Source organism: Rattus rattus, chromosome X, assembly GCF_011064425.1.
Source record: "Rattus rattus isolate New Zealand chromosome X, Rrattus_CSIRO_v1, whole genome shotgun sequence".
In the NCBI taxonomy this organism is placed as follows: Eukaryota; Metazoa; Chordata; class Mammalia; order Rodentia; family Muridae; genus Rattus; species Rattus rattus.
In genome coordinates this window covers 101,672,261-101,744,349 of record NC_046172.1, presented here as the reverse complement: position 1 = coordinate 101,744,349, position 72,089 = coordinate 101,672,261, and positions in this window count along the sequence as shown.

Sequence of the window (72,089 nt, the reverse complement as noted above, 5' to 3'; positions counted from 1 at the left end):
ACCCTGTCTTGAAAACCAAACCAGACCAAACCAAACCAAACCAAATTATATCCAAAAACAAAAACTCCCAAGAAAGAAAGAAAGAAAGAAAGAAAGAAAGAAAGAAAGAAAGAAAGAAAGAAAGAACTTCAGATCAGACTTGAGGACTTCAATTAGAGTTCGAGGACTGACTCCTAAAAGATGCCCTTTGACCCATGTATGCACATACGGTCCTTTATTAAAATATGAAAAAAAAGTAATAGGAAACAGAGAGTCAGAAGCTACTTTGCTAAGAGGTTTTCTTTCTGCTTGAGTTTGAAGGAAGGAAAATGGGAATATCAAGTGCTCATAGTGATTCAACCTGAATGGGTAAACTAAATATCGACGGCACAAGCACGGAACTTTTGAGACTCAGCACCAAATGAAAAATGAGAATGTAGAGCCCAGAGTAATTCCGGGTATTGGTTTGCCACCCCACCCCATCTTACTGTATGTCCTCGAGCCCTGTTACATTCTTTTCCATTGCAATAAAATCATCTGGTCTGCAGGAGCCCCATAAAAGATGAGATAAGACCTCTCTCTACCTTAGAATAGCCTTGAGCCTGTATCAGCATCCTGCTCTCCACCACACCCTCCAGTTAAGAATTCCTTCTTTATTATCCCTTGAACACTTGCTCCTGGGTTTGTGCTTCAAAAGGAGACTATTCTTGCCCTTTCAAGGTTGTTGCTGTCAGCTCCCAGCCTGACTGTGCCCCTAACCAGTTAGAAGCATTTTACAGTGGTGAATAAAGTTGATTTTGGTTTATTTCCCGTTTCAGTGGTCCTTTCTTTCTGTTTTATCTGCTGAATGCATCAAGTGTCTTCAAATGTGGAGTCCTGGCCACACAGTGATCTTTTTCAGGTTGATTCTACATTTTATGCTGGGATTTTACATGTCCAACACATTTCCATGAGCTTTGGCAGTGCCGACACCTGTCTAGGGACAGCTTTATGCTGCTTTTTCAAGTGAACCAGCATACAATATAAGGGGTTACTGTTGCTTACTTTCAAACCTCTGCCAAGTGTGATCTTGCCATTTGTTAGATGTCTGGGGCTCTGTAGAGACACTGAAGGCGTCTCAGAACAAGAGATTATTTGTTTCAAATGGCAATGGGTAGCCATTCTCCTGTAGGACCGGGACAGCCTGAGAAGAGATAAGGTGGTATTGGAGTGTATACAGAGGGTTTGGAGAATGGAAATTAAATGCAGCTGCAGGAGTCTGTAGTTTCTATTTTCTGGAGTTGTTTGTCCAGACAAGGTTGTCAGGATGCAGGTGAAAGTGGTTGTCTGAGTTAGCAAGCGGGAAGATGAGGAGGGGCTGCAGGTTCAACACAGGGGTAGGGGATTTCAGTAAGTCTTGGGAGAATGGAAAGTTCCTTAGTCAGGTTCTGACCTGATTTGTAAAGGGTTACCATGGCACTATTAAAACAGACAGGTGGGGTTGGGGATTTAGCTCAGTGGTAGAGTGCTTGCCTAGCAAGCGCAAGGCCCTGGGTTCGGTCCTCAGCTCTGCAAGAAAAAAAAAAAAAGCGTCAAATAAAACAGACAAGTGCTGGCAGGTAATCCTTTAATTCTTATCACCAAATGCTTTTTACTTCCTATGGTGGAGTCCCAGACCATTCCATCCACACTGGGCAAGTCTTCTACCAGTGAGTCGACTAGGCAAGTCTATGAACCTACTATGGCCTTCTTCATCAAATTCTTGAAGGTGTCCAAGGGGCAAACAATGTAGGAGGCAGTGAGGTAAAGTCTCACACTGAAATCACTCTTCTTTGCCCCAGTTGCCTATTTTGGATGTGTGATATACTTACATGTGTGAGCATGTGTGCCCACGTGTTATGTGTGTGGGTACAGCATTCATGCACATGCATGTGGAGGCCAGAGGTTGTCCTTAGATTTTATTTCTTAGGAACTGTCTATCTTGGTTCTTTAAGAATCCTTCACTGGCTTGGGCCTTGCCCAGATCAGTGAGCTCCAGGCATCTGCTTGTCTCTCCTGCTTCTTCTACTCTCCTGGCTGAGATTACAATTGCACACCACCATTTTGGACTTTTGAAAAATGTAGGCTCTGGGGAGCAAGCCCAGGTTGTGGGACTGGAGCTACGGCTTGGTGGTTAAGAGCACTTGCTGCTCTTGCAGAGGATTTTTGTTCGTTTCCCAGAACCAAGGTCACAACCATCTGTCACTCTAGTTACAGGGAATCTGATGACCTCTTTAGGACTCCTTGGGGACCAGGTATGGAAGTAGTACATACACATACATGCAGGAAAAACACTCATACATGAAAAATGGTTTAAAAAGAGACTCCTGCTTTCAAAACGAATACACAAACAGAGGTCATTGTGCTTGAACGGCAAGTACTTTACTGACTAAGCCTCCTTCCCAGCCTATAGAGGTTTAATAATAGCTCAGAGAGAGCTGAAGGCACTACTGTTTCTCTACCAAGCAGTCAAGGTTATCATGAAGATTAACCTCTCTTTCTCTTTCTGTCTCTCTTCTCCTCCCTCTCCTTTTCTCTCTCCTCTCTTTTCCTTCCTTCCTTTCCTCCCTTGCCCTCCCTCACTCTTTCATTTCTCCCTTTTTTCATCTTGGAAATCTCTTTACGTGAAGAAAAATAGTAATACTTCTCTCGCCCTGAGTCTACCCTCTTCTGCCATGAGCTCTCCCCCAAATTCAGCCAAATACTAGTTTTTAAGTCCAACCATCCATGTAATCTATGGACCTTATTTTGAAACATCTATCTCCGAGCCCCGCCTACCAAGACATCCCAAACAGTTTCTACTCTATCACAGCTGTCTCCGTGCTCTGTTGCTGTGAAGAGACTTGGCCACAGCAACTCTTATACAGGACAACATTTAGTTGGGGCTGGCTTAGAGGTTCAGAGCTTCAGTTCCTAGTCATCACGGTGGGAAGCTTGGGGTGTACAGGCAGACAGGCTGTTGGAGAAGGAGCTTCATGTTCCACATCTTGATCCCAGGGCAACAGGAAGAGTGAGTCACTGGGCCTGGCTTCGTCTTATGAAAACCCAAAGCCTACCCCAACTAATAATTCCTCCGACAAGGCCACTCTTCCTAGTCCCTCTTAAGTAGGGCTGCTCCCTAATGGCCAAGCATTCAAATATATGAGCCTATGGGGGCCACTTCTATTTAAGTCACCACAACAGCCAAAGGGCAAAGACAGATTAAAAAAAACTAATTCAACAAGAAAATATGGGAATTTTTGTGTTATGTGATGTGGTGGTGGTGGTGGTGGTGGTGGTGGTGGGGTGTGTGTGTGTGTGTGTGTTGCAAATACTTGGGTTTGCGTTGTGTGTGGTGGTGTTTGTTGTGTGTGCAACTGGGTGTAGAAGCCAGAAATCAATGTTAGGTGTATTAAAAAAGTAGGGCTGGAGAGATGGCTCAGCTGTTAAGAGCACTGACTGCTCTTCCAAAGGTCCTGAGTTCAATTCCCAGCAACCACATGGTGGCTCACAACCATCTGTAATGGGATCAGGCATGCATGCAAGCAGAACTCTGTATATATATAATAAATAAATCTAAAAAATAAAAAGTGTTTTTGTGTATGTGTGGCTGAGTGATCATCTGAACACCATGTATGTGCAGTGACAGTGGAGGTCAGGAGAGGTCATAGAATCCCTTAGAACAGGAGTCACACCATGTGGATGCTAGGAACTGAACCCAGGTCCTCTGCTGGTAAGTTTTTTTTTTCTTCTTTTTTTCGGAGCTGGGGACCGAACCCAGGGCCTTGCACTTGCTAGGCAAGCGCTCTACCACTGAGCTAAATCTCCAACCCCTGCTGGTAAGTTTTTGTAACTACTGAGCTATTTCTTTAGCCCCAGTCATGAGTGTCTTTCCTTGATTGTTCTCCACCATTATTTTTTTGAGACTAGGCTGGCCAATGAGCTTCAGGAATTTTGTGTTTCTGTTTTACCTCAAAAGTGCTGGGTTTAAAGGCACTGTAAACACACATTCCCTTTCAGGAAACATTTGACCTTAAAAATCAATAAACTTGGCTGGGAGTATAGCTTAATGTTAGAGTACTCGTCCAACTGGAGTGAGACCCCAGGTTCTTTGCCTAGCACTTCAGGGAAAAGATTAAAGACAAAATTAAACCTCTATCAGCTTTAAATAATGCAGCCTCAAAAGTATCAACAATTCCATCATTTTCAGTCTGTTTTTCTGTTTCCTGTGGTGTGTTAGATCAAACCCAGGGTCTTGTACATGGTAAGGAAGTGCCCTACCACTAGGCTGCACCCTGAGTTGTTTTTTTTTTATTCCTTTGAGACAATGCCTCACTAAGTGACTCAGGCTAGAATAGAACAGAGAGAACTTGAAAAATCATGGTGTTAAGTACAAAGTTTGATAAACAAGTCCCAGATTACACAATGCCTGTGGCATTATTTTAATGGAATATAACATCTAGCTACAGTGGTCTTCCAGTTCCCTGACAGGCCTGGCTCCTTCTGATCTTGGAGTCACTTTTCCTTCAGTTCCCTTTACCTGAACAACTTCCTTGTTCTTTGTCTAACTTACCCTTTCTTGGGGATGGGGAGAAACCTCTGATCTACAAGACTGAGACAGTCCATCACTTTGTCTCTTTGACTTTTGAATGAATTGCCATTGTGTCTAGTTATCTGCTTTCGGCTTCTTCCTCCATTCTGGTCCTTGGGATGGATCTCAGAGCCAAAGTTTTGTTTTTTCCCCCAGACAAGACAGGGTTTCTATGTAACAGCCCTGGTTGTCTTGACTAGCTCTGTAGACTGCCAGGCTGGTCTCAAATGAACAGAAATCCATCTTCCTGGGCCTCCTGAGTCATGGGATTAATGGTGTGTGCTAAGCAAAGCATCTTCTTTATTATTTATTTATTAATCAATTAACGTTACATCCCAACGACAGTTTGCCCTCCCTCCTCTCTTCCTAATTCTTTGTCCCCTACCTCCCCTCCCTGATTCACTCTTTCCTTTCTCTTTAGAAAAGTGGAGGCCTCCCATAGATAGCAAACAGCCCTGGAATATCAAGTTGCAGTTAGACTAGGCTCATCCTCTCCTCATCCTCTCACGACTACTGAGACTAGATGAGAATACCTAAAGGCAGGCAAAAGGGTCAGAGACTTATGTCCCCTCCCACCGTGGGAATCCCATGCAATATAACTGTAAACATATATGCAGAGAGCTGACCGATGTCAGACCCACACAGGCTCCCTGATTATCACTTTAGTCTCCATTAGTTCCTGTGAGCCCAGCTTAGTTGATTCTGTGGGCAGTGTTCTTGTGATGTCCTTGACCTCTCTGGCTCCTATAATTCTTCCTCCCACCCTCCAGCTCCCACTCCTTTCCTCAGGAATCCCTGACCTCTTTCTAAAGTTTGGCGCAGGTCTCTTAAGCGAAGCTTTTATTTATTTATTTATTTATTTATTTATTTATTTATTTATTTATTTAATGTAAGTACACTGTAGCTGTCCTCAGACACACCAGAAGAGGGCATCAGATCCCATTACAGATGGTTGTGAGCCACCATGTGGTTGCTGGGATTTGAATTGAGGACCTCTGGAAGAGCAGTCAGTGCTCCCAACCGCCGAGTCATCCCCCTAGCCCAAAGCTTCTATTTTTATTGGTTATTTTATTTACATTTCAAATGTTAGCCCCTTTCCCAGCTTCCTCTACAGAATCCTCCCATCTGATCCCCCTCACCCTGCCTCCATGAGAGTGTTCACCTACCCACCCAATCCCTTCCACCTTCCCACCCTGGCATTCCCTTACACTGGGGCATCTAGCCTCCACAGTACCAAGGGTTTCTCCTTCCATTGATGCCAGTTGTGGTAAAGCAAGGAGGCAGAGGCAGAGGCAGAGGCAGGAGGATCACGAGTTTGAGGCCAGCCTCAGCAAGGCTTCTTGTTTGTTTGTTTTTAAGATTTACTATGTATATATTATTCTACCTGTATATACTCCTGCAGGCCAGAGAGGGCACCAGATCCCATTACAGATGGTTGTGAGCCACCATATGGTTGCTGGGAATTGAACTCAGGACCTCTGGAAGAGCAGTCAGTGCTTTTAACCTCTGAGCTACCTCTCCAGCCCCTCAGCAAAGCTTCTTAAACAGGGCGGAAGCTCTACAACCGAGCCACACTGCTATCTAGTCCCTTTTGCTTTCTCTTTTTCTCTCCATCTCCCGTTCTCTCTCACGTATTCTTCCTCTTCTCCCTTAATTTTTCCCCTTTGAGCCAAGGTCTCCTGTCTCTTAGGCTAGTCTATTTAAACTAGGCTGGCCTTGAGCTTGTAACCCTTCTGACTTGGCCTCTAAGGACATTACCTCAGCAACTGCATTCTAGTTTGTCGTTTAAGTCCTTTTAGACTGTCTTCTTTACAAAACTGTGAGCCCTCTTTATCTTGTTTGCATTATTCCTCTATTCCCAGTGAGTAGCTCAGGGTAAATACTAATATGATATCGATAACAACTACTACTACCACTGCTTATTACTTGAGATTGGGTCTCAATATTTAACCGAAGGTAGCCTAGGTGACCTCCAACTCATGTTCCTCCTACCTTGGCTTCCTGAGTGCTGGGGTAATAGGCACGTTTTGGTTTCAGTGTAGGATTTAGCATATAGGAAGCATGATGGCTTCCGCTCTACCACCTAAGGGCCTCAGCACATTATCTACACATTATCTACTTTTTAGTTTCACAACAATCCTCAGAGGGAGGGAGGCAGCTGTATTGCCCTCAATTTCTAGTTGAAGCCCAGAGGTTCACACTCAAAGTCAACACACACATGTTAAGGATCTGCTTCATGTCAGGCATAGTAATAGCTGATTTCACATGCTAGAAAAGTTCATTGTCCAAGATCACATGGTTGATCAATGGTAGTCTGTGCTACTACCCAGGTCATCTAAGGGGCCCAGTGATCAAACATTTAAGTCTTTAGACCCTTGAACTCCCCTCCTAGGGATATTTGCATTTTTATGGTTCTCTTTCTTCTGTGGGAGGAAACATTTTGGTTCCCTAAGGAAGATGTTTAAGGTCTTAGAAGTGGGTACATCAAAATGCCCTTGGTGCGGGCTGCAAGGCTGGACTTGAAGCTGTACCTTAATATCACTTGGGAATTTAGGAAAACATTACCTACATTCTGGTCCCACAACAAAGTAACATTAGAGATTCTGGGAATGTTGTCTAGGAAAAGATATTTCTTAAGCCAATTTTACTGTGCAATCAGGGCTGAGAACCATATCGTAGCTCTAGCAGAAAGGTCACTGACCCAACAATGTAATAGCCAATTGAGCTTTTCTCAGAGACTGATGCTGGCAAATATCAAGAGCGTTCATCCAGGAAGAGGGAAGAACTGCAGAGAAATACCTCGCATCCGTCTTTAGTACTGCAACTAGGACGAACGGTGGCAGCTCTGGGTGAAGCCCCTAAGCTAAAGAAGGATCACAGAGCACACAGCTTTCACTCTGAGTTAGGAATGGCAGACAGACAGTTCTTGCTTCACAGGCATATTACATTCCCCTATTCATTCATTTCTTCATTCATTCACTTATTAATGAATAAAGGATTTACTGAGCAACTACTATGTTGCAAACACTTTTTAGGGTACTAGGGCTGTACACTCGTGGATCATACATTTAAGCAGTGAGAATAGGGGGAATGGCTCTTTCCACAGTGCTCCAGTGACCTTGAACAGCTCCTCTTCCATCCTTAATATCCTAGGCCACACAGTCAAGGTTCAATCACAGCCTACTCATGTCTTGGAGGAATACCTTGCGATTCTTTCTGAAACATAACAAAATAATTGATATCATGAAAAGCTATTACAAAGTCATTTCTCATCCATATTTCCATCTTATGAGAAGCGCCCAAAGGCAGTGTTTCATCTGCCTCCTGGTTGTACTGAGGTATAGAGCCTTGCAGATACAGCCCTTTCTGTATAGCTGGCGTATAAATGGGTTGGCTGGGGCTTAGAATTGGCCACTCCCCAGAAAAGGAATCCACTGCTCATGTCATTTGTTATTGGGCCTCTCTAATTCAGTGTCATCCTATGTGACCAAGGATAGCATGCTTGTACAATGAACTGAATCGGATTGGGCTAATTGTCTTCTTACTGGCTAAGTTAATGGAAATGCGGTATGGTAACCAAATGGCTGCCTGCTTGACCAGTTGATAATGAACACACACAACCAAACAGGAAAATCAAATTCATTGCAAGTTTCAGTAAATGCATGAATCTTAAAGTGTCACCTCCCTGTGAGCCTGGAAATCACATAGGCATTCAAGGAGAATTGGTCGGTATAGAGAAGAAATACATTTAGTGTAGGAGAAGTGAAAAAGACATCAAGCCACTATTAGGCAATGCACAAATTGGCATAGAAAAGTTGATAAAAATTAGTGTAGGTGTCACAGGCCTGTAATTCTATCCAGACCAATCAGCAAATGTACAGAATGACCCTGTGAAAATAGTGTAAATCTGTTAAAATGCAGAAACAGAGCTGGAGAAATGTCTCAGTGCTTAAGAGTACGTGTTGCTTTTCTAGAAGAGCTGTGTTCAAATTCCAGCACTCATGTAAGGCCTGTAACTCCAGTTCTGTGGGATCTAATGCCCTCTTCTGGACTCTGTGGGTACTGCACATACATGCAGCACAGACTCAGGAGGAAGACATGCATACAGATGAATCAATATTTTTAAAAAAAGGTTTCTTTCCTTACACCCCTGACTAGTTTCCTCCTCCCAGTCCCTTCCCCTGCTCCCCTCTTGCCCCCATCCACTCCTCTTTTGTTTCTCTTCAGACATCAGCCAGCCATGGCATATCAAGTTGCAGTAAGGCTGGGTGCATCTTCTTCTACTGAGGCAGCCCAGTTAGGGGGAAGTATCCCAAAGGCAGGCAACAGAGTCAGAGGAAGCCCCATTTCCACTGTTAGGAGTCCACTTGAAGATCCAGCTACACAACTGTTACACATGTGCAGAGGACCTAGGTCTGTCCCATGCAGGCTCCATGGTTGATGGTTCAGTCTCTGTGGGCCACTATGAGCCCAGGTTAGTTGATTTTCTGGGTTTAGAAGACCCACAAAATAAATTAGTATTTAAAAACGCAAAGAATAACAGACCAACCTCCAAATGGTGGACCTATAACATAACTTCTACACCTTTTTTTTTTCTAGACAGGGTTTCTCTGTGAAGCGTTCGCTGTCCTGGACTTGCCTTGTAGACCAGGCTGGCCTCAAACTCATAGAGATCTGCCTGCCTCTGCCTCCTAAGCGCTAGGACTAAAAGGTCTGAGCCACCAGCTCTTGCCTATAAGTCCTACACTTAAGGCCCAGGGAACAAAAAAATAAGGGTCAGGGACCATCACCAGAGAAAGGGCAGAAAGACTGTACAAATCAGAGGGCCAGGCAGTTTGCCACGAGATAATGTGTTCTATATATGACAAGGAAATGCCCCTATGGGATCTCGATATGTTGTCTTAAAAATGACCTGCATAATGAGAAAACTAGTTGACATGCCAGTGTGGATGGGGGAAATCTTTTTTTGAAGTTTTTCTAATTGTTTATTGATATATATATATATATATATCAATCATATCTTAAATATAAACACTTGAATGAAAGGGTAATATTTTTTCTCTAGAGTTGTGCTTGTCATAAAACCAAAATAAACAATGCAGCTCTTTGCTGTAGAATAAAACTGTTAAATGAAGACTGAATTAGTTTAAAAACTAATGTACAAAATATATGTATACAAGTACAGAACATACACACACATATGTTTCTAATACATAAATAAAACATACACAATTGATATAATGTTGCTTTCATTTGTATAGATTTAAACCACTTTTTTTTTTTTTTTTTTTTTAGCTGGGGACCAACCCAGGGCCTTGCGCTTCCTAGGCAAGCGCCTACCACTGAGCTAAATCCCCAGCCCTAAACCACAAGTTTTAAAAAGTATTGTCATCTTGTATCAAAGATCATGCATATTGATAATATTGACCCAAAATTGTTTCTGTCTGAAAGAACGCAGGGACAAAAATGGAGAAGAGCCTGAGGAAAAGGAGCTCCAGTGACAGGCCCAAAGTGGGATTGAGTTCAAGGGGAGGCCCCAAGGCCTAGCACTGTTACTGATGCTATGGTGTGCTCACAAAAAGGGGCCTAGCATGATTGCCCTCTGAGAGACCCACCAAGCAGCTGAAAGAGTCAGGTGCAGATACTTACACCCAGCCAAAGGACAGAAGCTGCTGATGCTTGTGGTTGGATTAGGGAAAAGCTAGAAGCTGAGGAGGAGGGTAACCCTAAAAGGAGAACAGCAGTCTCAACTAACCTGGAACCCTGAGATCTCTCAGACGCTGAGCTACCAGCCAGGCTGCATACACAGCTGATATGAGACCCCAAACACATGTACAGCAGAGGACTGCCTGGTCTGAACTAGACAGAGAAGCATCTAACCCTTAAGAGACTGACGACTCAGGGTTGGGGATTTAGCTCAGTGGAAGAGCGCTTGCCCAAGAAGCGCAAGGCCCTGGGTTCGGTCCCCAGCTCTGAAAAAAAAAACCAAAAAAAAAAAAAAAAAAAAGAGACTGACTCCTCCAGGGAGTGTGGAGGTCTGGTATGTTGGGGAAGGGTGGGTGAGAACATCCTTGTGGAGACAGGGGTCAGGGGGTAGGTATGGGATAGTCAGAGTACATCTCAGGAGGAGGATAAAGTCTGGACTGTAAGAAAAAAAGATTAAATAAGGAAGAAAGAAAGGAAAAAAGAAAGAAAGAAGCCAAAATGATTAGATAATTTCTAAGCAAATAACTAGTACATTATTAATTTCATCGGTACTTAAGAGTGTGGCTGTTTTCCACGTAGATTAAAGGTACAATATGGACCCCTAAACAATGATCTCTTAAATAAGTAGGACTTGTCACATGTGTCAGAAGATCTCAAGTCTAGATGGGGTGGGCATTTGTTAAGAAAGAAGTAGATTTGGAAATTAAATCAGTCAAGTCATTATAGATATTAAATGTTTACATTGTACAGCAATTCATTATTGAAAAAATGCTACATGCACTACATATGAGCTTTTAAAATGATAATTATTGATACTAAGTTAATTCCTACTTATAGTTAAAAAGTAGTAGGCCCGCATAGACAGGCAACATTCTCACATTCTCAAGTACAATCACAAAACCAGAATTAAAACTTAACATCTGTCTGATTTGATAAATCCGTGCTTCTACAATTAGTGTGTGTATCCATATACATATTATGGCTAAGTGTGCCATTCTTTTCCTGTGTGACATTTTATTATCATAATATACATTAAAATAATAGGGATGGCTAGTAATCTGGTTTCAGCATTACAGATAAAGATTTTTCTAAGATTTCCATAATGTATGATCTGGAGCAATGTCAAAAACTAGTTGCACAGGAACACATATTGTGCCTTAGAACCAGAAAACAATTAAACTTTTAGAAGTTTACTTTTTTATTGGGTATGTATGTGGGGTGCTCAGTATGCTCATGTCATGATGTAAGTAGAGAGGCCAGGAGATATGTACGAGTGGAGCCATCCTTCTACCATGTATGTTTCCGAGATGGTGCTCAGTTAGGCAGGCTGGGACATTAACAGTTTTACTCGGATGGGGGAAATCTTAAAAGGCTCTCCTCTATATGGGGAACTATAAGTAACTAATGGACGTTAAGAGAGGGAGAATCGGGGCTGGGGATTTAGTTCAGTGGTAGAGCGCTTTACCTAGGAAGCGCCAAGGCCCTGTTGGTCCCCAGTTCAAAAAAGAACAACAAAAAAAAAAAAAAAAAAAAAAAAAAAGAGGGAGAATCAGTCTTTAGGGACACGCACTCAGATAGATTGTCCAATCACAAGTGGTCACTGGCGGAATTGGGGGAAATTCGAGGAGTTGGACATTGAAGAGAAGGGGTGGAAATGATGTAAAATATATTACTCAGCTATGAAATTCTAAAAAAAGCTGGAGAAAGTTTAAGAGAAAATAGAATATTTCTGTACTCTAAAACTTATTCCTAATATAATTATTAAATAAAAATTAATTAATTAGTTAATTAATTAATTAAGGGAGCTGGAGAGATGGTTCAGCTCCTAAGAGCACTTATTGCTGCTGTTCCAAAGGATCGATCCGAGCTTAGTTTTCAGCTCACAACTGTCATTGTCAGTGATTCAGACGCCCTCTTCTGGCCACGACCAGAACTGCATACATATGATGCACAGACCTGTAGGAAAATCACTACATTCCTTTTTTTTTTTTTTCTTCTTTTTTTTCGGAGCTGGGGACCGAACCCAGGACCTTGCGCTCGCTAGGCAAGCGCTCTACCGCTGAGCTAAATCCCCAACCCCACTACATTCCTATATGTAGAAAAAAACACTCATACACATAAAAAAATAATTTTTTTCTTTTTTCTTTTTTTTCTGAGCTGGGGACTGAACCCAGGGCCTTGTGCTTGCTAGGCAAGGGCTCTACCACTGAGCTAAATCCCCAACCACTGATTAATTTTTAAAAAAGGCAAATTAGTAATTTTCAGCAAAAGAAACCCAGCCTTTTTTTTAAACTTAAGTGGCAACGCACGGATTGGCCCAAAGAACAGGCCTTTTCCTGAAGGCCACTTTCCTGGTTCTAAAATATACAACTAGGTGTGGAATCCTGAGAAGTTGGCAGAAGTCTTATACCGGTATACTTTCCAGTAAAGCAGAGCTATTTGTAGTAGAAAAAGCCAAGTAGATGCCTCAAACATTCCTCTATCCACCAAGATAGCAGTAAGAAAATAAATGTAACTTATAGACAGTTTATCTCAGGGAACTGATCTTTGCCTCCTCACAAATGTGCACAATAGAGTCCCTGTTGGATACCTATTTAATCCAGGAACGTAGTCCCCCAAATATACAGGTGAATTGCAGCTGATGAAAAAAAAATACCATTTTAATGAAATGGTTTTACTGGTTGTGACTTCTGTGTCCAATGTATCTGTAGTAACACAGCCATGTTTGTAGTTATTGTTTGAAGCGACTGTATAATTTTGTATACCTATTAGGAGAAAGAAAAAAATCCCCCCCCCGTTTATGGTAGCAGGTCTAGAAGATGGCCTTTGGTATCAGCCACCTCTTAAATAAAAAAAAATGTGTATGAGTATTTTGCCTGCATCTATGCACAATGTGTGTGCTTGTTTTCAGTCAGAAGAGGTCATTGGATCCACTGGGACTGAAGTTACAGGTGGTTGTGAGCTGTCATGTGGGTGCTGGGAATTGAACTCAGGACCTCTGGAAGAGCAGTCAGTGCTCTTAATCACTGAGCCATCTCTCCAGCCCCAGTATTAACCATCTTTGCTAAACAAAACTACCTCACTTAATACCCCGGGGTCATCCAATCAGTGAGTAATCAATGTAGGGCCATAAAAGCCCAGCCCACTTAATACAAGATAGTCATTTAGAGTCTCCCACTGGGGTTAGCTGAAGCTATTGTTGTGATTGCCTTATAGCTTAGCTTCTTCCCTGTTTCATCTTCTTTCCTTCACTGCCTTCCCACAAGTATCCATTCCAAGTGTAGGCTGTAATAAACAGTCTGGAGCCCAGACTCTGCAGGAGTGGTTTGAGGAAGCAGGCACAGCGATGGGAATTTGGACCTAGATTGTTCACTGCTTGCCCTACATTTAGGATCTCATTACTGGTGGTCGACGGTGCATGAATATTCTCTGACACAGTGCAGACTCAGACTTTCAGTGGTAGAAAGGAATATTAATCTGCTATTGGGATATTTAGTCATTGGAGGAATATGGAAGGAGGGACAGTGATCCTTTCTTCTCCCTTTGTTCCTTTTTTCTCTCTGTTGTTTCCTCCCCATTTCTAAATTATCTTTTCTTTCTCTCATCCCCATTTCTTGCCATTCTCTCTCTCCCTTTCCATTCCTTACTTTTCTTAAAAAAAAAAAAACCCTCACTATATTATCCTGAACTTCTAGACTTAAGTAATTTCTCTGCCTCAGACTTGGGAGTCACTGACACTATCGGTGTGTGTCACAGAAACTGGCATTCGAATGGTAGTTAAAGAATAGTATTTTGGATGACTTTAACAGAAATGCAACAACATGTTTAGTGATCAAATTTGTCTTAGCTAATATGGAAACTAGCACACATAGGAAGCCAGAGACAGGGTCCATGATGTCAGAACTGGGTCAGGGATGATGAAAGAGGAGATAACAAATGGCATACAGAAACCACAGAGGGGCAAAAGCCAGACAACAGGAGCTGTAGTTTGGGAGAGGAAGAGGGCAGACTTAACCATGAGAGTAAGGCGGGCCTGCTTTCTGACTCAGGGATCTTGTTGAAACAGAACAGTGTCATGAGCCAAAAGGGTATGAACTTCAGGGCCTGAAAATCCCAAGCTCTTACATTTTTTTTTTGAACCACATGAGCTTGTGGAGGTGATCCTGTCCCTCCATGTAAAGAACTAGCAAATCTTGTTCTCTTAAAAAACATGTAAAAAAGGACAGCCTTTTACAAAGACACCCTATTGTTCTGAAAGAAGTCAATAACAGGATCAAATCACAATTTAATGCAGCCAGGAGCATGCTATGTTCACAAAACCAGAAAGAGAACAGAACTCTGGTAAAACTACAACTCCTTGTCAACAAGTATCATGATGATCTGGAAACTAGACATGGACAAGCAATTTGATACTGCTGACCCAAAGGGGGATAGAATTAAAACTTGAAAATAAAAGATAATTTATGAATAGTATAATATGAGCACATATGATGTATAAAATATGAATATTATCCTGAATTGTAGAGCCTAACACTGTATTAAGGACCTGAGATGTGTATGCACACTGCTAAGATGGATTCCAGGAGCTGGGAAAATATGTTTGCCTGAACTACTATGGCTGACAGTGAACTAGGAAGACAGAGAGACAGACATGTTTCAGTAGACATACAATGTCAGATACTGCTGGGAAAAATTATGGGGACATTCTGTTCATCACACCACAAGGAGTGTACTAGGGGTTACGTCATTTAGAAGTTCAGTGTGGTGGTTGTCTTCAGGCCAATATGGATGGTAAAAGGAACAAACATAGAGGTGAGCTCAAAGCTGGTCTATTAGAGTTCTCAAAAGGAACAGAAGCAATAGAATGGATATATGTTAAAGGGAGGATTTATTAGTCTAGTTAACACAATACGTCGGGTAGTCAAAAGAGTGGCCATCTGAATGGTGGTGAGGGAGCACCAAACAGCAGCATGCTTAGTCCATGATGCTGATAGTGAGTCTAAAGGAGTCACAGGTTTTCAGTCCACATCAGAAAGTCGAAGAATCTGGGTCCTGATGGCCTCAAAGGGTGACAGGAGCAACTGTACGATGGACAAGTTTACCATTGAGGGGTAAAAGGTTGGCAGATATGCAGCACTGTTTTCCCCAGGGACCTCTTTATATCCAGGCCACTCTAGGTAGGCGCTGCCCACTCGGAGAGAGGATTTTCTCCTTACAGTTAATCCTTCCTGGAACTGTCCCCATAGACAAGAAAGAGCTCTTTCCCACGTACATTTGCAATTAAGCTGACAATCAGGATTACCTGTCACAACTAGGAAAACCAAAGCAGCAGAGCAGACTGCTCAGTAGGCATTCTAGGTGGGAATAGAAACTGTGGTAAGAAGATGACAGAGAGCAGCAGGCAAGGAGCCTCACTGAGAGGGAGGTAGAGGTGGTTAAGAGATGTGGCAGTGGGCTACAGACAGTTCAGCAGTTAGCACTTCCTGCTCTTGCAGAGGACCAGGATTTGATCCCAGTACCCACATGGTGGTTTACAACCATCCGTAATTCCAGTTCTTAGGAATCAAATGCCTCTTTCTACCTCCACAGGCCCCTGTATATATGTGGTGCTCATGCATACACATGCATTCATCCGCCACAAAAGTAAGTAGATAAATATTAAACAAAACAAAGAGAATGGACATTGTAGTGCCCACCTTAAATCTCCACATTTGGGAGGCAGAGACATGCTAATCTCTGAGTTTGAAGCCAGTCTGGTCAGAGTGAGTTTCAGAACAGTCAGAACTATGTTAGAGATCCCCGTCTCAAAACACACACACACACACACGCATTTCACGCGCTTTGCGCTGCGCCTTTGCGCTGCACACGCACACGCACACGCACACGCACACGCACACGCACACGCACACGCACACGCACACGCACGCACGCACGCACGCAGGCACGCACGCAGGCACGCACGCACGCACGCACGCAGGCACGCCGCACGCACGCAGGCACGCACGCAGGCACGCAGGCACGCACGCACGCCAGCACGCACGCAGGGCACACACGCAGGCACGCACGCAGGCACGCAGGCACGCCAGACGCGCACGCAGGCACGCAGGCACGCACGCAGGCACGACGACGCCAGACGCACGACGACGCACGCAGGCACGCAGGCACGCAGGCACGCAGGCACGCAGGGCACGCAGGCACGCAGGCATGCGTACGCACGCGACGCACGCAGGCACGCACGCAGGCATGCACGCAGGCACACACGCCGCACGCACGCACGCACGCACGCACGCACGCAGCACGGCACGCAGCCACGCAGCCACGCAGTCACGCAGCCACGCACGCAGGCACTCACGCAGGCACGCAGGCACGTAGGCATGTAGGCAGGCACATAGGAAGGCACGCACGCGGGCACGCACGGATGTAGGCACACACGCATGCAGACATGCACACACGCAGGCACGCGTGCACACATGTACACATGCACACATGTGCACATGCGTACACACACAGAGGCATGCACGCACGCAGGCATGCACACACACATGCGCACGCACACACACACACACACACACACACACACACACACACACACACACACAAACAAAACAAAACAAAACACCAAACCACCAAACCATGGCATCCATAGAAGAATACAGTGGGCAGATTTTTTTCCCTTAGTTTCAATATGAATCAGTTTCAAACCTGAAACTCATGGACTTAATGGCAATGAGGTGGGGTGTTCTATGTCCCCCAGGAGAATGGACTGTAAAGTAGTATCAAAAAGATAATAAGCAATGAGTCATTCTGTTGTTTTCCAAGGGACTCAGGACCACTTTGTTTTAGGCACCTATATGCTAGAGGAAGTGAAGTAGCCAACTTTAGAGAACCGTTGGACTGACTGGTATATAGGTATGCACGCCTTTTCCAGAAGTCTCTAGACACGACTATATGGAAAATGACTATATTCCAGGAAACTAATTGCCTAGAATAAATCATGAAAGAGTTCATGAATTATGGAACTATGCAGAGACAGTACCAGAAGAGTTACAGCTGAGGGAAATGGAAGGATGAAGAAAGAGTGAGTGCAGAAATGACTTATTGCGGATAAGATAAGCTTGCGGGCAGTGGTGAGAGTTAAAAAGCACTGAGGAGTGCTTTTGCCAGAGGAGGGCAGAATATTGAGTTTTATAGAACTAAGTAGCAAAACCAGGTTGCAGTGTTTTGCTAAATTAGGGGACTTGAACATATCACACCAGGATCCCTCTCCCTTCCTCCCTCCCTCCCCTCCCTCCTCCTTCCTCCCTCTTCTTTCTTTTTTGCTTTTTTTTATTTTTAATTTTGAGACAGATTCTTTGTATATCTCTGGCTGTTCTGGAACTCACTCTGTAGACCAGCCTGACCTTGAACTCATGGAGATCCATCTGCCTCTGTCTCCACCTCCCAAGTGCTGGAATTAAAGGTGTGCTTCACTATGTCTGGCTTAGGCCACGTTCTTTTTTCTGCTTTTTTAAAACTTTTGAATCATACTTTTCTTGTTTTCTTTGGAAGGAAGAATGCCCCTACATATTGTGTACTAATGTCTACACTTCACTGTCCACATTTTTTTTCAACTTGACACATGCAAGGGTTTTTAAAGCACAATATTGGAAATTATAATAAAAATGTCTGCAATCAACAGGTAGTCCCAGGAGTAAACTGTTACCAAATTCAAAGGCCTAAGAATAAATTTTGTAGACTTCATTTCCTGCTCCTTCCTAAGCTTGTTGTACTTTGGACATTGTTTCTTTGGATTTTATTGCTGGGATCAAGGAGGCTAAACACAGAGGAGGTCATGTTCTATGGCTGGATAAACTGTGTGATTTACAACTTTCAAACAAAGGTTGGGGACTTGAGAAATGTGCCTTGGTTATAGTATCACTTGCCCTATTTATTTTTAAAAAGTGTATCCATAGATATAATATGAGTTTCACAATTCTTTCCATTTCTCCGTGATATGCATTATTATTATTATCATCATTATTATTATTTAATATTTATTTATTTATTTATTTTTGCTAGGTCTATATGACTCGCTAAGTCTAGCCTTGAGCATAGTCTCCTGCTTCAGTTTAAGTACTGGAATGGCCATCATGCCCATCCTAGTTTTTTTTCTTTGCTATTGTTGTTCAAAACTATTTATTCACTTTTCTTTTTTCTTTTTTTTCTTTTTTTCTTTTTCTTTTTCCAGGGCTGGGGATCGAAGCCAGGACCTTGCGCTTCCTAGGCATGCGCTCTACCACTGAGCCAAATCCCCAACCCCCACTTTTATTTTATATGTGTGGATATTTTGTCTCCATGTTAGCCTGTGTATTGAGTACAAATAGAGGCCATAAGAAGGTGTTGGATCTTTTGGAACTGCAGTTATAGATGGTTGTGAGCTGCCTTGTAGGTTCTTGGAATTGAACCTAGGTCCTTTGGAAGAACAGCCAGTGCTTTTAACTGCTGCATTATCTGTCCAGTCTATTCCCATCCTCAGACCTCTGGTTTTGTTTTTTGTTTTATTTTTGAGTTAGGCTATTACTATTTAGCTTGACTGGCTTTGAATTTGCTATGTAGCCCAGGCTCATCCTGCCTTAACCCAATATTACTAGGGTTCTAGGTATATGCCACCATGCCTGGACGGTATGCTACTTTTACCCCCAGTATAGTTCTGAATCAATCTATTATAGTTAGGATGCAGCAAAATAGTGACATGGGGCATCTCTACATAATTCATTGGCTAACCAGATGCACATCAAAAAGTAGCCAGCAAGCTTTCAAAAACAGGGAAGTTTGTACAACAAATTGCTGACTTCTCCTGAAAACAAGGAGCCTGATACACAGAGTGGCAATTTCCTTGTGGCCAGGACAGGACTAGCTGAAACTGCTCTGTGAATGCCAGGATTATCACATTGGATTTGGAAGTCACTATTTTTCGTGGACCTGGCTGGCATTTCTGTTCTTCAGGAAAAAGTGAATTATTTTTCTATGAAATGGGAAGACCAAGAGTGTAGGTCTCAGTATACAGTGTTTAGAATGCTCAAAGGCCCTGTGTTACATCGACATGAAAACAACCAAGCCAACAGTTAGCAGCATCAAAGAAATCAAATGGGAAAATTGCTGAAACAGTAGAGGGGGAGGTTGGCAAGATGACGTAAGGTTAGGCATGGGATCTTGGCCACATTGGTCGAGAAGGCAAAGTGAGAAACTGCTGACGGAGTTAGCTACCAAACTCAAGTTAATAACTTGACAATAGGAAAGGCCATTTATGCAGGATGTGATGGTGCTCATCATTAATGCCAGCACTCGGGAGGCAGAGGCAGGCGGAGCTCTGTGAGTTCAAGGACAGCCTGGTCCACAGAGTGTGTTTCCGGGTAGCCAGAGCTACACAGAGAAACCCTGTCTCAAAAGAAAACAATTATTTGAGGGAAAGTTGTTATATGATGAAGAAAAACATTTAGTTGGAAAACTAGCAAAACATGGAAGCTATTACCAACAAAGAATAACGTGCCTAGGGGTTGCAGAGCAAGAATGAGTAGTGATTTTTTTTAGGGGGGATGTCAGTGGTAGGGTATTTACAAATTATGGTACTGTTATCTGTATATCACCAGATGCCCTGGGTTCTGGAAACCTAAAAAGAAGCCACTGATTAGAAGTCTCATGACTCATGTCTTTTAAACTCATTTTCCTAGGAGTAGCTTACTCTACAGTTAATCATTAAGATACAACAAACAGAGAACAGGGAAGATAGCAGAGAGGCAACAGAGAGGAAGGAGATAGTGAATTGCAACTGTGGAAGAACAATTTTAACCCCTTAGAAGACCTAGGAGGCTTCAGTCTCAAGTGTGTTTGCAACAAGGCCATAGGGGAACAAATAACATACTGCTCAGTTGCATGGAGTCAAATATCAGTGACATTTTAATATTTGGGAAATACTTCATTAGTATTTGTAATCATATTTATAGTATATAATATAATATATTATTCTGTGATGAGGAGTCTTTGAGGAGTCTTGTGTAGTTTAGACTGTCCTCAAATTCACTGTGAGACACTCTTTCTCTCCTCTCTGTCTCTCTCCTCTTTGTTTTTTGTTTTTTTGTTTTTTGTTTTTTGTTTTTTGTTTGTTTTTTAATTTTTTGGAGACAGTGTCTCACTATGTAGCTTTTACTGTCCTGGAACTCACTATGTAGGTCTTGAACTCACAGAGATCTGTCTGCCTCTGCCTCCTAAGTGCTGGGATTAAAGGTGTGCACCACCACAACCAGACAACTTTAAGCTTTTAGTCCCACTGCGGATACTCGGGGATGGGCATGTACTACCAAGTCTATCACAATCTTAAATATTTCATGCAGTGCATTACATATGTATGAGTATAAAAATGAAAAACCAGTGACTTGCAAAAAACAAGCAAACGTATAGTGCTTGTTTAGTTTCTGGTGGTTGCAGTACTAGGCATTTCAAGGAGGGTGGTGCATTCCTAGGGCACACTTGTATTACTTCTTTGCATACCTGTTGGGATATGGTAGCTAGAAGATCAGGAGTTCAAGGAGAGTGTCAGCCTGGGGTACAGGAGACCCTGTCTCCCTTCTGCCTTCTCCACCCCCAAAATAAAACTGTTATGTGGGAAAAGTAGGCTATAGAAAACAAGGAAATAACACTTAAATTGGGCCCTTAAAGAGTAAGCAAAAGTTATTCAAACAAAGGAGTGGGGAGAGAGCTTAGTAGTAAAAAGAATAGCTTATGCAAAGGCAGTCTCTTATATCTAGGGATTCAATCAACCACACATCAAAGTTATTAGGAAAAATTGCGTCTGTGCCGAACAAGTACAGATTTTTTTCTTGTACTCCTTTCCTAAATAGTACATTACAAGCGTGATTGGTGTAGTCTTCACACTGTCATGGGTATTATAAATAATCTGGAGATGATTTAAAGTATCCAGGAGGATGTACATAGGTGGTGTGAAAATACCACACTGCTTCATATGAAGTATTTGAAGGAGTCCTGGATCCAAAGCCCAGCTGGAAAGCATCACCCTCATCTTTCTCCTGCTGTCAGGCGTGCCTAGCTCATTGCCATGCCACTTAGTTACCGAAATGCCTTGACAGTTTTCCCATCGTGCACAGCTTCTATTTCCTCTATTGTTCACGGTTTCTAATATGTGCCATGACTGTATCAAATTGTATATTGCTTTTACACGGATTAAGCATCTCTGGAGGGATTTATAAAAATTGATATTATTTATCGATTTCAATGGGACTGGGGGGGTTAACCATTATATAATCTTCTGTGTCTTTTGATATTGCTTTAAATACCACAGAAAAGATGGGTTAAATTTATTCTCTCACAGGTCTAGAGGGTGGAAATTTTAAGCGAAGGTGGCAGTGGGATTGGTTTCCTCTGAGAATGCTTACATATGTCCATCTTATTGTGTAAGATTTGCATGTAGATTCATTGTATCTGTTTTGAGTGCATGTGTTGTATACATGTGTGCTTGTGTGCATACAAATGAATATGCCTATGCTTGCACTGTGGAAGCCTGAGATAGATAAATGTTAGGTGTCTTTCTTTGTTTCTCTCTACCTTATTATTTTAAAAAGATTTATTTATTTATTATATATGACTACACTGTAGCTGTCTTCAGACACACCGGAAGAGGGCATCAGATCTCATTACAGATGGTTGTGAGCCATCATTGGTGGCTGACATATAAACTCAGGACCTCTTGAAGAGCAATAAGTGCTCTTAACCACTGAGCCATCTCTCCAGCTTGAGATCCCTTTTTAAAAAATTCTATTTATTTGTTTATTATATATAAGTACACTGTAGCTGTCTTCAGACACAGCAGAAGAGGGTATCAGATCCCGTTACAGATGGTTGTGAGCCACCATGTGGTTGCTGGGACTTGAACTCAGGACCTCTGGAAGAGCACCCAGTGCTCCTAACCACTGAGCCAGCTCTCCAGCCCTCCATTGCCATTTCTTATGGTCTCCTACTAGTTGGGTTTCTTGCTGTCTTTTGAATATATGGCATTCCTTTGAGATTTTAGGCTTGTGCATATGGCACTGCCACAGTATGCAATGTCCCTTATGGCCACAAATCCTGGCTCCCCTTCAGAGATCAAAACAAGTCTCATGTAGCCATGTTTGGCTTTGACCATACGAGGCATATCCTTTTATTTTAGTTCATTCATTTGGACATTTCATGCCTTGCCAGGAAATCTTAACAGCATCACCCACATATACATCTTCTACCCACAGGGCAAACTCCTGAAGATTAGGAACTTTCATCCAGCTTTCTATTTCTCCTCTTTGCCTTGCTCCAAGTGTCTCATACTTTTTATGCTCATAATAAAATGGGTACTATTTTTTTTGCATGAATATGTGGGTGGAAGAGTAAAATAGATTGTAATAATCTTTAAAATAACTAACATGTGTTTGGGAATATAGCTCAGCTGGTAGAATGCTCGCCTAGCATATACAATGGCCTGGATTTAATCTCCAGAATTGGCATGGCTAGAGATGGAAGCACATGCCTATAATCCTAATGAACTTGACGCAGGTAGGTCAGAAGCCTACATGAGACCCTAACTCAAAACAAAAAGAGAAAAGAAACCTAAGACTTATGAAACACATTCTGTAGTAGGATTTTGCTAACGACCACACACAAACTGTCTCATTTAATTCTCTTTTTTATTTTAGGGGATTGACATTTATTTCCTTTCTAGATATTATAGGGAAGCCAAGTGAGTTGATTTTAGCAATTAGAACATCATATCTATCAACATATCTATATGGCTAGAGGCATAGAACCAGGGAAGAAAATAGGAACATGGAAAGGAGCATTTTGCATGCCAGAACTCACATGGGAAACTGTAAGCACCAACAAGTTCACCAAGAAAACTGCAAGAGACTACTTTTTCACTGTCCTTAAGGAAAGCAGGCCAAATGGACAATGGGAAAGTCCTCAGGAAGGAGAAGGGGGTGTGTTTTTGTGATGGCTCAGTACTTAACTCCTTTAATTTTTTGGAAGGAGAAAACATTGTTATCACTACCACCACCATCATCATCATGAAGAGCAAGAAGAAGAAGAAGAAGAAGAAGAAGAAGAAGAAGAAGAAGAAGAAGAAGAAGAAGAGGAAGAAGAAGAAGAAGAAGAAGAAGAAGAAGGAGAAGAAGAAGAAGAAGAAGAAGAAGAAGAAGAACAACAACAACAACAACAACAACAACAACAACAACAGCAACAGCAACAGCAACAGCAACAGCAACAGCAGTTCTGTCTGGCCAGTGACTCTGCAATGACAGTACAAATTTTGTAGCCTAGAATCATTTGATGCTTCCACTCCAGCTTCCCATTCTGCTCTCCAGCTCTTGGTGTGCATCCTGCTCTCTGGTCTGAAGGAGTGGACAAGTCTGTGGCTCAGACTTCTGTCTTGTCTTGTATGGTTTTAGGTATCACTGGCAGAGGTGGCTCTGCCTGAGACTGCACTCGTGGGAAGAGGTGGTGGTGACAACATTTTGTTCCTGGCCTACTGTTCTCATAGCAACTATGTGGGAATACAGCTTTAACTTCTTTCCGGTGTCTGTTGAAAGATAAGCCTGAATTTGAAGAATTCTGCTGTAATCCATCCAGGCCACTGTAGCAAAAGACCACAGATTGAGTTGTTTATAAACAACAGAAATTTATTGCTTGTCGTTCTTTTAAAGGCTGGGAATTCCAAGATAAAGTCATTATCAGGGTTAGTGTCTGTAGAGAGCTAACATCTTCTTGCTATAATAGCATGTGGACGAAGAGAAGGAAATCTTTGGAGCCTCTTCTGTCAGGACACTAATTTGATTCATTGCCTATGACCTGATGACCTTCCAAAGCCTCCCGCTTATGAATACCATCACATTGAGGATTAGGTTGAACATATGCATTTGGCACAGACACAATTAGCTTATAGGAGATTTCTAGGGGATGGATTATTTATCTTTCTTTTAACCCCCTTTCTTAGTCTTTTACTCTTCCTTTTCCCACTTACCCTCTTTCCTTCTCTGTGTTCTTTTCCTTCATTCTCTTTCTTCTTTTTTTTTAAAAAAGATTTATTTATTTATTATATATGATATATATTACACTGTAGCTGTCTTCAGACACACCAGAAGAGGGCATTGGATCCCATTACAGATGGTTGTGAGCCACCATGTAGTTGCTGGGATTTGAACTCAGGACCTCTGGAAGAACAGTCAATGTTCTTAACCGCTGAGCCATCTCTCCAGCCCCCTCTTTCTTCTTTTAAGTTTCTTGGGGGCTCTCCTTCAAGTCAACATTATGATGGGCACTGATTCACTGGTGCCTCAGATGCCTGATCCACATCATCTCTTCTAGTAGGGTAGAGAAATTCTCCTTTGCCTGGGAGTGTTAGCCTTTCATGCTTTTCACATGGTCCTTTTCCTCTCTCCTGCCTTTGGCTCCTTATGCTCATTTGGAGGGGTTTGCTTGAAGATATCCAGAGCCTCCCCAGATTTATGTTTCTGGAAGGAGGCTCTCAGGATTTGACTGGGTAGTGGGATGATGACGCCATGTTTCTAAGGGCTACAGGAGGAGTTATAGCAAAACACCTCATTGAATTTCTAAGCTATTACTGTGATAGGTTGGTATGGCTATTCTCACTTGCGGATCACAAAATGGACTCTCAGAGGAGCTAACTTATCTATGATCTTACAATGTGTGTGTGTGTGTGTGTGTGTGTGTGTGTGTGTGTGTGTGTGTGTGTGTGTGTGTGTGTGTTTTAATTAAGACTAGTTTGTTTCAGGGGCTTGTTCTCCCCTATCTCACTTTCACTTTCTCTCTTTCCAGGCAAAATCTCTATACTGCTCAACTTAGCTTTGAGATCACAGTCCTTCTGCCTTAGCCTCTTCTTTTGTTTTGTTTTTTTTTCTCTCTTATCACTTCTCCATTCCTCTCCTTTTTTTTTTTAAAATCTTTTCTTTTAAGACAAGAAAAGATTTGTCTCCCTATATAGCACTTGCTGTCCTGTACTGGAACTTACTATGTAGAAAAAGCTGATCTTAAACTCCCAAAGATCCACCTGGCTCTGCTGATTATAGGGGTGGAGGATTAAAGGTGTGCACCAGAACTACCTTGTTCCCTCCACCCCAAGACAGTTTCTCTGTGTAGCCCTGGGTGTCCTATAATTCACTCTGTAGATCAGGCTAATCTCAAACTGGCTCTGGCTGCCTCTGCCTACCTAGTGCTGGGGTTAAAGCTGTGCACCACCATGTCCAACTGAGCTTGTGTTTTAAACCAGGCAGGTTAGGCCAATTTGTAAATAAATAAAGGATTTGAAACTTCAGAACTGCAAGTACAACTTTTCTTGCTTCTGACCTTAGACATTAAGAAGGCTTTAAAATTTTATTTTAATGAATTTTTAAATTAAAGCATGGCAAACATTTTTTGTGTGTGCACACACATGTGCTATGGCATTTGTGGAGAAGTTAGAGGACAATTGTGGGTGTTGGTTCTCGTTTGAATCCAGGGCTTGATAGGAGATGCATTACCATTGGGCTCTCCCCTCTGCTTAGGCCTTTTTTTTTTTTAGGGAAAAATTCTGTTTTGAATTCTACTTTTTTAAAATAAAAGTTGCTAAGATATTAGCAGTTTTAGATATATTGCTATCCCCCCTGAATTGTGTGTCTTTGTGGACAGGGCCTGGCCACCTCACTATTGAGTCGTTCTGGCAGATGTAGCTGAGACTCTTGGAGGGAGTGAAGCACTTGGCTGCTGAGTGAGGAGTACACGTCACTGAGTTCTGGTCAACAGAGTCACAGGAAGGTCAGATGGTGTTGCAGCTAAGCTAATACAGGAAGAAGACATTGAAACAAATTCTGTTTGTTTGCCAAGCTCTCCCAAAGGGCTTTCCCAATGAAACCAAGTCTGGATAGTGTTTCTCTCTCTCTCTCTCTCTCTCTCTCTCTCTCTCTCTCTCTCTCTCTCTCTCTCCTCCTTTTTTTGGACTGAGTGAGGAGTGTGGCATGTGGGCATCTGGCTTTCAGCAGAGGCCTGCAGCCCACTACTAGAGCAGTCCTGAGAGCGCAATAATTAACAACTCATTATTGAACTGGCCTTTGGAAGAAAATGTGTTCCGAGGGTTCTAGCCTGGGAATTGGTGCTCTTCCAGTGTTGTTGAAACCTAGTTGCTATTTTGCAAATTAAGCAAATGTTAGAGGAAATGAAATACAAACCAAAGTTAATTTCAACTTCCTGACATTTGATTTACATTAGCTCCAAGTCGTATTCTATTCCTTTAAAAAACCCTATTCTCAAAAAATAAAAATTTTGTGTGTGTGCACGCACGCATTTGTGGAGAAGTTAGAGGACAATTTTGGGTGTTGGTTCTCTTGTTTGAATCCAGGACTTTGGGCTTGATAGGAGATGCATTACCATTGGCCTCTCTCCTCTGCTTAGGCATTTTTTTTTTAGGAAAAAAAAATCTGTTTTGAATTCTACTTTTTAAAAATAAAAGTTGCGGGCTGGAGAGATGGCTCAGTGGTTAAGAGCACTGACTGCTCTTCCAGAGGTCCTGAGTTCAAACCCCAGCAACCACATGGTGGCTCACAACCATCTGTAGTGAGATCTGATGCCCTCTTCTGGCACACAGGTATACATGCAGATAGAGCAGTGATAAAAATAAATAAATAAATCTTAAAAAGAATAAAAAATAAAAGTTGCTAAGATATTAGTAGTTTTAGATATATTGCTATCTGACCCTGAATTGTGTGTTCAGATTGATTCTTTTTTCTTTTGAGACTGACAATGAGCTTTAAACCTTACATTTCAGAAACAAAGCTTAGATATCGAAGTTGTTTGCTTCCATTTGTCTAAATGACGTCTTCTTGACTGCATTTTTGAGTGGAAAACAACCACTGAGCAGTCCTTCCACATAGGGCTGGACATAGCTGTGGAGGAGGCTACAAAAGCTGTCATTGGTGGCAACTTCAGCAGTTTTCCCCAGTTCCCTATTTCCACTTATAGTCAGCTCAGTCCCAGGTTCTACTCAGTCTCCTCTCCCTATTTCAGGACAGCACTTAGGTGCCCAATGCCTCTTATTCACGAACTTAACACCTGGCCAGTGCTCTGCCCCAGAGCCTTCTACTTGGCTCCTTGGGCACCTACCACCCTTCTCTTCCTTTCCCTCTACACTGTACCGGATGCCTCCTTACTGTTTCTTCTAGCTTGGTATGTATTCTATGCTAATTAAAGCCTGTCATCACATACATTGTGCCAGAGGCAGCAGTCAGTGCTTGATGAATGAATAAATGTATAGATTTGAGGAATTCTAATGATCAAATTAATCTCTCCTAAGTTCTTTTGGTATGAAACATTTCATATATACTGAAAGCAAAGAACACGTGACCCAGTTTTAATGGTTATCAACATACAGCTATTCTTTTCTACTTTCTTTTTTTTTTAAGTGAATGGGGTTCTAACCAACAAGTGTTATAGGTGCTATTATGGTCTGAATGTTTGTTCCCTCTTACCCACAATTCATACATTGAAACCTTGTCATTAGTATGGTGGTTTTAAGAGGCGAGGGGCCTTTGGGAAATGGTTAGCTCATAGACCCCTCATTAACGGGATTAGTGCTTTAATTAAAGAAGACCCCCAGAAGGCTGGATTTTTTTTTATAGCATCACATGAAGATCCAGGGAGAAAGCTTCATCTAGTGTAGGAAATGAGCCCTCCCCAGATACAAAAACAATCTGCCTTGATTTTGCACTACCCAGAATCCAGACCCATAAAAAATATATATTGCTTTTTTTTTTAAAAGCAAACCATCTACATGAAACTTTGTTAGATTTGTGGTTCAGTTAGAACACAGGCTAACATATAGTCCAGTCCCTGGCACCATACACAGAGGGGAGCACATTTATAGCAAGGGGCCTGTTTTACTCAGGATTTTTGTTGTTGTTACCAAGAGAAACAATCTGAAAGGAGGAAAGACTGATTTTTGCTCATCATTTCAGAGTTTTCATAGCTGAGTCCGTTGCACTGGGCCAGAGCCAGCTTTGTCTCTCTACCCCCTCTCTACAAGACAAGACCTTCATATATATCCAGCTTGGTCCAAAGTTGAAATCTTCATTTCCCACCTCCTGAGTGCTGGTATTACAGGCATTTGGTACCATATCTGGCTTCTAATCACCTTTCAATGACTATATCTAGCAACCAAGGACTAAGGATTCAACACATGAGCCTTTTGGATGGTATTCCACATCCACACTATAACATGTTTTATAATCTTGTATGGAAATAAACTGCGTTATTTTCTGTAGCTTCTCTGATGTTAAACATTTTCTTCCATAACTAACACGAGCAATGGCCAATGGTAAACATGTTTTAATTAAGCAAATGACAGAAGTTATAGATGTTCTAAATATCTTCTATACACATCAGGAACCTTCTTCTTCCTTGTTGTTGCTGGGGTTAGAATTTATGGCCCCATGTTGACTAGGCAAGTATTCTCTACTGAGCTATATGCCTCTTACCACTGATTTTAAATTATGGGACTCACCAGTGGATATTGCTACTTATAGTGTTAGGTATACTTATAATGAGGAAACACATGTTAAGATATCACCTATAAAATAATTTTTCTTTGCATTCCATTGTGATTTCTTTTATGCATTTAACATATTTTTATCTTCTCTGGGCTGAGATGACTCGGGAGGTAAGAACAATTGTGTGAGAATGAGGCTCTGAGTTCAGATCCCTAGCACCCAGGTAAAAAGGTGAGTGTGGTTGTACACATGCCTGTTACCCTAATTTTGTGGAGAGCAGAAACAGGAGGACCACTGGAACTTGTCCACCAGCCTAGCTCCAGATCTAGTGACTCTGTCTGAAAAGAGGACAGTGGAGGGCGATAGAGCAGGACACCAGTTTTAGTTACTTCTTGTTGCTATGTTAAGTCACTATGACCAAAGGCCATAAGGAATAGAGAGTTTATTTTGGTTTATGGTTTGAGTGGAAGAGTCCTTATTGGCAAATGAAGTGTGATGGAAGGAGCAGGAAGCTGAGGAAAACAGCTTTAACTATGTGCAGAAAATAGAGAGAATGAATTGGATGTAGTGTGAGGCTATAAACCCTTCAAGCCTGTCCCCAGCAATGTACCTCCTCTAGCAAGGCTTCACCTCCTAAGGCTTTAATAACTTACTCACATAGCATCACCAACCAAGGACCAAATGTGCCCTCCCCCAAGTGGGGATAGTTCTTAGCTTTTATTTTTTAATTTGATTTTCTTTTTATTTTTCTCCCTCCTCCTCCTCCTCCTTCCTTCCTCCCCTCTCCCTCCCTCCTCCCCTCTCCCTCCTCCCTCCTTCCTTCCTTTATTTTTGAGATGGTGTCTTAGGGTTTTATTGATGTGAACAGACGCCAGGACTAATGCAAGTTTTATAAAGGACAACATTTAATTGGGGCTGGCTTACAGGTTCAGAGGTTCAGTCCAGTATCATCAAGGCGGGAGCATGGCAGCATCACAGCATCCTGGCAGGCATGGTGCAGGAGGAGCTGAGTTCTACATCTTCATCCAAAGGAAGCCAGGAACAGACTGAGCATCCTCAGGCAGCTAGGAGGAGGTCTCAAGCCCACCCACAGTGACACACTTCCTCCAACAAGGCCACACCTTCTAATAGTGCCCTCCTTGGGTCCAAGCATGTGCAAACCACCTCAGACCCCGGCATCTTTCTATGTAGTCTGGGCTGTCCTGGAATTTGTTACATAGACCAGGCTGGCCTCTTCAAACTCACAGAGATTCTCCTACCTCTGCCTCCTGGATACTGAGATCAAAAGTATACACCAGTATGTCCAGACTGACACATCTTTTCTTCAAACCAGCACAACACCCAGCGTTCTTCTCTGGCATCTGAAAGCAGTAGAGCACTCACAGCGGCAACCACATGTGTGCATACACTGTACACCCATGTACTGCACACTCAACACACTTTTTAAAAAATCTTTTGTTGGCTTTTTTGACACAGAACCTTCCTATACAGCCCCAGGCTGGCTTAGAATGTGAGATCCTACAGCTTCAAGCTAAGAACAAGTATGTGCCACTATGACTGGTTTAAAATATTCTTAAAATCCACTTCCACTTGGGTTTAGTGCTTGTCTTCTGCTGATTGTATAGGATTACCTTTCTTTTAGGTTCTATTTGCAGGCCTTCTGGCTTTATAGAGCCTGTGTTTTTAAAACTTCCTGCAGGAACATGAACCCAGGAAAAATTTGCACACAAAATTTGAAAACAGATTCAGTTACTTCTCACTAGCTGTGGTAGTGTCTGATGAATGCCTTTAATAAACTCCTTTTCTACTACTCAGGTAATTCTCACAATTCTGCTGGATTCATATTATGATTGATTTTAGTCCTTGAGTATTGAGTAGACAGTTTATCCCTGGCTCCTGGGCGTTTATTTTTTTGGTTTTTTTTTTCTTTTTTGGTTCTTTTTTTCGGAGCTGGGGACCGAACCCAGGACCTTGCACTTCCTAGGCAAGCGCTCTACCACTGAGCTAAATCCCCAACCCCGCTCCTGGGCGTTTAGTAAGCATAACACTACTCCTGGTGTTAGAAAAGAAGAAGCAGGTTAAATTCCATTTCACTCCACAAAGAAGGAGAACTCTCCATGTTTCTTCTCTTTTTCTTCCTTTAAAAAACAAACCTCTGCCTTTACATCTTTCATGCCTAGAGACAATTACATTCCTTTTGGGCCTAGACCTCTTCAAGGTAGTGGTAGACATAGCACCGTGTGTCCTGCACTATACTTCTAGTATCTACAGAAGCATTCCAAAGTTTGAATGGGTGACCACCCCAGTGTGGTTAAGTGTCCTGTACCACATGTTTCCTCTCTTTGCCTTAGTGACATTTAATGTATTTCTCTTTTTACAGATTTATTTATTTTATGTATACGAGTAAACTGTAGCTGTCTTCAGACACACCAGAAGAGGGCATCAGATCCCATTACAGATGGTTGTGAGCCACCATGTGGTTGCTGGGAATCAAACTCAGGACCTCTGGAAGAACAGTCAGTGCTCTTAACCACTGAGCCATCTCTCCAGCCCTCATGTGTCTTTTTCAATTTTAAAAGCCATTTCCATTTGTTTCACTTTTCCATATTTACTTTAGCTTATCAATCTCCATGTAATACACAGCTTGGATGTTGATTGGAATCCTGTTGAAAGTATAGATTAATTTGATAAGTGGGAAAACTAGTTGAACTTTTCCATTCATGAACTGTCATATATATTCACTTTAAAAGAACCTTTTACATTTAGCATCACCAATACACTGTTCAATAGCAGTGGTGACAATAGATAACTTTCTGTATTATTTTGAAGCAAGCTAAAATATTATAGCTAATTTTATTTGTAAATACGGTTCTGCATCTCATGAAAAATACAAAACTATATGACATTCTTTGTGTGTTTATGTAGTATATGCATATATACATGTGTATTCATGTGAATATGCAGAAGCCAGAGGCGGATGCTGTATATTTTCTTTTAGTAGTTTCTTTCTTTCTTTCTTTCTTTTTTTTTTTTTCGGAGCTGAGGACCAAACCCAGGACCTTGCACTTGCTAGGCAAGCGCTCTACTACTGAGCTAAATCCCAAACCCCCTTTTAGTAGTTTCTTATTTTCTTTTTTTCCCATCAGCACTGAATTTCTTTTTTTCTTTTTTTTTCCTCCATCTTTATTAAATTGGGTATTTCTTATTTATTTCAATTGTTCCCCTTTCCCAGTTTTGAGCCAACATCCCCCCTAACCCCTCCCACTCCCCTTCTATATGGGTGTTCCCCTCCACATCCTCCCTCCATTACCGCCCTCTCCCCCCAACAATCACTGGTTCACTGGGGGTTCAGTCTTAGCAGGACCCAGGGCTTCCCCTTCCACTGGTGCTCTTACTAGGATATTCATTGCTACCTATGAGGTCAGAGTCCAGGGTCAGTCCATGTATAGTCTTTAGGTAGTGGCTTAGTCCCTGGAAGCTCTGGTTGCTTGGCATTGTTGTTCATATGGGGTCTCAAGCCCCTTCAAGCTCTTTCAGTCCTTAAGAATGAACTTCTCACTGAACTTGAAGTGTCTTGTTGCCAGCTAGACTGGCTGACTAAGAAGCCCCCAGAATTTTCCTGTCTCTGCCCACATTGGTACTGGGATTACAGATGTATGTGAAGCCACATGGGTAGTAAGGATCTGAACTCAAATCATCCGGCTTTCATAGCAAGTGCTCTTACCTATGGGACCATTTTCCTAGCAAGTGTTGCCACATTCTTATATACAAATTACTAGCATATCTTTTTTCTTTTAACTGTTGGATTTATTTTTTTAAGATTTGTTTGTATTTATGTGTGTGTGCATGTGTGTGTGAGAGAGAGAGAGAGAGAGAGAGAGAGAGAGAGAGAGCGACAGAGATACACACAGAAAAACAGAGAAACAGAGAGTGAGCCACATGTATGTAGATGGCTCTTACAGGCTAGTAAAGGGTGTTTGATCCTGTCTTAGGGTTGGGGTTTTACTGCTGTGAACAGACACCATGACCAAGGCAACTCTTATAAAGGACAATATTTAACTGGGACTGGCTTACAGGTTCAGAGGCTTATCAAGGCAGGAGCATGGCGGCATCCAGGCAGGCATGGTGCAGGAGGAGCTGAGAGTTCTACATCATCATCTGAAGGCTGCTAAGTGAAGACTGGCTCCCATGTTGTTAGGAGGCAAGTTTCATTGCCCAGCTCCACAATGATATACTTCTTCTAACAAGGCCACACCTCCTAATAGTGCCACTCCCTGGGCCAAACATACTTGAACCCTTGGAGTTTGAGTTGCAATTGTGAGCCACTTGATGCTCTGATGCGTATTTCTGGATCTGAGTTAGGTCCACTGATTAAACAGTAAGAGCTCTTAATTGCCAAGCTATCTCTCCAGCCTAGCACTGTACATATTTTTAATATAATGAAGCATATAAAAATTTTCCTATGTCATATATATTTTTTGTTGCAATATTTGAATCAGGATGCTAATCATGTTCTTACACTGTATTTTTATTCTTTGCAGCTTATTTGTTGAAGAAAATAGGTGGATTATCCACCAGTTTTTCAGTTTGGATTTTGCTGAAAGCATCCTCAAAGTATTGAATATATTTCCTTGTCTTTTGTATTTCCTATAAATTAGTGGCTGGTTCTAAAGTCTCAATTATTATTTACTTGGATTAAGTTGTATAGGTGATATTATTGCAAAATGACCTCTCTGTATTTAATCAATTCTAGTATTATAATCACTACACAAGTCTGTATATTAATATATACACTAACATGCAACAATTATTACCCATTCATTTTTCTTTTTTAAAAAGATATGTTCATTTATTTTATGTATATGAGTATACTGTAGCTGTCCTCAGACACACCAGAAGAGGACATCAGATTCTACTTCAGATGGTTGTGAGCCACCATGTGGTTGCTGGGAATTGAACTCAGGACCTCTGGAAGAGCAATCAATACTCTTAACCATTGAGCCATTTCTCCAGCCCTCCATTTTTCATATTAATCATTTGTTATTCTTGGTTGGCAGTGCTGACTGTGTTGAACCTGTGGCCACCTTTCACACTTGTCTTGATTGAATGATGGAGTGACTTAAGTTCAGATTCAACATGCAAACAATTCTTTGCAAAAAAGTTATATGTTGTGCTGGTTATTTTCTGTCAACTTGACACATAATTGAACCATCTGGGAAGAGGAACTGCAGTTGAAAAATTACCTTCATTAGACTGGACTGTGGGCATGTCTGCAGGGGCATTTTCTTCATTAAAGATTGATGTAGGAGGCCCAGCCCTAAGATTGTGCTGCTACCTCTGGGCTGGAGGTCCTGGGTTCTATTATAAAGCAGGCTGAGAAAGCCATGGGGAGCAAGCCAATAAGTAGCATTCCTCCATGGCCTCTACATCAGCCCCTGCCTCCAGGTTCCTGTCTTGAGTTTCTGCCCTGACTTCCCTTAAGTGATGGACTGTGAGTTGAAGTGTACAGCTGATCCCCAGCCCCCATCAAATTGTGTTTATTCAATGTTTTGTCATAGCAACACAGAAGCACGTTAATACACAGGATGTTTTACATAATTTACAACTAAACATTATAAAACTGCCTTATGCTCATCTTAAAATGTTTCTATTAGGAGCCAAAGGGGTGGTTCTGTAGTTAAGAGCACATATTGCAGCCGGGTGTGGGTGGCATACTTGGGAGGCAAGGGCAGGCAAATATGTTTTAAGACAGTCTGGTCTACAGAGCAAGTTTTAGGGTAGCCAGGGCAGGATTACACAGAGAAATTCTGTTTTGAAAACAAACAAACAAACAAACAAACAAACAAACAAGAATACACATTGCTCTTGCATTTGACCTGAGTTCAGTTCCCAGAATCCATACAGGCAGTTCACAACTTCCTGTAACTCACCAGAGAATCCAACACTTCTGGCCTCCAGAACCCTCCCACTTTAATATTTTATAGCACATATTAATTCCATAGACTAATGGGTTTTATTCTGATGTGTGCATACTTGTATTGTTTATATAATGCACTTCAATTACATTTAATTCTTGTTGCCCTCTCATCCTCCTCCTACTTTTGTGGCTCCCTTTTCCTTTTCCTCAGTCTTCCTGTCACTTTCGTTTCTTATATTTTTGGTGAACAAATGACTTTAATTAGAGTTCTCCACAGAAGCAAGGGTGAGGGGTTATTGCAAGAATATAAACTTACCAGTAGCTACTTCACTGAAGTAAACTTCTCTTCCAACACTCAGAAATCATTGACTGCTACAGATCCTCAGCGAGTGAGTAGGGACACAAGGACCTCTTTCTCCCAACACTACTCTATGAACTGATCTTGTTCTCAGCTCTAGTTAATGGTGATGTAATATCTGTATAGCATATAACATAGCAGTCTGAAATAGATATGTTTGGGAATGACAGATTCTTTTATCACAGATGACTTATAGGTTGAAAATCTTCAAATGAAATAACCAGGTATGTTTCATCAGTCTTCTGAACCACACTAGAATCTAAAATCCATTTTGAAATCTGTCCTAGGGTTTCTTACACTTCCATATCACACACAGTCCATCACCTAAGGGAAGTCAGGGCCAGATCCTGGAGGCAGGAGCTGATGGCCATGGAGGGATGCTGCTTACTGGCTTGCTCCCCACGGAGTGCTCAGCCTGCTTTCTTATAGAGCCCACAGTTGATATAACCCACAGTGAGATGGGGCAGATCTATGATTTACAAATCATAACTCAAGAAAATGCACTATAGGGATGCCAGCAGGCTAGCATTTTTTTCAAGTGCAATTGCTTCTTTCAAACTGACTCCAGCTGTGTCAAGTTGAAATAAAAGTAACAAGCACAAAGTTCCATACAATTTTCCTATCTACTTATGGATCAAAAGCTCTATTGTCTTCCAGACTATAAGAGGAGGCTTTAAAATCTTCCAGTTGCCTTAATGTCCAGCTAATTTGGTACGCCCTCCAGCTGGTGGGTTTGTGAGCAAGATGATTGTTGTAACTCACTTTCTTTTTAGCATGTGCATATGTTTGTGCATGCATATGGAGGCCAGAAGGCAACCTTGTCTGCCATTACTCAGTAGACATCATCTTGCTTTTTGAAACAGGGTCTGTCATTGGTCTCGTGCTACACTGGCTGATTGGTGAGCTTAGGGATCTACATGTCGGTATCTCCCCAAGCTTACATTTACCATGTCCATCTTTTTACATGCATTTGGGATACTGAACGCAGGATGTCATGCTTGCATGGCAAAAAATTTACTGAGTCATCTCTTTAGATTTCACTCATTTTCTTTAACTTGATACGAAACACATTTGCTGTCTTATTGTTGTGTTGAGAGAGTATATATTTGTTTTGATGCATGACTTTATCCCTTTGAGAAACAAGGTCTGATTTTCTAGTTTTAAGAGAATTTTCCAAGTAGAGAAGACATAAAACTGTCATTCATGAGTGTAGAGAAGGCAAGCTGTGCTGCTACTCTTGGTAAAGGTTATAGGCATCTGGGCAGAATTAGGCCAGGATAGAATACAGTCTTCAGATCTCCAGGTATGTGCAGGAGAATCAAATTTATAGAAAGTAAAAGCACTTAATAACAGACCTAGGAGAGCCATTCTGGCATGAAGCATCTGGGTAGAGGCAAACTCATGTCCAGGGATAGATTTTGATGAGCTTTAACCAGTGTACTTGTAAGATTAAGGGCGCATTTAACACTGGGATATCAGTCTGGAAACTCATATTAAGAAACTGTTAATGGCCCAAAAGGGATGGATTTTTATTTTTTAGGTCTTTATTCCTCTCCAGACTATATATCTTTATTTTTCAAAAATTACCATATTTTTTAAAAAGTGTTTTTGTGTATGGCATGTCTTTGTCATGACATATATGTGGAGGTCAGAGAATGGCCTGTAGGAGTTGATTCCTTCCTTTCATCATGTGGGAACTGGGCATTGAACTTTGATTGTCAAGCTTGGAGACAAGCACTTTTATCCTCTGAGTTTTCTTGCCTGCCAAAGACTAGAGACTTTGTATTCTATTAAAACAGAGTCCAAGTGGATCAAGGACCTCCACATAAAACCAGATGCCAAGAAGTGATTGCTGACAGGAGCCTGATATGGGTGTCTCCTGAGAGGCTCTGCCAGAGCCCTACTGATACAGATGTGGATGCTTGTAGCTAACCATAGGACTGAGCACAGAGACCCCAATGGAGGAGTTAGAGAAAAGACTGAAGGAGCTGAAGAGGTTTGCAACCCTATAGGAAGAATAACAATATTAACCAGCCAGATTTCCCAGAGCTCCTGGGCACTAAACCACCAACCAAAGAGTGCACGTGGGGGGACCCATAGCTCCAGCAGCATATGTAGCAGAGGATGGCATTGTCTGGTATCAATAGGAGGAGAAATCCTTGGTCCTGTGAAGGCTCATCCCTAGTGTAGGGAATGCCAGGGTGTTGAGGTAGGAGTGGGTGGGGGGAGGGGAAGCATCCTCAGAAGCAGGAGGAGGAGGCATTTGAAATGTAAATACATAAAATATCCAATAAAAATAGAAAAATATAGAGTCTTGGGTTGGAGAGACAGTTCAACAGTTAAGAGTTCTAAGTACCTGGGTTTGGTTCCCAGGACCTATGCAATACATCACAACTGTCTATAACTCCTGTTCCAAGGTATCTGATGCTTTCTTTTATCTCCATGGGCACCAGGCACGCAAGTGGTGTGTAGACGTGCATGCAGGCAAAACAACAATATGTATAAAATAAAGAGAGGCTGGAGCTGAATAAAGCCAGGTTTTAAAAATATGTATGGGCCTCATGCACTCCCTCACTTCCACATTACTATGTCTATTTTTGTGCTTACTCAACTCATGTTTAGGCAGCCATGTTGGTGAAGCTTTATGGTGTAGCTTCTGATATTCCTTGGAGACACAATATCACAGCAAACTCTCCATTCCTTTGAATCTTACAATGTTTCTGTCTTTCCTTCCACAATGATCCCTGAACCTTTGGTGCAGGAATTAGTTCAAAAAAGAGGCCATAAATTTGTAAGAGATCAAAGGGTTGATAGAAAGGAGGGATTGGACTGAGAGAAAGGAAGGGAGAAATTATATAATTATAATCTCAAACATAAAATAATAAAAAATAGTGGAAAGCAAAAAATTTGAAGAAGAGTTAGGAATGTCTGAGTATAATTTGTTTGGTAATATTTCTAAGAAGAATTAAGCAGACCAGCTGGCGTGTTGCAATGTAGGCTCCCTTATGCTACTTTCCCCCATGTCTGGACAGCTAGCTGTTTTGTCATTAACAATAGGTTAATTGGTTGTAAATGTTTGCTTGACTGGGCCAAGATTTAAACTTGCTTCTAGTAAAGCATCTTGGTGAGGTCAGAGCCTGCAATGGGTAGTTGGTTACAAAATAGGAATTAGATAGAAAAGGGATCCATCTCTATTAATCTCCACTTAGGCAGTGATTAAACTTGTGAAGAGAGCTCAAATCTTAATTGCTCAGTGTCATCAGGAAGTCAATTCTTTTAATCTCCTCTCAATAGTCAGCTATTAATTAACTGGGAATAAAGAGGAAAATAATTGGAGATGGATTTGCTCAGATATCCTGTGCCTTGCAGAATCAATATTCTTGGTTATTAAGGAGGTCTTAGATGATGAAAGGAAGTAGTTATGAAGGGATATACTCTAAAAATGGACTAATGGGGGGTGACACTTGGTTCAGAACAATAAAATGGATTATATGGACTTGAGGTATCTTTAGATAGTTCCTCAAATTTCCAGTAGTATTTCCCCCAGGGCTTTAAGCACATATGTTTCCATGCCAAACTTACCTAGCCATATGCAGCACTCATACAATGGTTGAGTGAAGGTTTGCAGTGAGTTCTGAGCTAGAACCAGTCACCACATGTAAGGCATTGGATGATTTACCTAACATTTCAGTTTCCACAACTGTAAGTGGCAATAAAAGCAATACTTGCTACACAGTTGTTCAGAGACAAATATGGGATGGGTACAGAGAAAACAAGTAGAGTAATCCTGAAAATAACAGGAACTCTACATTGAATATTGTTGTTTTCCATGCTGTCACAGGCCAGGAACATTCTGTCATGGGCAATCTAAACTATTTTGACTTTTTATACATACCTTTCCCTATTAGGTTTTTAACAATGAAGTCTTAATGAGTCTGTGAGCACTGTAATCTGGCAGACTAATTCTGGCAAGCCCACCTCTACCTTTCCAACATGGCATCATAGTTCTGAGTATGGACATGTTGAGTAATGTAGATCTGGACTGGGATCTAAGCTATACTGCTTCCTGGTTTTATGGTTTTGGGAAAATTATTTAACTGTCCTATGACTTTAATTTGACATCTATAAAATAAGAACAGTATCATGTTGCTACCTTGTGGGTTTATTGGAAAGACTGAGGAACTAATGCATAGTTCTGGGGATAATTTTTGACATGGGGTAATTGTTTTAAAAAAGTAGCTATGCTATTATTAGTATTATCATTTCTACCCTGTATTTCTTTCTTAGAAAGCTAATGAACATCAACCACTCATCTGATAAATATCATAAGCTGAGAACAAGTGGTTTAACTGTCTTCCATATGTGCCTCAGATGTACATTACCAGGGCAATTAGCTATAACCACAGTATGTTTTCTAATCCATGTCATTCAATGTAATAACTCCTCGTAACATTTTGACATTGTTTCTATTAATGATTATATCTAGTTATCTTTCCTTGTATCTAGGTTCTGTGAATATTCTTGACCCACATAATGTGATAGTATATGCCAGTTTATGGGCCTGTTATTTAGGAAACCAGTAGTTTCAGCTTCCTGCTTCTGGGCATGTTGTGTTTTAGGAAAGCCAGACTATAGAGAGGTCTTTGTGGAAAGATCTTAGCTTTCTGGTCTTTAGGCCTGGCTGAAATTCCAGCATAGTGTCAACACAACCTTTCTAAACAGTATAAATGAGCCACTGCCTTGGACATAGGTTCTCTAGATTCCAGTTGAACTTACCCAATTGTCATTATTCGATAGAAAGACCAGCCCATTGGGCTCAACTTTGTGTTGTCTGTTAGTGACCAACATAAATGCTGCTAAGCTTCAGATGGTTTGCTAAAAATAGATTATCAGCATATAGATGCTGGACATTGGACCAGTGTGTAACGGGAGATCTTGGGGGATGGTTTCCATGCATTGCCAGCAATATCATGTAAGTGGTGGCTGGTCTTATCCATGTGCAAGAACAGCCTTTGGCTGAATCAAATAAGAAGCCTTTGGTTACTGTAATAATTCTTTAATTAAAAAAATAAAACCACGCCACCCATGCAAACTGGTTTTACATGAAATGTTTGGACCTCTATTAAACTAAATATCGATTCCCTTTTTGTCGAGTTCGTTTTTCTTTATATCCCATATGTCAGAGAGGATACAATGATCTGTCGAGTTCCTAAGCTTACAAATATGGGGGAGTTATCATGAACCCTCCCTCTCTTTGGCTCCTCGCATTTAGTTCATTAAACAGTTTTATTGGCTTTCTCTTTAAAATACACCCTACATTTTTCTTTTTTCTCCACCCCTACTCTTCTTATTGTAGTTCAAACCTCCATATTGGGGGCAAACTTTCTGCTTTCTTAGCTTCTCCTCAAGATGTTGTTCACATTCCAGTTTGTTCTGCTACCTTTCTGCTTTGGCACCTTTTCTGGTCACCCAGACACACATGGTAGTTTTAGTTGAAGCCCTGTGTCTGAAGGGTCCTCATGGTCAACATACTGAGCCTATAATTGCTACGCTCCCATTCACTGGACACTTGAGTTAAGTTGCATGCTTTAGGCATAGTGTCTAGATCTGTGAGAAGCTGTCAAGGGACTAAGTGATGCATCCTGAAAATGGGTGTCAGCTCCCTGAGATATACACCCTGATTGGTGGAAATCAGGATGTATGAGGAGGCCAGGCATGTACATTTCTCTTTCTCCCTTCACATACTTGTCTGCAGTGTGTGTGTATGTGTGTTCACTTTTGGTTGGTCTAGAAAAACGGTTTTATGTACACACCTGGCTGGTGACGTCCAGCTTTGAAAAGTGACACCGTGCATTGTATCCCACTGAAGTCTTTGCTTTCCGCAATAATCCGCTTTCCTTTCCTTGAACCTTGATAGCTTGGATTTGCATAAATGAGTGGTTAATGCTATATTTCTGACCCAGACTCTGCTTTGGAAGGGATTCTGGCTAAGACATTTGATATTAGAATTAGTTCTTTTAAAATGTTTTTGGAGGGGGTGGGGGCTCTGTGAGGGGGAACTGGGGAGAGAGAAGAGCTGCAATTTGGATGTAAAGTGAATCAATCAATAAATAAATTAATGGAAAAATATTTATGTGTGTGTACACATATGCATACTTGTGTATGTACACCATAGTGTGTGTATGAAGGTCGGAGTGCAACTTTCAGGAACTGGTTCTCTCTTCTCACTAAGGGTTCTAGGCATCAAACTCAGGTCATTAGGCTTGTACACCAAGTATTTTGCCTGCTGAGCTATCTCACCAGTCAAGAATTAGTTCTTGAAATCCAATGGTCATGATGGGGTTTTAGAGCTGTATTGTTCAGCTGTCCTAACGCAATAGGAACTATATTTTATATAGTAAGTAGTGTGGTAATTCCCTCCCTATGAATGGTATTATAATTACTTGAGCTTTTACTCATGGTATGTGCTATTTTTCTGGTATGATACATAGGTGGAGGAGGATAAGGTATGGGCAAGCCATATGGCTATCACACTTAGTTGGCATACAAACATAAAAGAATGATCAGGTCTATCACAGCAATACCCCAGTCCCTGGTAACAATTTCTGTCTTAGTTTGGGTTTTGCTGCTGTAAACAGACACCATGCATACCAAGGCAAGTCTTATAACATTTAATTGGGACTGGCTTACAGGTTCAGAGGTTCAGTCCATTATCATCAAGGTGGGAGCATGGAAGCATCCAGGCAAACATGGTACATCTTCATCAGAAGGAAGCCAGGAACCTCTATCTGTCTATTTGTCTGTCTGTCTGTCCATCCATCTATCATCCTAGCCAGTTTCAGGAGTTGGAGGAATCATGTAAGTTTGATTGTAGGTAGGTTCAGGGCTGAGTTTTAAAAAGATCACTGAAGAACAAGACTTAATTCAGATAAAATAACAAGTATCAGCTTTTAGACTGAGAGCCTACTCCCTTTGTCCTGTATCAGTAGGCAATAAATCAGGGGCCTAGTAACCCCAAAAGCAGTTAATTCAAGAAATCTTCTCTGGAAAAATATCTGGATATGCAAGGACTGTTCACATTTATGGAGCACAGCAAAAGCCAGGAGGCTGAATTTTTGCTCTAACACTAAGTCCTGCCTTTACATTGATTCCATTCAATATTTAAAAAGGGAATTTAAGCAGAAATAAGCATCCAAGGATTACCAGTCACATGAAAAGGGCATCAAAAGTGAAGGGAAAAAAACAAAATAAATAGAAGAGAAGCAAGTCAAAGGAATAAGACCATTCAAAAAGTGAAAAGTGAGAAGCCCAAGAAAATACAATATTCTCTCTCTGTCTCTGTCTCTCTCTTTTCTAGACATGGTTTCTCTGTGTAGCCCTGACTGTCCTGGAACTCATTCTGTAAACCAGGCTGGCCTCAAACTCAGAGATCTGCCTGCCTCCTGGTTTATATTCATGCATCTATATTAAACAAAAGATGGGCAATTTTTATATAATTTAATTTATTGGTAATTTTCTGACTAGTTCTTTTCTGTATTGTTTTTGGTGGTAGGTAACTGCACAAAAATGTAATTGACAGTGAAAATGTAAAGCCCTAAGTGAAGTTCCTCAGTTTTAAAATGACCATTCTAACTGCATAGAAATTCAGATATCCCAAAAGATGACTCAGCAGTTAAGAGCACTTGTTGCTCTTGCAGAGGACACATGTTTGGCTCACAACCATCTGTATCTCCAGTTCCAGGGAACGTACTACCCTTTTCTGACCTCTGTGGGCACCAGGCTTGTGTGTGTTATACATATGCACATGCAGGCAAAACGCTCATTTAATAAAATAAATATAAAATCACTGCTATAATTAGAGTTTGGGACTGGACTGGTCAAGTGTTTGAAAGACTGCCTTAATCTAGCTGTGAGATGATTTTATTTGTGAGTTCATGCCAATAAAGTGGTTTTATTAAAAATGAGTTAATTGGGAAATTTTCTAAAGAAAATAGGTTGTACTTGTTAACAGATCAAATACCCTGGTGACCAATGTCTATATTTAATTATCAGGGTGGCATTGCTTGGGGTATATAATATTTAGGCGCGTCTTTGCTTAAGGATGGTAGTCACAATCCACCCAGGAGCACATCAGCACAAGTCCTTGAAAAGGTCAGCACTATTGGCAGTTTTACTTTGGAGAGTAGCATCTAGGTAAAGTCTTGCTTTACGTTTTGAACTTACGTAATGAACATAAACACATCTAACATTTACAATTAACACCATGGCTAAACAGAAAGAAGACTTTCTGTTAATTCAGCTTCTAATTCTGAAGCAAAATTCTGTTCTCTCCTTGTACCTCAGGGATTGATATCAGGTTATCAGGCTTGACAGCACGTGCCTTTATCCAGTGAGCCAGGTCTTAAATAATTTGACTTCCAAAATTGCATTTTTTCACCTCGATGGTTCTGCTTACAAGTAATAGAAATGTCATTATATTTTGTTGCTTATTTTGTATGGTTTAAACCCAAATGAAAGGCATATTGAGTAAAACGGGGCACTTGCTGCTTATATCCACTCTGCAAACTTTTGTATAATATTTGGATGGAACTGAGACATGCATGTGTACACATGTCATGGGTGCATAGGGTTTTAAATGTAACAGAATCCTCTTGAAATAATCGGTGTTTATAAAGTGATCCTTTAAAAGACATTAGCATAAACAGATATTTAAATGGACCTTAACTTTGTTAGAATTAAGTTTCCTGAGTAGCCAAGTGCCTGACAAAATCAGCAGAAAATTAATTATCTTTATTTTTTAAATTTTTCATTGGATATTTTATGTATTTACATTTCAAATGTTATCCCCTTTCCCCCCTCCCCCTCCCCCTCCCCCTGCTTCTATGAGAATGCTCCCATTCCCACAACCCATTCCCACTTCAACATCCTGGCATTCTCCCACACTGGGGAAATGAGTCTTCACAGGATCAAGGGTTTTTCCTCCCATTGATGACCAACAATGCCATCCTCTGCTACATATGCGGCTGGAGCCATGGGTCCCTCCATGTGTACTCTTTGGTTGGTGTTTTAGTCCCTAGGAGCTCTGGGGTGTCTGGTTGGTTGATATTGTTGTTCTTCCTATGGGGTGGCAAACCCCTTCAGCTCCTTCAGTTCTTTCTCTAACTCCCTATTGGGGTCCTCATGCTCAGTCTTATATTTAGTCGCAAGCATCCTCATCTGTATCAGTAAGGCCCTGGCAGAGCCTCTCAAGAGACATCCATATCAGGCTCCTGTCAGCAAGCATTTATTGCATCAGCCATAGTAACTGAGTTTGGTAGCTGCTTATGGGATGGATCCCCAGGTGGGGCAGTCTCTGGATGACCTTCAGTCCCTGTTCCACTCTTTGTCCCAGTATTTCCACCCATGAGTATTTTGTTACCCCTTCTAAGGACTGAAGAATCCACCATTTGATCTAGAGCTTCATATGGTCTGTTGAGGCTTGCCAAATTGCCCAATTGGTCTTGGGTATTCCAAGATTTTGGGCTAATATCCACTTATCAGTGAGTGCATACCATGCATGTTTTTCTGTGATTGGGTTACCTCACTCAGGATGATATTTTCTAGTTCTGTCCATTTGCCTATGAATTTCATAAAGTCATTGTTTTTGATAGCTGAGTAATATTCCATTGTGTAGATGTACCACATTTTCTGTATCCATTCCTCTGTTGAAGGACATCTGGGTTCTTTCCAGCTTCCGGTTATTATAAATAAGGCTGCTATGAACATAGTGGAGTATGTGTCCTTGTTACACGTTGGAGTAGCATCTTTTGCTTGTATAACCAGGAGTGGTATAAAATACAATTAAATATCTTGATTAAAACACATCTTGTCCCTTATGCTCATGATTTTGCAAATGTTATTTATATACAATAGTATTTTATTTAATTTCTTTTAAAATATATTTTTATTTTTGAGAATTTCATACATATATGCAATATATTTTGATCATATTTAACTCCTACTCTGCCTCCAACTCCTTTCAGATGTAGTCCACTACTCCATCCCTCAACTTTGTGCCTTTTAAAAATTTATTTATATATCTGAGTGTTTTGATCATATCTATGTCTGTGTACTACTTGCATGCCTGGTGCCCTTTGGGGGTCAATAGAAGATCCCTTAGAACTGGAGTTCTGGAGAGTTGTGAGTCACCGTGTAGGTGCTGGAAATTGAATGTGGGTCCTTTACATAAAAAGTGCTCTTATCTGATGCATCATCTCTTTAACTCATGTCTTATTTTTTAAATAGCCCATCAAATATAATTTGTGATACCAATATATTCTGGGTGTGAAGCCATCCATTGGAGCATGGTTCCACTCTGTTTAAGAAAACTAACCCATCCCCTCTTAGAAGCCATCAACTGTCAGTAGTACCTCAAGGGCAGAAGTTTGTTAGTCCCTCAGAACAATATTTTTAAGGAATATTTACTGCTCTTCACTCAAAGCCTTAGGCTCTAATTTAAATCAGTGCATTATATTTTGACTTTAGGAAACTCTTTCATTAAATGTACATTCAGCACACTGTTTACAAAAATTTGAACTTAGACAAAGGTATTTTGTTTTAAAGTACTTTATGCCATCTAAAGATAGATTTTTCTCATCAAAATAGCTTAAATGGTTTCATATTTTCTGCCTATAGCCTTGCACGATTTAATGATTAATATTATTCATAACAGACTCCGGAAGAACACAACTGTAATCTGTTCCTTATATACTAGCAATTTACAAACATGCATCTGTTGTAATCATTCATATATTGTAAAAGAGAATTGGTTTCAAATTATATTTATGATGAAACAAAACAGATTACAGTCACTTATCTGCATGGCTAAACTATATGGCCACTTTGGCAAGCCTCAATTGGGCAGTAGTAACTTGGTTTTAAAAGGAGTAATTGTTTTCTTTAGCCCAATTGTTCTCCAGTTACCTCTGATATGCCTGATTTTAACTAGGCATGGCTAAGAACAGAGCCTGGATAGTCATTTGTTTTTCCAAAGAGGCTGCAGCAGAAGAGGAAAGAACAAGGGAAAGAAACAGGTGGCCAGGCAATAGTCTCTATACATTAATACTACAATTACAGGCTCAAAAGGCATCCTAAGAATGTTCACACTCATAAAGCTATATGCACACATGCACATTTTAAATTAGGCACACCAAGAGTTGATAAGAGTAATTTGATCCCCAGACATTTAAAAAATGCAAAAAATACAGTGGCCACAGCTTTGCTATGGAATTATTTTCACGAAGTCTGGGAGATTTCCTTTTGAATTACGAGCTTTCCTATAAAGAATCACATTAATTCAGATTATTTTCTTTACATAAGTCAGTTTAAAATATAAAACACTAGTCAGCTAAAATTTTCCTTGTAGGAAAGAGAGTGCAAAGTTAGTATTCCCTGTGGTTTCACACATTTTGGCACAGATTTATTGAACATGCTTGTTCCTCTGTTATAATTTCTCTCTCTTTCAGCTACTTAGCATAAACGTGCAGAATCCGAGTTTCCTGTTGTAGCAGTAGACGTCTAAATAGTTCAACGTAACTTTGGATTGGCTTAGAAGAGCTCCTCAAAGACAATGCATGTCAGACAAATGTTTAATTCTCAAATAGTTAAAAAAAAACTTCTGATAAGTTAAAGCAAGAAAAAGGACTTTGAAGTACTAATTATGAAGAACTCACCACAGGTCAGACTTGAGGCCCACCAAGTCCGAGCATTTGTTTGCGTCACCGAGGAGTGAGAAATGGCAGATATTGACTGATGTAGAAAGGAAAGAAAGAGGGCCTGGAATAAAAGCAATCCTAGCAGCTGCATGGGGGCTATTCTTTTTTTTCTTTTTTCTTTTTTTTCCGGAGCTGGGGACAGAACCCAGGGCCTTGCACTTGCCACTGAGCTAAATCCCCAACCCCAGCATGGGGACTATTCATTCTTTCGATTTTGTTTGGAGCCGACCTACTAAGAGTGGCTGATGCCTGCTCCTGTCTTGGCTTCAGGCAAAATGCCCTCCTTTGGCAGCTCCACCAGGCTAGCCTTGGTCACCCACCCCAACATGCTGATTAAATAGATAAAGAATAGTGAGAAACAGAGATAAGAGGTTGAACCAGTGTTCGCTGGGAATTTTATCTAGCTACATCTTAACTAGACATGGCTAAGAGTAGTATCTCAAATAGTTCCACATACAAACTATAAAACAATTTTATAATTGCAATTAATCTTCTAACTGCGATTTCATCCTCCCCTGTTTTCTTTAAATTCTATAAAAGTGTACATCATCAGTCATATGGTAGAGCTCTTGTGAACTCTTCTCCAAGTATGTATCTAGTCTGAGCCATGGACATAGCCTTCTAGATTTCTAAGAATAAGAATAAACTTTTCATAAACTTCTTTATAATGTTTTATCCTCAACCCTTACTATCAAGATTTCAGGCTGCTTTATTGTTTGCCTTAACTTTGTCTCTGGCTCCAGGTGGCAGTAACTAACTATTAACTAACTAACTTTTAACTATTTTCAACGACTGTCCCTTGGTTACTTGGTTAGTTGTCTCAGAATCCGAGTTAGACTAAATAAACGCTCTGTGTTGTTCTTTGCAAACAAGGTCCATTTTTGATCCCTTCAGTGCTGAGGACTTGTACTGGGATTTTGGACTGCTCTGTGGTTGCTACTGATCTAGGATACAAGTGCTTTGTCCAGGATAGGTGAAAATGCTAGAAAGGTCCATAGTCACAGTACAGCTGCTAATTATTATTACTAAGCAAAACTCCCTTTTCTGCAAGCTTTTGGCATCCACGGTTTGGTTTAAAAAAAGTTGATTGGGGAAGCTTTGGTTATTTACTCATTGTTTTTGGGGGTTGTTTTTGAAATTTTGGAGTTCCTGTTTGCATCGGTTCTGCAGATGTTGCCTTGCCCAAGTTCTTCTGTTTCATGGCCTTGACATGACAATTTGGAAGACTACAGAATTTCCTTCCCTGCTATTTGTCTGATGTATTTCTTATGGTAATACTGAGGCTCTTGACTTGAGAAGCAGACCACAGAGGTAAAGTTCCATTCTTATCACACAATGTCATTGCTGTTTAGTCTCAACATGATTTATCACCATCAAGGAAAAGGAGAGCAGAATGTAGTACTTTAGGGGTTGGAGCTTTCAAGTCAAAAATATCTGAATTCAATCTGTGGCACCTTTATCTGATTAAGTGAGTGGTAACAATTTAGAATGTCAGTTTCATTAAATATATAACAGGAATAATAGTGGTAACTACTTTAGAGAATTGAATGAGGGAAATGTGTTAATTAGTTAACATAATATTCAGCACCTCCTACGAATAAGGATGTATGGTCATGTGTATATAATCAAGAGAGCTTGAGCAGATAAAATTTAAAAAAAATCAGAAATCATTTTTATTATATGTACCACAAGCTGTGCGTGGTTGTTCATGCCTTTAATTCCAACACTAATGACAATGTGGCTAGAGGATTGCCACAGATTTGAAAGCCACTTGAGATGCAGTGTAAAATCCTGCCTCAAATAAACAGACACCACAATTTTACCGGAGCATTTGATGGAGAACCCAGACGGACGTGTATTTGTTTGGTAGAACGTTTCACACATAGAGCACAACTTCTTACAACAGGTTTAGGTGAGTTCTGCAGTTAAGGGGCTGTTATGATACTGGCTTTCATGTTATATTTATCATCAGAGAGGCATGCTAGAAGAGAAGAAATGGTGTAAAGTTGGATGGTAGTTAAAAGCATTACTATTGGAATCAAAGAAATCAAGAACTCATTCCTGGTTTTATTCTCACGGGCTTTGTGACCATGGATAAAGTGACTTTAACCTCAAAGCTCAAGTTTCTTCATGTATAAAACAGACATGATAAATAGAGGATAGAATGAGACAACCTCTAGAACTTTCCCTAGTCCTTGGTGGAATATCTGTTCTTTACTATTTCAATCTGGTCTAGGGACTCTCTGTGGAAGGCATAGTTCTTTACATCAGGGACAGGATTTGGTACCGAAAGCTGCTGGTAGGAAGCATCACCTTGGCAGCATGGAGGATGCTCTCAGCTCCTCCCCTTGCTAGTAGTCTCAGTTCCGGGCTCAGGATGACTGTGGGCTGCCCTGGGGCAGGGTGCTTTTATGATATTCACAGCAGCTAAACATCTTTTTAAAAAAAGATTTGAATCATACAATCAGAAAGAAAATGGAAACCACATGGGAAATTTCGACCATTCCAATACGTTCTTAGTCTCCCATTCTACATACGATTCAGGCCTCTTCTGCAGATGATGGCTGAGAATATCCTCTTAGAGTAATAAATCACAGGAACATTAAATGCGTCCTTGCAGCTGCACCAAGGCTAGTTAGAGGCCTATTCAAGAAAAGGGCTTATGTGGTGCGTTTTTTCCTCCTCTTCCTTTTAAAAAGCCACCTGTACCATTTTTGTCTTGGTTTCTTAAGTGGAAATGATTTTAAGACGTAATTTTCTTCCTCTACTTTATTTATAATGTACAAATAGTTCTTTGTTAATAGGGAAAGGGAGGGGCACCCATACAAACGTAATGTCAAACCTAATTAAGGCTTTTTAGAAAAAGTGCATCTCTTTAACTTTCCAACTTCCTTTCTGAGTTAGTAATTTAGGGGCTGGACAAGATGCAGGTGGAAGGAATTGCTTCATTGACAGCTGGCCCTGAATCTTTCGCATTCCTGGAAGTGCACCAAGTTAAGGGCAGAGAACTCTCTGGGAGAACTGGGGCTAGTCCAGGAGGAGCACGTACTGTAATCTAAAGCCTTTCCTGTTGCTTGGCAAAGTCCCAGAAGTTCTTTGAGACAAGGAAAGATAGTTTTGAGGGGAAAATCGGGACCAGATTATCTAATCCAGATGTTGAAAACCACCTCTTGAGGAAGAAAAACATTATAAATGAGGCCCTAAGGAGAAAAAATGTTTTTTAAAAATATACCAGACCTTGAGGAGGGACCGTTAGAATCACATCAGCTCTCGTTAGACTCACATAATGAAGTTAACTGTGAAGTTTGGTGAGTATGAAGATCAGTTTTGTAGGATGATTTAAACAATTCCAGAGGCTTCCCTCTGAACAGTGAAACCATCCTTAGCCAGAGGTCATAAAGTCCTGATAACCTCTTACCACTGGCTTTCAACCCTCTTTTGGTCAAGTATTTGCTCTAAAGTGTGGCCAGAAACACTGAACTTTTCCTTCAGAAAATGAATGGACAGCTGTACACACAAATCAGCATGCATTTCCATGAGATTCCCAGACAGCTGTGAACTGCCCTGTGCGGTTTTAGATGGCGTTTCTCATATCTGATTTACAAAAGCCTTATAAAAAGGAACTGATTTGGGCTGGAGAGATGGCTCAGATGTTAAGAGCATGACCGCTCTTCCAGAGGTCCCGATTTCAATTCCCAGCAACCACATGGTGGCTCACAACCATCTGTAAAGAGATCCGATGCTCTCTTCTGGTGTGTCTGAGGACAGCTACAGTGTAGCAACATGAAATAAATAAATCTTTTTTAAAAAGGAACCGATTCATACATAGACAGTGGTTGAAATAATCTGAAAAGAAACTCCATCACATTTTATCCCCATAATATTAATATATTAAGAATACAATTATTAATGGTTTGTGTGTGTACTGACTGGTTTTGTGTATCAATTTGACATAAGCTGAAGCTATCTTAGTTCTTCCGTGGCATCCAGAGGTTTCTGGGTGTCCGAGAGCCTGAGAACCAGACAACCCTAGCCACCTTACAGACCCAGGTTCCCCCAAGCCAGCTCCGGCTGTCCTGTGCCCCAGACTGTGCTTCCCCACACCTTGGGGTAGGGTCCTGGGGCTTCCCAATGGCCCAACACCTACCCAGCAACAGCGTGGGGTAAGTGTGCTCAACTTCCTGCTTCTGGCTCCGTAAGTGGCCAAGCCCTGTGGTGGAGCAGATGCTGGATCCATAAACCTTATAGAGTACTTGGGAAGAGAAAGTAAATGTATTATATTCATACATAGCATTACAATGTGAACACACACACACACACACACACACAATTTGTACATATTGAGACAGTATCCAAGTCTTAGTGAGGAAGTTGTCTACATTGTAGTTTAGTCTTCTTAAAAATCTTGATTATTTTATCTTTGACATTAAATGTAGTGATATTTTTGTCTCTGAAACAATACCTGTAGCCTTTTTAAGATTCTGAGTATGGTGGGCACAGTGGTGCACACACTGGGGAGGCAGAGGAGGTGGATCTCTGTGAGTTTGAGGTCGCCTGCCTTGTCTACAGAGTGAGTTCCAGGATAACCAAAGCTACATAGTGAGACCTTGTCTTGAAGAAACAAAGAAAGAGCAATTCTGAATATGTGATTATAAAGTACTTCTTGAGCAAGACCTTTAGAATTTGGGAAGTCGTGGACGGGAGAGATGGCTCAGTGGTTAAGAGCACTTACTAGTCCTGCAGAGGTCTCAGATTCAGTTTCTAGCATCCACATGGTGACTCATAATCTCCTGTAACTCTCATTTCAGAGATCCCATGACTTCTTCTGGCTTCCGCCAGACATGCATATGGTGCACATACATGCAGGCAGGCAAAACACTTATATACATAAAATGAATAAATCTAAAATAAGTTTTTAACCTAAGAAGTGATCTTTAGTGTTATTATTGTGTTTATAAAGTGTTCCCCTCCATTTCTTGGGTCAAAATGTATGGGAAAGCAGTTTATCTCAACTGGTATGGTCAATACGGAAAAGTGAAGACTATTATTTTCTGCTTTTTTTGTTTCACATGTGCTACAAAGACAGACTCAAATTATTTTTAAAAAGTACTATATATTAATAGTACAAAAGGGACTCATTGGGATATTTAGAATCCATGCACATAACCTGCTTTGATCATATTCATAGCTCTATTCCATTCTTGTTCCCCCTTTATCTTATGAAGGCCACAGGTTTATTATCTTCACCATTTTTTTGTGATTTTCTTAAACACTGAATTGTGACAAATGGGCATGTTGATTATCACTGTTAATGAGTCATACATTAAGGGTCTTAGGACTTATTTGTGACATGTACTATTTTTATAACAACACATTTCAAGATTACATGTTTCAAGGTAAATGTTCCTCAAGTTGACTTCAGTACCCCTCTTCTAGTGCACATCACAACTGACAAAAACCCAAAAGCTTTGGTACACAATGCTACCAAATTAAAGACCTTTGGAGGAGGAACTGGGCACTTCTTTTATTCCTGCTGGTGGTGAGAATTTTATGGTAATTCTGGAAGCAAATTTGACAATATAGAAAAACAATTCAGCAGCCGCACTCATGTGTATTTATTTTAAAGAACTAAAAACTTAGGGTCTTACAAAAACTTACCCACAAATGTTTGCAGCAGCTTGATCCAAGGTGGCCCTAAACTGGAAACAACCAGATATCCTTTAATAAGTAGATGATTAAACAAACTGTCATATATGTATGGCTTGCAACACTTCAACACTAGCAAAATGGAAAACAGTATTGATGACGATAGCATGTTGGGTAGAACCATACTAAGTTAAAAGGGCAGTTTCATAGATGGCAGATGATGTGATTCCAAAAGTATAATGTCCTTGAAATGACTAAAGAGACAGAGAAGAGATGAGTGGTTTTCAGGGATGAAGGAGTGGGTGGAGATGAAGGTACCTAGTGTGCCTATAAAAGGACAACATGAGCTCCTTGCGATGGATCTGGTCTGCATCTTGACAGTAGAGATGTCAACATCTGCATACAGCAGTGCGCGGTTAAACGAGTTAACTTTTCACATTGCTGTGACTAAATACAACACCTTGAGGAGAAAGGGTTTCTTTTGGTTCACAGCTTGAGAAGGTATTGTGCATCACTGACAGGGAAGTCCTGGTGGCAAGACCATGAGGGAGCTGGTCACACTGAGTTTGTAGACAGGAAGCAGAGGGAGGCCAGGATGTGAATCCAGGAGAAGAAATCTGAAGACCTGCCATCAGCTGGGAACTAAATGTTGAAACATGAGTCAATAGAACATTGTGTGTTCAAAGCATAATAGCTGTTTTTAGAGAAACTGGGGAAATGGTACATGATTTCTTATTGTATTACTCCTTATACATGTATGCAAATCTACACTCAATCCAAAGCTTTCTTCTTTAAAAATTAAAAAAATCTTAAAAATAAAAGGGAGGAAACAATCTATTTTGTGTATATGCACACTTGAGATATAATGAAAATTTAAATTATAAATGTACACACATATATGTTATAGTTTAATTTCTATACATATACATATACATATAATATATATATGAAGCATATACATGTACACATACACATATATGCTATATATATGTATATATATAAAGCATGTGTGTGTGAAAATATCATGCATTCAATGAAAAAATATGGTGTGTGTGGGGTGTATGCATGTTTGCAAGTGTCCTCCTCTGTTCTCTCAATGAACCTTGCTTGCAATCACCATATTTTGGCTAGGCTGGCTAGTAAGCTTGAAAGATCTTCTTATCTCTGACCCAACTTTCCCAACACAAGCTCACATGGCTCCTGTGGCTTTTATGTGGGTGCTGTGGGTGTAGTCTCAGGTTATCATGCTTGCGTAGCAAGGGCTTTTACCCTACCACTCACCATCTGTCTCAAAAACTTTACTCTTATAACATGGAACTTAAGGATCAAAACTAAAAAAAAAAACCTGTGGAGGTGTGTGTGTGTGTGTGTGTGTGTGTGTGTGTGTGTGTGTGTGTGTGTATACTGCGCTTGTGCCAAGAGTCTATATATCAGTGATTCTGTCAGACTATAGAAAATATATCTTCTGGCAGCATCCGCATCTGATAATAATTGCCTTTCTACATCATGTGCCATAGATATTGTAGATGCCCAATGATGTTTGCTATAGGAATTTTTGCCAGTAGCTTATTCTGTGTCCTCTAAGTCATTTTGTCATTAATGTTGTGCTTGGTTTTACAAGCTTCTTGGCAATAAAGTGACTTGTACTTGTTTTGCCAAGAGGCCTAATAACTTTGAATGATACCATTCTAGCTTTAGTATCGTTTCTGCCTGAGTCACAATATTCATCAGTTTCACATAGCAAAGAATTGCTTCATGTTGCTCTCAAAAAATGCTGTTGGTTTACTACAAGAGTAATTCCATCTTGATTAATAATTATGTAACATCTTCATAACTTCATGCTACAATTTGATGCAGTTTATTACAAATGCCATGCTAGATAGCAAAGCACATTGATGACAAGAATAATAAAATAAAAACACGAGATATTTATCTTATTTGCATTTTCACTGCATGTGTGATATTTTCTCACACACACACACACAGGCACACACACACACAGACACACACGGTCATTATTTATGCCAATGGTGTTTGCTGATTTGTAGCATTTTAGTTTCCTTTGTTACTATTTTATAAGTTCAGAAGGCTACATTTGACTGGTTGACTATGCAGGGAGTTAAAATGGTACACAATACAAACACCAACTCAGTATAATAGTCACAACACCCATGCGAACTTAGCATAAGCATGAGCACACAAATGGCAGAAATATGTTACCAGATGTGAACCGTAGCCTGATATAACCTTTAACTATGTAAGGCAATTGCTGTGAGAAATCATAATTAGCTTTACATTGCTTTCTTTCCTTTTTTCTTTTGATGGTACTGAGGGTTGAACCCAAGGCCTCATGCATGCTAGGCAATTGCTTTACCACTGAGCTATAATCCCCACTTCTTTAGCACTGCATTTCAAATAAGTGAAAAGTATATGAATAAATAACCACATTGCTGCTTTTCTTTCTACTTACTAAATTTCTTGGGTTATAAGTGGCCCTCCATTCAGAATTCATGTACTTTCATTTTGTCACACATTATCTAGGTAGGGGAATATGCTATATATTATAAGGGAAGGCATATGCTAAATGTTGAAGACCCTTGTCAATACACCAATGTTTGATTTAATTTAAGGTAGTTGGATTTGGTTGAATTTGATCATTGAATTCCTACTTTGGGTAGGAAATTGTGACAACATTTACCATTTACTAATAAGGAGGATGGTATGTTTTCTTTTACAGTAGAGTCCCAGTGGGCACAAACCTGTCTAGCTGCAGAGTACATTTTTCAGCCTCTTTTGGAGTGTGGCATGTCCTGGTGATGAATGGAATATGAACAAGAATGTTGGTTTTGTACTTCTTCCCTTTGCAGTCCTTTAAGCTTTACATACCCGTTCCTTTACGCATGTAGTTTTTTCTTTTCTGGCTAGTTAGACACACGGGTATGCCAATAGTATAGCTGCGTTTAGGTAGGTGAGACTTTGCTCTAGAAGAGAGAACAGAAATGGCATGGAATGAATCCCAGCTCTCGAATTACTGAATTTATGGAATAGGTCATTTGTATATACTGGACTCTTGTGTAGAGAGAAATTTCATTGTTCCTCGACTCATTGTACTGTTGGATCTTTATATTACAACAGCTTAGCTCTTTAACTCCAAACAAAGGGAAATTCTGGATGTTTTAAAGCCCTGGTGGATAGGTTGTGGGAAAGAGGGGCTCTTGGTGGTATGGAGAAAGTGGGAAGGAAAAGGGAGATGGAAGTTAGTGCAGCACTACTTGCTATGGTAGATTGGGCATAAGTGAGGGCCATTTGCTTTTGAAGACTTAGTTGCATAGCCAGGGCAGACAAGAAACAAGCTGTTATAAGTCATGCAGAAATATAGATTTCCTGTGAGAGAGAATAAATGTACTGGAGAATTGGTGGTACTTGGTCACCCAGTTCACAATTAGAAAGAAATGCCATCAAGGGAGAGCAACATTCAGCCTATGACATCTCCGGGTCATCTGTTGCCAAGATCCTGGAGAGCGACAATTCTAGGGTCAATAATGTACTTCAGTCATAGCCAGTGTTCAGACGTGTGGTGGAACCGAACCTATGGGGTGAGTTCTGTTAGTGACTCTAGCTATAAAGAGTTGGAACTAGAAGAAATCAGACAGCAATATCATTGGTTTTATAATTTGATCTTTTGCTGATATAATACCTCACTCATGCCAAGGTACATTTGTGTAAACTAGAAAACTGCTCTTTTTGAAATCATTACTTTTTTTTTTAACATTTCCATGTATCATCAGTATTTATTTAATATTTATTTTGGGCTGCTGTGTGCTACCAAGGATAAACATGGGTAAAATCTAACTGGGGCAGTTATGACTCTTAGAACTTTATCTTTTTTCTGAATCTTCTAGTATTTATTTACATTTCAAATGTTATCCCTTTTCCTGGTTTCCCCTTTGGAAACCACCTAACCCGTCCCCATTCCTTCTGCTTCTATGGAAGGTGCTTCCCCATCCACCCACCCACCTACCCACCCTCACCTCTCCTCCATGGCAGTCCCCTACATTGGGGCATCAAACCTTCACAGGACCAAGGGCCTCTCCTCCCACTGATGCCTGACAAGGCCAGTCTGCTACATATGTGGTTGGAGCCATGGGTCCCTCCATGTGTACTCTTTGGTTGGTGGTTTAGTCCCTGGGAGTTCTGGGGTATCTGGTTGGTTGATATTGTTGTTCTTCTTATGGGGTTGCAAACCCCTTCAGCTCCTCCAGTCCTTTCTCTAACTCCTCCATTGGGGACCCCATTCTCAGTCCAATGGTTGGCTGTGATCATCCGCCTCTGTATTTGTCAGGCTCTGGCAGAGCTTCTCAGGAAACAGTTATCAGGGTCCTGCCAGCATGCACTTCTTGGTGTCCCCAATAGTGTCTGGGTTTGGTGACTGTATGTGGGATGGATATCCATGTGTGTCAGTCTCTGGATGGCCTTTCCTTCAGTCTCTGCTCCACACTTTGCCTCCATATTTCTTTTAGACAGGAGCAATTCTGGGTTAAAAATTTGGAGATGAGTGGGTGACCCCATTCCCCAAAGGGGGGGCTTGCTTTACCTCTGGATATGGTCTCTACAGGTTCTCCCTCCCTTTTGTTGGGCATTTCAGCTCATTTCATCCTCGTTGGGTTCTGGGAGCCTCTTGCTTTCCTGGCATCTGCGATTTGCAGGTGGCTATACCCAGTTCCCAATCCTCCATTATTACACACCTCTGTTCAAATTCCTGACCCTCTGTATGTCCTCTCCTCTCCTCCCCTACCTGAGCCTGCCCTCTTTTACACCCTTCTCCTCCTCTCTTCCTCCCAAGTCCCTCCCACCCTCTGCCTCCCATATTTTGTTCCCCATTCTAAGAAGGACTGAAGCATCCACACTTTGGATCCACACTTTCTTCTTGAGCTTCATATGGTCTGTGGATTGTATGTTGGGAAATTCGAGATTTTGGGCTGATAGCCACTTATCAGTGAGTATATACCATGCTTTTTTGTGATTGGGTTAACTCAGGATGATAATTTCTAGTTCCATACATTTGCCTATGGATTTCATGAAGTCATTGTTTTTGATAGCTCCATTGTGTAGATGTACCACATTTTCTGTATCCATCCCTCTGTTGAAGGGCATCTGGGTTCTTTCCAGCTTCTGGCTATTATGAATAAGGCTGCTATGAACATAGTGGAGCACGTGTCTTTTTTATATGTTGGAGCATCTTTTGGGTATATGCCCAAGAGAGGTATAGCTGGATCCTCAGGCAGTTCAATGTCCAATTTTCTGAGGACCCTCCAGACTGATTTTCAGAGTGGTTGTACCAGCTTTCAATCCCACCAACAATGGAGGAGTGCTCCTCTTTCTCCACATCCTCCCCAGCATTTGCTGTCACCTGAGTTTCATTCCTGGTACTGTAATGCTGGTCAGAGTCCATAGTTGGAAAGGTTATAGACCCTATGGTTGAACATGTTATTGCTATTTTGCTAAATGGTTATGTTGACAAACTGCCTTCCAAATATTTATGTTTATACCCATAGACCGGTGCTACTTTCTCGATCTTGGTTAGAGAAAATTATTTTGCATTGGCAGTCAATGGAGAGTTGCATAACACATTAAATTATTGTAAACAAGAAACTGAGTACTCATCCCTAAATGGGACATCTATATTAACAACCTCACCCATGGTCGAGACATTATTGCAGAAGAGGAAGTGGAAGGAATATAAAAGGAATATATGTAAGGTTCTGTGTATGGTGCCAGGGCCTAATACTCATGAACTCATTGTAGCTATGGTTACCTCCACAAGACCTGTACAAGATTAAGTCAAGAAAATCCTGGCAAAGATGGGATAGATGATCTTTAGACTCTGCCCCTTCCTCATTAAAGAGCTATTTGCAGAGGATAGTTACTAATGGAGGTGGAAATATTCATTTTTGAAGATGGTTTCCTACCTTCCAGTCAGTGATCTCATACCCAAGCCACATGGGTATCACTTACTGGACTTAGTGGGTTATGAAAAACGACATAAAATTTGGAGGTAGGATTGTTGTGGGGATATAGGAAGAGTCGGGGGGAGAAATGGAGATATAGATATATAGATCATATTTCATCATATACACGCATGAAATTCTCATAAATAAATAGAAAAATGTAAGGAAATGCTCCTTTTTTCTAGACACATGGCCTGTCAAGCATACATGAAACTAATTAGGAAAGGAAACATGGTTTCATTAGTGTCACGGAGAGCAGATTCAGCTATCATTCATCATTATCACGAGACATCTTTGTGCAGTGATCAGTATGTACTATTTTAGATGGTAGCCCCAGAACTACCAGAGGTAGAGTGAAAGTACAGTGTGATGTTGGCGAGTGATGAAAAACCATTAAAATGTGATATACTGGCCAGCAATTGGCCAGAGGTATTTACAGGGATGATGGAAGTAAACGATTTTGGAGAAGCAAAAAGGGAAGGTAATTTTAAAAGCATCATTCCTGATTCCTTCCCCTGTTCTTCCTCCTTCTCCTCCTCTCCCATATCCTCCTTATTTCTTCTTTCTCCTTTCTTCACTTCTTTGAGATAGTATTATTATGTACTCCAGAATGCATCCATGATCCTCTCGTCCCAGCTTCCTAAGGTTGGGATCAGAGGTCTGCACCAGTATGCTGAGTTTGGTTATGATTTTCTCCATGCTCCAAGGCTCAGTTCTAGATTTAAGTCACCAAAGATCCTCCTGTCGCCTTTGTTTCTCATAGAGATCCTTTCCTTTCACTTTCTAGTGAACTCTGACCATACTCTACCCACGTGTCTGTTCTGCTTTTAGTGCTTAGCTAGGTTTCTTTTCATTTTTGGGTAATGGTTTCATTTCTGAAACCTCTTATATTTCTTCTTATGGTGCCTCTGTATGTACAGGTTTTTTTTCCTCAAAAAATTTGGGGGAGGGGCCTGAGTGGGAAGGCAGTACTAGGGATTGAATGTAGGGCCTCACATGTGCTAGAAAAAGTGCTCTACAACTCATGGCTTCCTCAGTCCCTGTGCCCACAGCCATTTATTACACTTTTAAAAAAGATTTATTTATTTAATGTATGTGAATACACTGTCACTGTCTTCAGACACACCAGAAGAGGGCATCAGATCTCATTACAAATGGTTGTGAGCCACCATGTGGTTGCTGGGAATGGAACTCAGGACCTCTGGAAGTGTTCTTAACAGCTGAGCCATCTCTCCAGGCCCCTTGCCTCCATTTATTATACTTATGTGACTTTGAAAGTATATTTTGTCTGTTTGCACATGAGTGGGTGTTTTTATATTACAGTGCACGAATGGAAGTCAGAGAACTACTTATTGTAGTCAGTTCCCTACCTTCACCTTGTGTATCTGAAGACTGAAGTAAGGTCAACAAGTCTCTATCTAGGCTGGCTGCCTTTACCCACTGTGACATCTTGCCAGGACCTTCTACTTCTGTGTTTATGCAACAGTCTTTCCTTACTAGAGTCTGCAACAGAGTGTGGTTTTTATTCTTTTTAAGTAGCACAAAGATCTAGAATATTTGCAGAATAAACAAATGGATAATGCCTCAAAAGATAATTCTTTGAGGGACCAAAAGCTTGGAAAATTTTGTTCTCTCATCCTAAAATATGTTAATTCCCATCCAGGAAACTTACACCAACATCACCAAGGCAGGATATGGAGCTCACTTATGACCAATTAACAAATTATATCCCCCTGTTCAGATAGGCTTGAAGATGTTCTTACAGTAGAAAGAACACTGGGTCCATTGACTTGTTCTTACCTAGTTCGACTAAGTAGCCACGTGACTGAGTGAGTTGAATCATGCTTCTGGCTAGCTTTAGTTTCCTAACTTGCAAAATGAAGAGATGGCATTACATGTCTACAATGCTGTAAAGCAACATGATGAATGACTTTGTAACTAGACTGAACTGTGAATATATATTAATATCTATGAACTACCTAAGTCCTATGTCAGCCCAAAGCAATTGTTCTTTGTCAGTGAAATGTCCACAAGGTGTTAAATGTATCTGATGGATAATAAAGAGCTACAGGCAACATCTTGGGAGTGTTATAAATACCTCTCAATCTGTTTACTTACTTTTATTTTTCCGTAGTTAATGGTCTGCCACCACATTCTCCCCTCATTGCTCTCCATTTCTCTCTGTTCATTCATTCTAGTTAGGCTGCCAGGGTTGTCCACTAAAACTCCACTCTGATCCTCTCATATTTACTTCCATCCTTCCTAGATGATCAAGAGGCAGGTCAAGGCAATGGACTATACAAGGACGGGAATAGCCTTGCTCTCAGTTATGTTCCCCATTTGTAATACCTGGCAGCTTGTTAGCAACTCAGACTCTGCTCTCCACCACAAACTTACTGAATCAGAATGTGCACTTCAGCAAGATCCTCGGATGATTGTGTGTACATTAAAATGGGAGAAGCCCTGTTAACTGCCTCCTCCATCTGCTCACCAGCTGTTCTTTACCTCAGAAGAAGGGAAAAGGCAGGGGAGTTGTCTCAAATATGAACTCTTCATTTTGTCCCTGCATCACAGGGACTGCAGAGCTTTCGGTGGTTTTTAGTGCACAATGAATAGCGAGCAGCTAGTGATGAATTTTCTCTCTGGGCCATGTGTTGAAATGATGTCTGAAATAGATACACATAGTGTGATGAACACACTATGTCCAGGTAGGGCTGCGTCCAAGTCAAGGTATCATCTCTGTCTGGTTAGGATATCTGTGCTTGGAGAAACTCCCCCGTGGGCTCTACTTCTTTGTTTAGAGGGTTCCATTCATTTTCATGCCAGATGTGGATGTTCTCCTTAAGTAAAGTGGGTATCTGGGAAGGCGTATTCAGGTATACAACATACGCGTGAATATGTTTCTCTCTTCCTAGACTTGTTATGTTCCCAGTAGGCCTTCTCTTTGCAAATTCCTTTTAAAGGCATTTCAGTCTGAATAACACACTCCATCTTAGAATAACACCAGGGGTTTCCAGACTCTCATCCCTAACCAAGCTCTTACTCTGAAAGCCCTCAGGTTACCAGGTCTCTCCTACAGCCAGCCCTTCCTGTTATTAAAAATCTGTCTCCTTCAGGGCCCCTACTTCCACTTTGATCTTTGGTGGATAGTGTATTAAGCTACTCTGAGGATAGCTTGTCCCTAAGTCATAGCCAGAAGATATACAGACACTAAAGTAATTTGGGGATGTCCCTGAAACCACAATAAGAATAAAATGCAGAAAAAGAGAGAGGAAATAAGCACAATACAGTACCTAGGGGTCTGAGAAGACCGGGCTAGTGACTGGAAGTGTGGAACAAGGAATCTTCTAGATTTACGATAATTGTGTGGTTAACCTTAGCTCTGAAACTCTGCCATGACCAGAGATCCAGGCAAGAGGGAGAGTCATGACTTGGTACCACTAATTATTAAGAGACCAGCACTGGACAGAGGTTTTAAGGCCAGAGAAGGACAAGGAGCTGGATTGAATTGGGGCCTATAGGTAGAGTTGGTGGCTCTGGACTTAAAGGCTAGCATCTCATGCTGGAATTCCACAATTTGTTATATTCATTTGAGTTATGGATTTGGATATCATAGGATGGAGTATAGGGGCTTTGGAACTGAATGCTTGGGCTTCTGTTCCTGACTTCACCACTTAATAGAGGTATGATACTGGATAAAACGGTCCTCTCGGTGGCTTATAGGAGGGATGTTGTGATGATCTGGGAGGAAATCATACTTCCTTTTTAGCACAGCACCACCATGGGATGTCCTGTATTTCTTCCTGTTGTTCTTCAAATATCTTTCTGGTCATTGGGACATGTTCTTTCTGTGAAGAACCTTTCCAGGAAACCCCTTATCCTTTAGGTCTCAGTACAGAGATCAGATCTCACGAGGTTCCTTTTGCAAGCTTCCTAGGATCATGTGAGGTCCTTTTCCTTGGTGCTTCTACTCCTACATCATGTACCAGAGTTGCTCATTTTTTTGTGTATGTGTCTTGTATTAGATGTGCAGCCTCATCATTTAGTAACTACACTCCCCCACTGCTATATCAGCTAGGCTGACACAGTAGAAATGAATTGAATGCCTATTGATAAAATGAGTAAATGGTGAAAGACTTCAGGCTTAGCCTTCCCAGCGGAGCCATAGCTAGACAGGATCTTTCTTTCTATAAGACATTTTTATTAGAATAGGAGAAAGAAATTTCCTATGCCATGTCCGTAAAATGTGTACTTTGTTCTTATTTGTCCCTCCTCATTCTCCCTTCCCTTCTTTTTTTTTTTTTTTTTTTTTTTTCTTATATTTAAAAGTTTATTATTTTATTTTAATAAAAACCCATAAGCCCTCATTGGCTCTGTACAATTTGGTCAGACCGTGTACTGTTAAGAAAATACCCCAAGGCTTTTTTTTTTTTTTTTTTTTTTTTTATTAACTTGAGTATTTTTTATGTACATTTGGCAAACATCCCCTTCCCTCCCCCCTTCCTTATGGGTGTTCCTCTCCCCACCCTCCCCCCGTTGCCGCCCTCCCCCAACAGTCTAGTTCACTGGGGGTTCAGTCTTAGCAGGACCCAGGGCTCCTTCCACTGGTCCTCTTTACTGGGATATTCATTGCTACTCCCTTCCCTTCTTATTGGTACCAAATTCTGTCTTAGTCTGGGTTTTATTGATGTGAAGACACACCATGCCTATGGCAACTTTTTATAAAAGAAGGTATTTAATTGGGCCTGGCTTACAGTTTCAAAGGTTTAGTCCCTTATCATCAGGACAGGAAGCATGGCAGCATGCAGTTAGACATGGTGATAGAGAAGGAACTGGGAGTCTTACTTCTGGATCTGCAGGCAGCAGGAAGTGAACTGAGATACAATGAGACCTCAAAGCCCACCCCCAGTGACTCACTTCCTCCAACAAGGGCGCACCTATTCTAATAAGGCCACATATCCTAATAAACCCACTCTTTATGGACATATGGGGGCCATTTTTATTCAAATCCCCACACTTTTTCCTCATGAATGGTCTTTCCTTCTGTTTTCATGACATATCTTCCATTATTCTCTCTTTAATCTCTTCCTTCAGACCTCTTCTCCTCCTCATATCCCCTTCTACACACACACACACACACACACACACACACACACACACACATACACACATACACACACACATACACACACACACACCAGGCCTATGCACATTCATACATAAATGTAAATTTAAATCTACACTCTGCATCTGAGAAAACATTCAATATTGGCATTTCTGCATCCAGACAGAGTTTTCATTTTTACTTTCACTTGCCCTTTCCTTCTATGTGTTTTCTTCCCTCACTTCCTTTTCTCCCTCACTTCTTTCTTCCTTCCCTTTCTTTCTTTTAAGGTAAGTGCTCATTCTGTAGTCTAGGTTGTTCTGTAATCGACTATGTAGCTCCAGCTGGCCTGAAATTTACAAACAATCTTCCTGCTTCAGCTCCAAAAGTAACAGATGGGGGCCACCAAGCCTGGCCAGACAGGATTTTTCTGTTGAAACTTGAAGGACGGGCTGACAATTAAGAGAGCCAAATTTTTGAGGCCTGGAATTCCTGCGCAGGCAGTGACAGTAAAGACGATATGCTCACTACCTAGCTGTACTTTTGTGCTGTGTGGACCACAGTGTGATTGGGAAGAACAGCTTTCAAATTGAGGCCACCCCATACACTCTTCAAGCTGCTGTGACAGCTACCATCTTTTGTAGTCTAGTTTGTGTACTACTGCCTGGAGGCTAGTAAACAAAAGAACAGCCCAGTATTCTTCAAAGCTTTCTCTCTGTGTGTCCCTGCTTGTGACATGGACATATGTCTTACTTCATGCAAGATGTTGCTTTCCTGACTGTTCAAGAACTCCCAATTTCAGTTAGTTTGATGGGCCTCTCGGAATGTCTCTATGGACATAGTTCTAGTTTGTATATGCAAAACTACAGAGCTGGGATGGGAGCTTGCAGGCTGCTAGGCCTAAAGAGATGGGCAGAGATGCCGCAGGGGAGAGGATTGATAACAGTCTCCATCCATCTTCCTCCTAAACTCTGTTGATTCCATGAGAAATGATTATACAGCATCTTCGGGCATAGGGACATTGTGCACACTACTCTATTTATGAAGATTTTATTTTATGAGGAAAAATAAGGGACAGGTAAGGTCAGGTGGTGGTGGTGCACACCTTTATTCCAGCACTCAGGAGGCAGAGGCAGGCAGATCTCTGAGTTTGAGGCCAGCTTGGTCTACAGAGTGAGTTCTAGGACAGCCAAGGCTACACGGAGAAATACTTGTCTCAAAAGAAAAGAAAAGAAAACAAACAAACAAATAAACAAAGAAACAAATAATAGGTAACCTAGGGCAAATGAGAGTTGCAGTCAGGGAGATGGGACTGCAGGCAGCACGGAAAACTAGCAGTGACCTGAACATGGGTACAGTTTTGGAACACTGGTGGTAGGGCTGGCCAGTCTGCCTGGTACTTGACAATGTGAAGAAATTACAATATAGATTGCAAAAACTCTTACTTCTCACCTCATTATCAAAAGCAGTTTGGAGTCCCATTGCTGTTAGGTGGTGTCTGGGAAGATTTTGTCCAATTTGCTAATTGGCCACATTTAGCAACTAAAACTACAGACTGGCTGGCTAAATTTGAATTTCAAATCAACAATAGCTTTTGCTTTTTCCAATGTGTCTGTCCCAAATATTGCTTTCTGTGGTTTATCTGGTGACCCCATTCCCAGGCCATTATCACTTGAGGCACCATGTGGTTCGGCTGGTGAATAAGGCAAAATGGTTAGGGAGCCTTTAGCAGCTAAAGTCAGTCCATCTTCTCTAGCACTGCTGGAAGTTCTGAGAGGCCTGCAGAACCCTAATGAGCTGTGTATGTGTGTGTGTGTGTGTGTGTGTGTGTGTGTGTGTGTGTGTGTGTGTGTGTGTGTAGGAGGCAGAGGTGGAGAGTTGCCTTTAATGAGCTCCTACCCATGCTGTATATAAAGACGGGTTGGATAGAGCAGCTGTTTTTCAGCCGCCTTGTCCCCCACTTCTCTTTCCTTTCCTTTTGGATGCCTTGAAAACCCCACTGCTTTATTCTCCTCTAACCCTCCTTTTACCAACAGCCAACCCAAATCTGTCAAGGCTCTTGAAACCTTAGGCTTCAAGTCAACTTATCCCAATAAATAGAAGCTGCAGGATTCAAAAGAAGCCACTAGAAGAGCAATATTCAGTAGGACAAAGAGCAAAAAGAGGCTTACTTAGAGGTCCAATGCCTATTCATCAGGAAACAAAGACTCCAAATAGAGGAATCTCAGAGGACCACCAGGGCCTCACTAGGCTATTTAAATAAGAGAAACAGCATGATTCAAATGAAAGACAAATAGAACCGGAAGCGGCACAAGCAACTGGCCAAAGGGCTTTTGGGCCAGAGTGCTGAAGGGAGGGGCTGTTGGAAGTCTCACAGATGTCATGCTGCTTCTGTTGGAAATGGAATGGCCCTCCCCCTGCTTGCTCTTTGGAGTTGGCTGGGAGGGCTTATTGCTAATTCTAGTTGTTCATGGCACAATAAAGACAGTTTTGCTGCTTGGGACTGAAGACTGGGAAGAACATAGACTACCTTCAGTGGCCTCAGAGTTCTTTCCCTTAGTTCTTGTACTTAGGGAACTGTTAGAAAGGTACAGACTTGTGGGTGGTTTTTCTGGGATTGTTAAATGATGGAGGTGGGATAGGGACATTTTCTTCCCCTGTGTTCTGCTCTCAAGTTGTTGTGGAGGTGAGTGATTCTCAGACAGTGAAGATGGGCTTGCTAGAACATACATAGAACAGACAAGGCATGAGGAGAGGCCAGCACCCACCAGCACTGTCAGGACAGGACACCCTGACATGTACTTATTTATACACCTACACTTAGGGCCGACAGCATTTGGGCAGCACGTTATAAAGTGGTTTCCCATGTACCTATCAAATAAGGCCTGTGGTCTGATGTCAACCCTGGATCAGCTCCCACTAAGACACTTTGCACTGGCTGCCTCTTTTACTTGGGCAGGACCACTACCACTTTTGAGGTGGATTTTTCTCGGCTTTTAAGAGTAGTGGCTTACACTGGGGCAGGGCATAGTCTTGTGGCCTATAATGTGCAAAGTCCTGGGTTTCATCGCTAGCACACATAAAAGGAAAGGAAGAAAGAAGTAGGAAGAGTATAAAACTTAGAAAAACCTGGTGTCAGGCTGGAGAGATGGCTCAGCCATTAATAGTTAGGCTCACAACCAAAAATATAAGAAAAACCTGGATATCTAATCCTATATCAAACATGTGTGTGTCTACTTAACATTACTCAGCTAATGTGTGAAGGAGCCTATACTAGAAACTAGGTATATCTCTCTATCTGTCTGTCTGTCTGTCTTCAAAGCTCAAATTTTAAACCATGTCCTTATTATTTCTCAGCTTCTAGCCTTTCAAACACTACATTTATGATTTTGACCACATTTTTGTCTCGATCACTTAAGATAATTTTTTCTTCAACTTTTTTCCCTCCATTTTTATTAACTTGAGTATTTCTTTTTTTTTTTTCATGTTTCTTTTTTTTCCGGAGCTGGGGACCGAACTCAGGGCCTTGCGCGTTAGGCAAGCGCTCTACTACTGAGCTAAATCCCCAACCCCGAGTATTTCTTATTTACATTTTGAGTGTTATTCCCTTTCCCGGTTTACGGGCCAACATCCCCCTCACCTCTCCCCCCCCCTTCCTTATGGGTGTTCCCTTCCCAACCCTCCCCCCATTGCTGTCCTCTCCCCAACAGTCTAGTTCACTGGGGGTTCAGTCTTAGCAGGACCCAGGGCTTCCCCTTCCACTGGTGCTCTTACTAGGATATTCATTGCTACCTATGAGGTCAGAGTCCAGGGTCAGTCCATGTATAGTCTTTGGGTAGTGGCTTAGTCCCTGGAAGCTCTGGTTGCTTGGCATTGTTGTTCATATGGGGTCTCGAGCCCCTTCAAGCTCTTCAGTCCTTTCTCTGATTCCTTCAACGAGGGTCCTGATCTCAGTTCAGTGGTTTGCTGCTGGCATTTGCCTATGTATTTGCCGTATTCTGGCTGTGTCTCTCAGGATCGATCTAGATCCAGTTCTTGTCAGCCTGCACTTCTTTGCTTCATCCATCTTATCTAGTTTGGTGGCTGTATATGTATTTGCCAAATGTGGGGCAGGCTCTGAATGGCTGTTCCTTCAACAGAGGTTCCCTTCAACAGAGGAATGGATACAGAAAATGTGGTACATCTACACAATGGAATATTACTCAGCTATCAAAACAATGACTTTATGAAATATATATATACACACACACAGCCAGGGCAACATGGAGACACCCTGTCTTGAAGGGAAAAAAAAGCAACAGAAAAGAGACAATTCTCCGTCTACCACTCGAGTACACAGAAAACCAGGAAAAGGACCCCTACCAGGAACCTTGCTCTTAGACTTTCCAGTCCCCAAATCTGTGAAGAAAAGCTATAAGTTGCTTAAGTTCCCCAGCTTATGGTATTCCTGGTATAGCAGTCTGAAGTGACTGAGAGACAGGCCATCTAATAAAACTTCCCCTGTGATGCAACCCTAAATGAGCCCACATATCTTTCCATTGCTATCTGTCTGCATCAGCTTGAACTTTCTCTTATGAGAAGGAAAACCATTTTTCTTCTAACCAGAAGCTGCTATTGCACATTTTTTTTGCTCTTTGAATTGACATAAGTATATAGTCTCTAAAGAATTTTTACTACTAGTGGAAACTAGACATAAAGCCCCCTGGACATCTCCACCTTTGCACTCTTCCCCTTTTTCTCTTCTCTTTTATCTCATCTCTTGTAGTGAAAAGGACAAAGACATACACGGAGGATGTTGGCGTGTTGAACAGTACAGAGAAATGGAAGGCCTGATTTATGTGCTTCCCTTTGAGAGCTACATAAGCTAGGCACAGTGAACTGAACCAAGGAAGTTAACTCTTAGTGCTGAGAGAGCTTGGAAAACTCGGAATGCAGATGTGTGTTCTTCCTGCTCCAGCTAGGTGGCATAGCATAATTTGGTATAATTTCTGAGTCTTTTGAGAAATGAAAGGTGGAAGAGAAGGGCCCTCCCTAGAAGAAAAAATAAAACAAGTCAAAACAAAGTGAAACAAAACAGCTTAGTAAGGACATGAGCATACCCATTTGGCTGTGTCTCTAAAACAAGGGTATCACAAAGGGAAAAGAGGCATTTCCCTATCTACAACAATACAGGCCTTGGTTTGGATATCTCGAGGGCCTTGATACCTCTGCTGTAGCAGCAGATAGCAGTACTCAGTAGACACAGTTATGTAGCACAGGCACTGAAGAAAAAAGACTAACAGCAGTTGCACCCCATGCAGGAGGTGGGCACCCTCTGGGGACCCTTATGCTAATAAACGGGTCTTTTGTGAAAGGCTGTGCTCTGTGTGAGAGATAAAGGCAATGGTAAGTACAATTTGGGAGATGATTGGCAGTGTGGCCTTTTATATATCTGCAGTTTGGCAAGGCCCAAAGAAGTGGAGGATGAGGAGTATGTATATGTACAGTTCTGAAAAATGCTTTATGCCAAGACAGATAACTCAAGTTTCAGACATGAAAGAACAAAGGGCATATGCCTGAAAATAAATATCTCTTTTAAGACTCGCAGAAAGGCCTTTAAAATATGGCACATGGAAGCAAAGTCTGTCCGAAAGGCATGAGGTGTTCCATCCCATCATTATTGTGAATTAGCCACTTGATTGCTAGCCTTCACTTGAACAGATGTGCACTGTGCCAGCAAATGGGTCACAGTAATTGGAGGCCAGCTCCTTGTTTGCTAGGGAGATAGAGCTATTAGGGAGATGGTTGGAAGAGTTATTGAACGGGAGAGATGCACTGAGCACAAAATGGGTCCTTGAAATAGTTTCTCCTACAATGGCTCTGAAAGGAAAATGGGACCACAGTCTTTTGCTTGGCGGTAACCTCCATTTGCTATTGTCTGCTGCACTCAGACTGGATTGGAACTTGTTGGTGCACTTCATGTGGTTACAGAGCTTGGAGAGGTGGGCTTTGTTGCTGCTGGTGGGCCAGCACTGCAGCAGGGAGAAGCAGCTGTGGAGGGGTGATATAGGTGGGGAGGGAAGGGCAGAGGTTTGTGAGGATCCGGTGACTCTGCATTGATGGTACACATTAGGTCTGCTCTGCCCGACTGGTCTCAGCAAGGCAGTCTTGGGTGGCAACTGGGGAGAGGGCAAGTGGAGTTCCTAGGGCCAGTGTAGGTGGCAACTGGGGAGAGGGCAAGTGGAGTTCCTAGGGCCAGTGTAGCCAGGACCATTCAGGAGAGATTTATTTTCTGTGCTTCTCCCCCACCCCCGCGCACCCCCCACCCCTGGCAGAAAGGGTACACTAAAGGGTATACTATTGCAAGTTTCAAGTTACTTTTTGTTAGATTTTTATTTCACTTGTTATATTTCCAACTCCCCATTCCAAGGTTTTTCTCAGAAATCAAGGTGCTGCCTGAGGTCTGCTTAGGGAGGGGTGCTGTTGCTGAACCCCATCCTCACAGGAGCTGTGGGGAGCCCCTTCTGTCCTCTTTTGCTGCTCTATCCTACATCAGCCCTCACAAAGAACACCAGGAAACCACTTTCCCTGCTTTGTTTCCATGGTAGAAAAGAAGGAAGAATAATAACAAAAGACCATATTCCTTGGAGACAGGCAATGAGATAGACATTTATAACAACCCCATTTTATGGATGAGGACATTTACCCCTGCTGGGTTCCTTCACAATGCTGATCACTACCTCTGGTCATCTTGTTTATTTGGGGCCTTGCTGGACTCCATTTACCATGTACCTCATGAGAAAGAGACTTTTGTCTGCTGTGTTCCCTGCTGTATCTGTTCTGTATCTAAAACCATATGCAGAGCATTAGAGTCTGAAGAGACTGCTGCTTCTGTCTGGTTTGGGATTTGATTTTACCCTACTTGCAAGCTAATAGCCTAGCCTGTCACTGTGGAAGAAAATGGAAGGCTCCTGCATCACACTGCATTACTCACAGCATACCAGACCTGAATGTCAGCATGTCGGCATCATTTCCCCCTTGTTCCTGAGTCCTCCTAGGATGGCAAAAGGCCAGATTCATACTTTATATGGAACTGGTATATGCGTCACAGCCAGGGTGATAAAATGAAAATCGGTGAAGCCAATTCCTTATAATAAGCAATTATGTATGTCTACTCTACCTCAGAAGGCTACCTTTCCTTCACCCCCATGATAGCTTGCTTCAGAGATAATGCTTTCTTTGCGAAGGTTCTCAGGGGGGAAGAGCTGCTAGTCACTTCTGCCAAATGTGGGAGTCTCATGTTGGGGGAGAACTCATGTTCTTCTTTTGAGATGCAAGCCAGCTGCTATAGGTGCCTTGCTGAAAGACATCTGTGTAGTTTCTCCTTATCTGACCTCCCTGTGAAGGGCTTTAGAACTCACCAAGCAACTTTAGCAAGCAGAAGAGGATCAAAGAGCATGAGAGAATCAAGGCCAGAGCTTCTTTTAAGTCTAGTCTGAGTGTACTGTGAGGAGGAAGGAGGCAGCTTCCTTGCCCAAGGATGTCACACGAAAAGAGCTCTGCAACCCTGCAAACCATCATTTGCACCCTCAGAGCCATGCAGTCTGACAGTGGGACTTGTAGCTTGCAGATTACTGGGCATCACAGACTTTAAATCAAGATCTTAGAGCAAGGGTTGACTAAGATTCTAGCAGTCCAAACAAATTCATCATGTGACTCTAATGTACAAGAAAGTCTGAGGACACCTGAATTAAAGCATGGGCTTCAAATATCTTATGCCAATCCTGCTTCAACTGTTTATTGACTCAGTGATCACAGGCGACTTAGTTCATATCTTTGAACCCATACTTTTTGCTTTCGGACTGCAATAAATAATATCTTCCACACAGACCACTAGGAGGATTGAGTGAGAGGATATGTGTACCGTCATGTGCCGTCTCTCTGCTTCCACCCAAAAGTCTATTCTTCCCATAGTAGAGGGATCCATTGTAGATCCCACCACTCCCTCGCTCAAGTTCACACAAAGTCTTTTCATCTCACTCAAAGCAAACTCCCATTCTGCTTCTTATTATCAGCTTAAAGTTCTCTACTCTATGCATCTTTCCTTCCCCCAACCAGCAGGCATTTTGCTACAGTTAAACACTCATTAAAAACAGTGCTCAAAACCTGGGCAAAACAGAGGCTTCCTGCAGTGGTTACAGATGCTTACAACATGCACAGCTGCCGGAGAAGGGCTTATGTGAGCAGTGCCCCTGTTCAGGTTGCCTGAGAAACCCCTTTCCCCCTCTAAGTTAAAATCTGTGCATCCTGTGTTCCATCTCTGGCTGGTCCCCTCTTCTGTCACTGTGACAGCACCAGGGAGTTAGTCACACCGGGGAGTTAGTTATGTAGCTGCATCATTATGTAGAGTTATTACTTATGATTTTGCTGGATAGGAGTTAATTTCTCAGAAAAATCGACTCTCCTCAATGCAGGTTGACAAAATACAGTTATTTAGCTT